Raw genomic sequence first — 72,089 nt, 5'->3', positions numbered from 1 at the left:
GTTGTGGTCCATATATACAATGGAATATTACTCAGCAATCAGAAAGAACGAGTTCTCAACATTTGCTACAACATGGACAGCACTGGAGGAGATAATGCTTAGTGAAATAAGTCAAGCAGAGAAAGACAACTATCATATGATTTCTCTCATCTATGGAACATAAGAACTAGAATGATCAGTAGGGGAAGAAAGGGATAAAGAAAGGGGGGGTAATCAGAAGGGGGAATGAAACATGAGAGACTATGGACTATGAGAAACAAACTGAGGGCTACAGAGGGGAGGGGGGTGGGGGAATGGGATAGACCGGTGATGGGTAGTAAGGAGGGCACATATTGCATGGTGCACTGGGTGTTATACACAACTAATGAATCATCGAGCCTTACATCGAAAACCGGGGATGTACTGTATGGTGACTAACATAATATAATAAAAAATCATTATTAATAAAAAAAAAACAAAACAAAACAAAAAAAAATAAATAAAAAGCAGAATGATGCAGAAAAAAAAAAAAAAAAGGAAGTAGTCTTGTCAGCATCCTAAAAGAAGAGAAAAAACAATGAGTGTGCTAGATGTGAGTACTACCAGAAACAACACATCCTGGAGAATTTATATAGCAAGAGAATGCAAAGTATTTTATTTAACCCTCTACATCAATTATTGTGAAAATATCTGAATATAACCCAGTTGATTGATACCAGTGGGGCCCCAAATGCTGGGAAGTGGTGTTTTTCTTCTCTGATTTCAACTCCATCTCTTATAGTCCTTATATGAAATTGGATGAATTACAGCAGCTGAAAAGATGAAGTGGCTGTTAGTTTCTGTAAGAAAGACTGATGATAAAAATTGGCCTGGACAAAAATACCAGTTATAATCACCAACCAACTGGTAAGGGGGAGGAAGTGCTATTCATCTCTAATTCCAACTGTTAATTACCTAAAAATACATACATTTCTTACTTATATTTTTGGCATATTATGATTTAATCAAAACATGGTCTGTCATAAGTTTAAGAAAAGCATATTCAATTTATAGGATATTTTTTAACAGTGTAATACTCCTGATGATTCAGTGCAATAAAAGTTAAAAGAGTACCAAGAGAAAAGACAATATTTAATGTTGTTAATGTACTAATATCCTAAATTAGGTGCCAGATGACAGAATGTTCTACTTTTTCCTAACCTATTTTACAATTTACATGATGAAATTTGAGCAGGTTGCCAGAGACATTCTGTAGGGTTGGGCAGAGATAGTAAATGTATAGAAGTATATCTAGCACCCTCAGGCAGAAAAAACTCACTGCTGGATCCATGAAGGGGAATGTGGGCAGGAAAAGAACTTTACACATGTGTTAAAGTATGTATTATAGCACCCATCTTTTGTTATTTATAAGATGGTTGTCAAGATGACTTTTATCCTTGAGTCTCAGTTTCTTATCTGGGAAATAGAGTAATAGAAAAGGTTGAAATGATATTAACATTATTTATATTTTAAATGATTAGTATTAAGCAAGTGCTTACAATGTTCTAAGAACTTCTTAGATGGCAAAGAGATTAAACCTTACAGTTTTTTTACTTATGTTTAAATATAAGTATACTAAAGTATTACTATATTTATATAGTTATCATGCATGAACTTATTAGATATGTCACTTTGGTATTGAAGGTGGATTCTCTTACTGTCTTACTCTTAAGAAGGGGACATCAAGCACAAAGAGATTAGGGCATTTGCTCAATCCCATGTACCATCAGTGGTAAAGTCTGGGTGTCAGACACCAAATCCTTCTGTCTTAGCCATTATATCACATGACCTCTTCTACAATGAATATATTCAGAAAAGGGACTAGCAATTATAACTATGTTTATTATTATCTAGGAAAACATCATCTAGAACATTGAAGTTGGTAAGAGCCCAGTTCATCCCTCAAATACAAATTTTGCTAAAATGTAAAACCATTACAAGACTAGGAAAGATATCACTAAGAAGAGAATTTTGAGCTGTCCCCTAAAAAATGTGCAAATTTTGCATGTGAAGAAGAGAGTGTCTTAGTGCATTTGGACTGCTATAACAGAATAACACTGACTGGGTGGCTTATAAATATGTCAAATTTTTATCTTAAAATTCTGGAGTCTGAGTAGTTCAAGGTCAAGGAGCCAGCAGATTGATGGTCTGGTGAGAGCCTACTTCCTGGTTCATCAATGGGCTTCTCACTGTGCCTTCACATGATGGAAGAGGTGAGGGAGCTCTCTGGTGTCTCTTTTAAAAGGGCAAAAATCCCATCATGAAGGCTTCATCCTCCTGACCTAATCACCTCTCAAATATACTGCCTCCTAATTGCATCACACTGGATGTTAGAATTTTAACATATTAATTTTGGAGGGACACAGACATTCAGTACATAACAGGCAGGTATGGTTGTTGGAGGAAGAAGGGATGTAGAAAGGTGGTTTTCAGTTACAGGGAACAGTTGACAGCAGGGTACAGAGTCAGGAAAAGACTGATATCTAAAATGTTGAGAAACTCTTGACAGATTCCGGAGCATTATGTTGGGGTCTGCAGAAGAAGAAGTTGTATATGTATTTGACACCAGACAATGAAATTTAGTAATCAGAATCACTGCAGCTTAATGATCTTATAATTCAATGGCCAACGAACTTTTTAAGTAGCAAGTGGGAAAAAAAAAGTAAGATGTTGGGGCCAACTTATGGCTTTTTTAGAATTATGTGTTTTTCATAATGTTAAAGGTCATACTCAAGGAGAAAGATTCTGTTGGCATGGAAAACCAGCTGATGATATGATTTCTACTTCGATGTGGCTCCCCTATTTAATAACATAGCTTTGTGTTGTGTCATTGGGAATCTATATTGCTTTTTTAAAAAATCTCTATTGCGGGGCGCCTGGGTGGCTCAGTCGTTAAGCGTCTGCCTTCAGCTCGGGGTGTGATCCCAGCATTCTAGGATCGAGCCCCATGTCAGGCTCCTACACTGGGAGCCTGCTTCTTCCTCTCCCACTCCCCCTGCTTATGTTCCCTCTCTCGCTGGCTGCCTCTCTGTCAAATAAATAAATAAAATCTTTAAAAAAAAAATCTATTGCCCTTTTAAAAAATCTCTATTGCTTTTAAGATCTCCCAGTTATACCATTTCTTTTAGATTTTCCCAGTTTTTTTAGGTTTAGAAAAATATTCCAGAACACTAAGTTCTACACTCATTATAAAACTGTCAAAAGTGATCTTGTTTTCACCTAATGTGTGGGCAGCTTCAGAAAAACACATTATCGGCTAGTACAAAAAGATGTTCTAACAGAAAGAGCTGTACAGTAATGGAGGTTGGTGGTTCTAGAGGTAGTGAGTACAGGACTGCCTTGGAATATACAGAGGAGATACAAGGAGCAGTTAAATTTGAAAGGTTAGTGTATGTAAGACTCATCTGGGGACCTTGTTAAAAATTCAGATTTCAATATTCAGTTGTAGAGGTTTAGTGAGTCAGGGTGGATTCCAGAAATACTCATATCTGATTGAGCTCTCAGGTGTTTCTGATAGAGATAAGCTTTTGGACCACTTTTAAGAAACAACAGCCTTGATATTCTCTTTCTTATTTTAACATTAAATCTTAGTCACTCACTGGAATAAGCCCTTTGGACCCCAGGCAGCATATTTGGAACCTAATGACTGTGAATGTGGGCAGCATGTGGTATGGCAGTGATGGTGGGGGTGGTATCTGAATAGAACTACACTGGGTTTTCTTCTCTGCTTGAAACTCTTTAAAGCTTCAGCCTAAAAAGTGTAACCTATGATCAGATGATGAAATTTTAAAGGGGCTCTTTCCCCCCAAAACCAGGACATTTAAAAAAGAATCATTTATGGTAACATGACTCTGGCAGCATGAAAAATTGATTACACCTTCAAGAAGTTGATTCTTGCTTCACACTCAGAATGCATGAACAATGACAACACACCTAGGGTGTGTAGTCAAGTATAGACAAAAAAAGGTCTGAGTCTTATGCCAGCTACCATTCTGCCCTCAGGAGCTTCGTGGAATTATTAATACTCTGAAGTATCATTCCTTCCAAATCAACAGAAAAGAGTATGAACGAACAGTATAGACACTCCGATATGGGTATGGACACAGTATTGGGGATAATAACAGGAAAATGATGAAAGTTGTTATTAAGTTGATAAGAGTCGATTCACATTCAGTAAAATTGACCAACCTTGGAATCTTTAAATGCCAGCCACCTACCTTTCTCTCTTGACATGCTTCTCTCACCTTTGAATGTGCTATCACTTACCAGTGAGGGTACCTTTAGTCTTCAAACCCAAACCTAAATACTCTTTATTTTCATTTTTTGGGGTGTGATCTAAATACTCTTTAGTTCTTTGTGGGTGGAATCAAAATACTCTTTATTTTTTTTAAGTTTTTATTTAAATTCTGGGTTGGTTAGCCTACAATGTAATATTAGTTTCAGGTGTACATTTTAGTGATTCAGCACTTCCATGCAATACACAGTGCTCATCATCAAGACAAGTGTACTCCTAATCCCAAGCAATCTTACCAGGGAAGCCTTTGCTACACCCAGGCACACTAAGTACCAGGCATGCAAGGCATGCTTTGAGGTACTGAGTATTCACTTTTAAAGAGACACACAAGGTCCTTACTCTCTTGAACCTTATACTTAAGTGTTTGAGAAAGACAACAAATGATACACGTGAGTAAGATGTCACAGGAATCCATTATTGTTACCTGTTGGGCTGATTTCTAATTTTTTTTTTTTTAATTTTAGAAGAAGGTTGTACTGAGGCAAAGCTACAGTTGCAGCTGCATGCTTTTGAGCCTCCCATTCTTGTACAATTCCTTCACAAACAGAGTTCTGAATTTGACTCTAGTGTGGATATCTAATAGCTTCAAGGGCTCTCCTTGGCCAATGGTAGGCAACAGACCATTGTTTCACTCCTGGGAATAGCTGTTGGCAGAGAGGAGGCACTACACTGAATCATAAATATAGAGAGAATAGCATTCTTGTTATAACAGATAGTTGCTCTCCTGTTTCAAAGGACTGAAAAAACAAGACAAAACAATGATATATGTATTTGTTGTGTCTTATTTTGTATATACATACATGCATGTGTATGTATATATGTATATATAGTGAATGTATATATTTATAACTAAATTGTCTATTATTTTAAAAATACCATATCATTTAATCAAAATTATCATCAAGAATAAATTTTGAGACTGAAGATGAGAGCAGTTATAACAAACTACTTCTGAAATAGTAATGATTCTTCTAGCGACACTTAGCTCAATGTAAACAGTGCTTTCATGTGTGTTCTGTTCTGTTTGTTCTTCACATTTAGTTTTTTCATTCTCTACTCTGTTCACTGATGCAAAAGATCTTTATGGGGGACTTCAATGAGCTCCCATGCCTCTGGTGTTGGGACTGAATTAGGACATTAGGGATCCCTGGCAGGGGATCAGAAGCAAAAATGAAACTGAGGTGAGTATATTTATGTCCTCACCTTCATTTTTGCAAGGTCATCTTGGGCCTGCTGTATCCTTCATGAAAGGCCTTTGCTTTTCTCAGGATGGCCTGTGTTTCGGTAACTGTCTATCACCCTTATTTCTTTAGGTCCTGGGATAGTAATAGCTCTTCTATTACCAGCCAGGGTTTTGTGCCTCATTCATTGTGGTTACCCTACCACCCGCACTTCAATATATAATCTTTTTTTAAATAAACTTTCTTCAAATTATCCTAATTTGAGTATGCCATCTGTTTCCTGTTGAGTCTCTAACTGTTCCAACTATCACCAGTAAAAACATCCATTCAAACCCATTAAGTGAGTCAGAGTGGGGGTAGTAGAAAGCATATCAAATTACAAGTTTGGGATTCAAATCATGGCTACACTTTTAGTACATGTGTGCCTGAGGAAAGTTACTTGGGCTCTATGAGTTTTAAATCTTTCATGCACCAAATGTGGATAATAATCCTTCCACTGCAGAATGAAAATATAAGTCAAAGTTATTTGTAAAGCGCAATGTGCATGGGGCATGAAAAACAGTATCCCCAGTAATGGTAGTATTAGTAGTTATATTAATTGTCTTTACATAGCATACACCCTTGACTTAACCAACTTTATAATGTTAGGACACTAACTGTTCTTAATCTGCATTTCAACCCTCTGATTTCAATTTGGAGTGTGGGTTAATATTTCTAAGAATGAGAGGAGATGCAGACTCCTAATGCCATATAGCAACTGATTATGCACATCTTCTACTACTTCTCAGAAACCCTTGACATTTTTTCTGAAAGTGTAAATTAATTAACACTCATAACATGTTTAAGTGCCTGATACTGAAAGCTGAAAAAGAAATGGTAGTGTTAAAAGTCTTCAGTTGGTGGCTGACTAATTGCCCCGGAAGACAACTGTCACCGGTAGGGAAGCATCTGTCTATCGTGTGAAATATTACAAAACTAAGACCTCCTGTTAGAATCTAATTAGTTTAAATGTTGTAGGTCTCTAAACTTTGTTCATGCAAAAGGTTAAGGCTTTTCTTTTTTGCTTAAACAGATAATGTATTTATAAATCAGAGCAACAAAATGGTTCAGTGATGTCAATTCAGTGGCCGAGCTCTACATTACCAGCTGTTTCCAAGCAACCCCCTGTTGGAGGGAAGAAGTCCAGCTGAGGGATTGGTTTATCTCCCAGAGAAATTCAGACTGGTGTTCTTGCACTTCTCCAACTAATAGACCCATATATATAATAACATAATACTTTTCCTAACTTTGATTGGTTTTAGTTCTGTCTTATATGGTGAGAACTTGTATGTGTTTGGCAAAATTTGCAGAATCACTTAGAGTAATGCTATTGATAAAGGTGATACTTAATACCTCTGATGTGCCTAGAACTGTGATGGGTTATTTTACATGAATGATCTCATTCAGTGCTTGTAATATCCCTGTGAGGTAGGTACTAACTCTAAATCAGGATTCTAATTCAGGCAGTCTCACACTAGTGCCTGTGGTCTTCACCATAAAGCTATAACGGTATGCCTGTTTTTATTAATTATATCTCCATCTTGTACCAAGATAGATATTCACTCTCTATATTACAAATTGTATGATCTAATTTCATTGTGTTTTCAACACTTGGGTTCCAGAAATATCAGGTATGTTTACTTTTCAACATCAAGTTAAACTGGATTAGACCTCACTTCTCATTATTTTCCTGATTCTAATGTTATCCACTATCCGGGGTCCCTAATACTTTGACTATGTTGTGTAGTGTTATTAAGGCTCATCTGACCTTGGGTAAATAGAGCTGATTCTGGCATTCAGTCTTGGCAGTTCAATGACTACCTTTTATCCTTTTGTAAAAAACCTATCTGTCGAGTCCTAGTTTTTGCATTACTATATGCCCACCATTCCTTCTACAGGTGGGTTGTGCATGTATACCTCACAGGAGTCCTCTACTAACAGGTTCGTCCTCAGAAAATATTAGCCACTGCTTCTGTGGCCACCATCTTTAATGTCTAAGTCCTCACTGCCTTCGATGTAATTATCTACTATTCCTATCTTTGGCAGTGTTTATACTTTGTTCAGAGACCTTTGTCATTCATGGAAACTTCACAAGCCCACCCATTCTCTTCCTTTCCCTGTCTTTGGAACATGACCTCTCTATCCAGGTCAACAAAGTCATTTCAATTAAAACATCAGACTTTTAACCATGTTTTATTTTTTGTTTGTTGTTTGTTTGTTTCAGTAGGGAAACATCAGAAGCTAATCTTACTTCATAAAGTTGTTTAGGTGCTGTCTTTAAGCTGGCTTCTGAAATGCAAGGAGGCTGTGAACTCCCCAAGGGCAGGGCAATATGTGTAATGAAGAGACCCCAGATCTCGGGTCACAGAAGTAAAGGTAGAAGAGTAAGGTGGAGCAGAGAAGAAGAAAGTAGGGTAGAGTTGATTTGGAGTTTAAGTGTTCTTTCATTACATAATTTATGGCTTTGGAAGGGTGATTTTGACTTTCTCCCAACAGTTGGCTCAGTCTCCTGCTAATAAGGCATAACTTTGTAGCTGACTTTAATGAAGACATTATATAACTGAGCAATTTTACATTAGAGACATTCGGACAACTAAAATCCCATTCATAAAACTCCATTATCTTTTTCCACCATACTACTTAAGTCCCATCTCCCTCAATAATTCCTTTTCTTCATTTTCAAACTTTCTCCCACACCTAATGTCCTCCTTTTATTGTGCAGTGTAAATTAACTTTCCACCCCCTATTCATCCCCAGGCTTACTTTAGGATAACTGAGCGTTTATTACTATGTGCTATTAAGGAACAGAAAATCTATTCCATATCCAGCAAAGAAGGGCACAAATCTAGGTACAGAAGGTCTAAGAAACACTTTTACAATGTCATTCCTCTTCTTCCTCTCTTCTCTACTGGCTTCTGTGAGACTAAGGAACATTTATCTTTCATTAGTAATGAATTATATTATCTTTTCTTTCACAATGTAGAAATTTTTAAAAATTTGAATTGAAGTTCAATTGCCCAACCCACCTTAACACTCTTTAAATGTAAATACAAGGTAGGTATTGTTATCCCAATACCACAACCATGCAAACAGACTCAGAGAGTTTAATTGATTTAATATAACCGATTTAATTGATTAATCTTAACCTCATATCTAATAAAGTGCTGGAGTTGGAATTTGAACCCAGCCGATTCCGTATCTGTCCATTCTCTCTTTTTTAAGGTTTTATTTATTTATTTGAAAGAGAGAGAGAGAGAGCATGAGTGGGGTGGGGGCAGAAGAAGCAGGAAAAGCAGACTCCCCACTGAGCAGGGAGCCTGATGTGGGGCTCCATCCCAGAATCCTGAGGTCATGACCTGAGCCTAAGGCAGATGTGTAACTGACTGAGCCTCCCAGGTTCTCCTCAATCCATTTTCATTATATACTATGTTGCAGATACATAAATATATTCAAATATTCAATATCAGCTATGCAGGAAAAAATAATTTTCAGAATTATTTCAGAATTGGTAAAGACATGTCCTAGTTTCTAGCATGTCATATAGTATAGATGGAAAATAAAAGAGTATTGCATGGTCAGAGGTGATTTCCACACCAAAATGATTCTCTAACTGCATTAGATAGTTTCTGAATCATGGGCAAAAAGTTTTAGAAGTTCTTGAGCTTCGGTGTGGTACTGGTATTCACATTCTATCTCGAAGTGTACAAAGTTTATGATTTTGAGCAAATAATTTCTTTTACTTATAGCTCTATTAGAAACAGATAAAATCTGTCTTGCAACCCATTTTTGTTTTCTTTCTTCCTTCCTTTTTCTTTTCTTTTTCCTTTCCTTTTTTTTTTCTTTTCTCCCTCCTCCCCTTCCTTTTTTCCCTCCCTCCTTCCTCCCTTCCTTTCTTCCTTCCTTTCCTATTTTTTTTTTTTTACCAGAAACCTTGTCATTCTGCCCTCAGAAAACCACAGCATATCTTCAGAAATATTCTATCTCCCACCTCGCCTTTAAACATTCCCTGTTCCTTTTAGGATCTTGCTTGTTATCCTCCTTCACTGACAGGGAAAGAGACTAGGTCCTCTCAGTGCCTTTATGAAGCTGCTTCCAACAATTACCCACCTCCTCCCTCAGAGCCCCCTGACTTAAACAGCATGGCAATGTGCCAAGCTATACTCTAACCCTTTTGTGGTAGTCATCTTCATCTTCCCCATCATTCCCTTTCATTGCTTGAAGACATTAACCCCTGTCTTACTGTCTCTCTCCCCAATACAACTGCAGTCAAAACTCTTCATGATTTTAATGTCCATGTAGATAATCCTTTCAAGTTCTAAAATTAAATGTGATACACATGTAATTTTGGTGATAAATTCATTTTATTTTTGCCTCTTAGGAAAAAGTAGCTACCTTCTGGAGGAAGAGACATCAGAAATATGAGCTTATCTGATTCCTAAGGAGGGCTATTCTCACTTTCCCTAGTTCACATTAATAGTATCATTATCTAATAGATACATCCCGGGCCTAATAAACTGTACGCAGGTACTTGCAAAGTGTTTAACTAGTTATTTTTATGAATTTGTTAGGGGGAACCCATGTTATACCCCCGATCCAACCCTGAACTTTTTAGGATATTTGACAAGGATATTCCATTGTTTCTTAATTTTACTCATTCCTTTGTACTTCCCACAGAATTCTTCTAAATTCTTTTCTCAGGGCACCGGGGTGGCTCACTCGTTAAGCGTCTGCCTTCTACTCCGGGTGTGATCCCAGGGTCCTGGGATTAGCCCGGCATTAGGCTCCCTGCTCCGCTAGGAGCCTGCTTCTTCCTCTCCCACTCCCCCTGCTTGTGTTCCCTTTCTGCTGGCTGTCTCTCTCTTTGTCAAATAAATAAATAAAATCTTAAAAAAATAATAATAATAAAATAAAATAAATTCTTTTCTCATCCACTTCTACAATATTCCAACTAACCTATAGAAATAATCAGACTCATTTTTGCCTTATATCTTTATCATTTTAAATCCTAAAATATTAATGCTTTTTAGGTGGTTTGGATCTGTCTAGTTATTACTGCTCTGCAAAGTTAAGTAAGGATTTTGGTCCTGATGTAGAAAGGTTAAATGGTGTATCATTGTTATATGAATAGTGGTAGTGGTAATGCAATCTGCTAAGGGAAGGATGTGGTATGGGGAGCTTCTATTCAATACTGTAGGTATTTATTTTTTAGAGTATCTAAAATATTTCCCATAGACACTGAGAGATGGGACACTATCTTCCTTGATGATTGCATTTCAAAGAATGAGTTTCAGGTCCTTGGGAATGACATTCCTGGGTTGTAAAACTGACAAGAATAAGGAGAAGATTTACATCTCACAGGTCAGAAAAAGACTTAACAATTGGAAAATTTTTAAAGTAAATGCTCTAAGAGAAGAGAGGTCAAAGGCCTATAGTCAGAAAGAATCCTGTCTAATGAATAGACATTTTTCCAAAGAAGACATACAAATGGCTAACAGACACATGAAAAGATTCTCAACATTACTCATTATCAGGGAAATACAAATCAAAACTACAATGAGATATCACCTCACACATGTCAGAATGGCTAAAATTAACAACTCAGGAAACAACAGGTGCTGGCAAGGATGTGGAGAAAGGGGAACCCGCTTGCACTGTTGGTGGGAATACAAACTGTTACAGCCATTCTGGAAAACATGGTGGAGGTTCCTCAAAAAGTTAAAAATAGAACTACCCTATGATCTAGAAATTTCATTACTAGGTATTTACCAGAAGGAAACAAAATACTGATTTGAAGGGGCACATGCACCCCAATGTTTATAGAAGCATTATCAACAACAACCTAATTATGGAAAGAGCCCAAATGTCCATTAACTGATGAATGAATAAAATGGATTTACATATATTTTTTGGTAGAATATTACTCAGTCGTCACAAAGGATGAAATCTTGCCATTTGCAATGTCATTGATGGATATAGAGTGTATTATATCAAGTGAAATAAGTTAGTCTGAGAAAGACAAGTACAGTATGGTTTTAGTCATATGTGGAATTTAAGAAATGAAATAGATGAACATAAGGGAAGGAAGAAAAAAAAAGAGAGGGTGGCAAATCATAAGAGACTGTTAATGATCGAGGACAAACTGAGTGTTCATGGAGGGAGGTGGGTAGGGGATGAGCTAGATAGGTGATGGACATTAAGGAGAGCATTTGTGATGAGCACTGGGTTTATATGTAAGTGATGAATCATTAAATTCTACTCCCGAAACCAATATTATACTATATGTTAACTAAGTAGAATTTTAATAACTTGAAATATAAAGAAAAAAAAAGAATCCTGTATAAAATGTATTCAATCTTAAGGGAACGTTAAGAATGTCTTAGTTAATATAAAAGTTCTTGTACACTAAGTACTTTCTCTTGGATTACCTTGGGAATATAATGTATATTTTATATAAGGAAAAACACACTCAAAGGGTTAAGTTGTAACCTTAATAGAGAAAAAGGGTAAAGGGATGATTCTGAGATGCTATAAGAAAGTCTAGTTTCCTTACACATCCTTTTCTAAGTTCTGTCTTTTTTTTCTCAGTATTTCATAAAATGCTTGGGAAGGGCACAGAGAACTCTGAATATTGCTTATCCTGTCAGCTAGACCACAAGATCCACAACATTTCCTGCAGAAAAAAAAAAAAAATGATTTGTAACTCTCCCCAGTTCCACCTTAACTAATCCTGAGCCTCTCTCCACTAAGGCTTGGGCCTTTTGCTTTCTCTTGCATAGGACTGATTATCCTATCCAACTCAGGAAGCATTTTTTCTTAGAGCCAATGAGTGTTTTTAAGTGATTATCAAGGAAATCACTTTGAAGAAGAGTCTTAGGGGTTAAAAAAAAAAAAAAAAACAGCTACAAGTAATGAGGCCTTTTAGTTGATAAGATCAGGAAAGAGAAAATTCAGTTCTTTGAGCTGTTATTTCCCTCCCACAGTCTTAATCCTGTCAGTCTTAGTCTTTAGCTTAGGTGAAAATTTGCATACTGGGGAAATTTTTGCATATTGGAAAAAATTTTCCCCATTGTGGAAATGATTTCAAAAGTCTGTTCCAAAAGGAATGCTAGAATAAATGACTTAATTGGATAACTTTACTCCAGCTGTGATAAGCAGTTGTTGTTTATTAGATCAAAGATGTGGTTGATCATAACTTTTTATACTATCTGAGGTTGTAGAGTGAGAAATAAGTGAGGCTGTGGTGAATTTGATTAGCACAGACTGTGATTCTAGATGATTTAGGTCAAGGCATTATGTTTATTTCTCAAGAGGAAGTATTTGAACCTGGATAAACCATACCAATGTGATTGCATATGACTGTATAAACTTGGCTTTGGTGAGAGTTAACAGAGTAATTCAACAAATGTTTATTGAGTGCCTATTTATTTCTCCCCTCTAATCCAACCTCCACATTCTCAGTCAGAATGATCTTTTTGAATCACAAATCTGATTATGTCACTCTTGTATTTTAAAAGTCTCAATGGCAGGTTATTTTTTAGCTGTCTTCTCTCTCTCTCTCTCTCTCTCTCTCTCTCTCTCTCTCAGGGCCAGCCATTTTATTACACTGTGGGTGGACTGGGGCCTGTGGAAAACAGAGTAACCAGTCAGGTGCAATGTCTGAGAGCCCTGGGGTATGTGGGCAGAATGCAGCACGTTAAGCTCTGTAGACAAGGCCAGGCCAGGGCTCACTCTTGGGGGAAGGAAAGAAGCAGCTTCTTTTCACTCCTCACCCATCCCCATGATATTAAATAAAAAACAACTCTATACAGCACAAAATATACAGGGAGATCCTTCCCCCAGCCCTGGAATATGTAGAGTAGGAGGGTCAACTCTGAAGGGCAGGGCGTGGACCTCTAGCTTCTGATATCACCCCAGACCCCCTCCCAACACCTCTGGGTGGGGCCAGGCTAGCTGTCTTTATAACTAGAGGATCCAGCCATAAGGAGTATAAAGTGGTCTGCCAAGGAAATGCAATAGTATGGATAAGCATGGTATTGATTTTTCCAAATATTTGGACACTGTATATCTTTTACAATAAACACAACTAATCATGGTTGAAATCACACACATTTTTAAGCTGAAGTAGGGCATTTTGGGGATATATCTCTAGTCCCCTGAGGATGTTCATTCTAGCTCATCTTTCATTACGGCTATTTGAATGGGAAAAAGTTGAAAAACATTAACAAGAGTGAGGTCCAAATTCTTCAGCAAATAATACTAATAATACTAATACAGCAAATAATACTTCAGCCCTGTATTATCTAACACTAACATTATCTAGTGTATTATTCTTACACTATCATCTTTTGGCACCTCTTGTTCATACTTCATTCTCCACCAATTCCGAAGTAGTTCTAGTAGCCAGAACACAAGACTGGACTTTCATGAAACCTGTTCTCCTCACCAAGAATGTCTCCCCCTCATTTTGCTCTTCCAAATACAATCTTGTGTGTCCATTAAATCTGGCTTAGGAATCATCTTCCTTCTCTAATTTTACCTAAAAACTCCACATATAACTAATTCACTTCCACCTCTTTAAAAATACTATGGCCTTTATATACTTTGCACACTTTTCTCATTTTATTATTATTATTTTATTATTATTATTATTTTATCCTCATAAAAGTGTTTTAGCACTTTGATTCCTAAGAACCAGATGTGTGGCAAAGAGAGCAACCAGTCATCCCCATATTGATGCTTTCAAGGTAAGTATCAAGTTCTTTTCCATCTCAGAGTACCCTAGCCACCTCTCTGCTCTCACCTGCAACTTCTGTCTCCATTTTTCTCTGTGTTCAAACCCCACATGCCTTACCTTAGTTCCTCAAGTGGACACATCTTTTCTGTTTCATGGTTTTTAATATATGCTGTTATCTCCCCCTGATGCCTGGGGCACAGACAGACATTCTCTCATGCTCAGCCTTTTTTCTAGTTAACTTACATTCCACCATTTGATCCCAGTACCACTATTATTTCCCTGAGAAAGCTCTCCTGAATCCTCCAGATGTATGCTGCCAATACTCTTCTTCCTTGTGTTAATATTTAAATAATATGAGTTTTCCCCTCTCAATGCCACCTTCATGAAGAAGCAGACCATACCAGTTTTGCTCAGCATTGAACATCCAATAATCAAGATAAAATTCAACATTGAATAATACCTGTTAAATACATATTTATTCAACATATATTTCATGAGAGGCTATTGACAGATAGAAAATATTTGAGATCCTATGGATTCAGCACAAATAAGACAGACATGGTTTCTACTCCCATGGAACTTAAAATCTAGGAAGAGCAGACTTGCAATAAACAAGTATATGTTGTTTTCTTGTCTATTCACTAATGTAAAAATATATTATGCAATAAATAAAGTGATAAGGATTGCTAAATGAACTATTTTAATTTGGATAGCCGAGAGGATTCTCTAAGAAAGATAACATCTAAGCATGGATCTTTAAAAGGGCTCAATCATACCAAGTTTAAAGAGAATTTCAGCAAAGAGAAGAGTTGTTACAAAGACTCTAGTTTAGAAATAAGCTTCACATATTAATGAAGAGAATAATGTGAGTATAGCTTAGGAGAAATGACAAAAGTTGGGAGTATGATGTTAAGGGGAAAGTAGACAGAGACCATATCTGTAAACCGAGGAAAAGAATTTTCTAATGCAGCACCATTGTGCTACCTGGACGGGACTTAGCTCAGCTGTGGTTTGACCTTTCTCCTGTGAATATTAAGTGTGTTTTGTTGTGCACACTGGTAATGAGTCTGAAAGCTTATATTTGTACGAGAATGTTTGTGGAATTTTGGGCACCATTGTACTCCCCAATGTACTGAATGAGTCATCAATGACAAGGTTGCCAAGATTACACAGAACCTAGATAACAATTGGCTGCAAAATCAAGTTGCAAATTTAACTATATCCTAATTACAAGGACGGTTTTACAATATCCATGTAATAACAGAAGCGTTTGCAAGATGGCATAAAGCACAATGTAGCTCTGAGTATGAACTCGTGAAATGCTTAGCCTCCTGCCAAAAAAAAAAAAAAAAGGTATTATAAAGCATAAAGAATCATCATATAAGGGGGAGGACTGTAAAAGAAAAAGCACGTCAACATTCGGCACAGTTGTCTCAAAAACAATAAAAGGATAGCAATAGCAAAAGCAACACCAACAGAGAGGCAAACCCAGGAAATCCCCTGAGAAACATGTTACTTTCAATCAGTATCTGGAACATAAGATTTCCCCCATTTTCTTTATTATCACACTTTAAAATTTAACTGTTAATACCCCTGAGGATATTTTAATTCCTTCCTCCCATCTGTCATTTTTCTTTTTCCCATAAAGTTGTTTCTTTTTTACCAGTGATGCTGGATGGGCCAAGGCCCCAAGATGGAGGGACTCAGACCACTTGCCAAGGGGATGCTTAGCTTTCTGCAGGAAAGGATTCTAGAGCAAGCCATTTAGAGAAAGGGACAAAGATAAGTCTAGAATTAAGAAAGGAGCTACTTTACGAAGTAGTGGTCTCCTCCCAAATGAAGAAGAGGATCCCTCTTTGCCTCTAAGGGAGGGTTTTATAAGTGTTTTGTTGTTGTTGTGTTGTTTTTGTTGTTTTAATTAGCTATCTGTATACAGGGGGCTTACTCTTTAACTTTGGATTTATCATTTGCACTGGGTGGTTAGTTTTTCCCTTGTTTTAGGATTATTAGAGTTGTAAAATTAGCTACAGGGAGCAATTTCGAGAGTATCCAGCCTTTGTGGGTTTTATTGCCAGAGGGAGTGGGGTCTTGTGGTTTTCCATGAGTTGGATCATGTGACTCTTTTTATGACCTGCTAACTTTTAGGTTAAGGGTCAGCCTAAAACCAGAACGGTTTTACTTTGTCAACTTGCCATCCCAAGTCTCTCTTCCCTCCTGCCTCACTTAGAACCATATGTCTCATACATGTGAATCCACCAACATCCCTTCATGACAGTCCTTCCAGCTAAGGGTGAACTTAAGGCAGGAATGAATGGTCATGAGACAGTGGTATACACAAGTAAACAGGAGACAAGTCACTGTGATACAGTGGGGATCCTTCAGTCATTAGCCTTTCAAGTAAACACCCATCATTTATTTAGTGCATTCCTGCTGTCATCAAGTAATCTAGCAGGTACTTTCTCATTCAATGCATATAGTATAACAATAAATACTAAAATTATCTAAATAATTCGTAGCATGACAAATTTTAAAAAGAGGATGTAGAAGGTGCTAAGAAAGGTTGCCTTTGGCACAAATATTCTTGGGATTGAGCTCTTGAATGTAAAGGTCCAAATGATTTCCCACTGTTAGCATAAAAAAATGCAAAACACAGGCAGCCCCGAGTGGGAGATAATCATCTTCTCCTACCTTTTATTGCCTTCCCCAGATCCTCCCCAAAACACACATACCCCCACTAACATTCAATGGAAAAGTTGTACTTGACAACGTGAAAAAAAATGACAAAAATAATATGGCTTCTTGATCTTGTGGAATTTTCTTCACTTCCCTTCACCTTCCCTCCTCTGTCCATCCCTAGCCCTCCTCTGCCCTCTACTCTTTTCTCTTTCCTTCCTTCCTTCCTTCCTTCCTTCCTTCCTTCCTTCCTTCCTTCCTTCCTTCCTTCATCTATAATCTGATAGGCATTGTGTTAAAAGTTAGAATACCATATTAAGCAAAACATATAATTATTGGACTTGGAATACAATGTTAAACAAAACAAATAACTATTGGGATTGCCCTGATCTCCATAAATTTTCACTTTCATGGATATCATATACTGCAGTGTCATTGCTTTCAGTCCTCTGAATCTGGATTGTAACCAACAACTCAAGTAATTCTGATGTTCACGGCAAGCAATACACTCTTTGAGGGAAGAAAAAGAAAAAGGCTACTTGGTAGGCAATGTAGCTAATTCTCAAATTGCTTCACACTGCAAAATGAGCTATCCAGGAACTTCTTTTTTTTTTTTTTTAACTATTCTTATTTGATCTACACCTACTGATTGCTTTAATATCTACCCCATTTCATCTTCCATCATCACCACTTCCTATGTGCCCAGCAAAACCTCACCTATGTCAAGGCTCTCCAGATTCTCAGAAGCTGCTGCTCTGGACTAAATGAGACTGCCGCATCCCCCACAAGTCCCCACCATAGTCAAAACCAAAACGACTGGCTAACAGAGCAATTGCAGAGGGGTAACACTGTTAAAGTAACAACAAGCCCAAAATGGAGTTATTTGCCCCCACAACAGTAAACCAAAACTGAATTACAGTTTGAAGGTATCTCAGGAATGTGACCTTTTAACAATCAATCTGAAATTTCTTGTTCAGAACTGGTGCCATCCTCTGATTAACAATTCTTTCTTTTGTTTTGCTAATAACTTTTTGCTCCACCCTCCTTCCTATTAAAACCTATTTTGTGGAACTCCCAGAGTCTTCTGTACTTGCTCTCTGGGATGCTGCCCCATGCATGCATTGCTTAATAAAGCCAATTGGAGTTTCAAATTCACTCCGTTGAATTGTTTTTTAACAACATAAAATAAAATAAGATAATACATTGTAACACATTTCTCAATATGTGAAAAAACAAATACTTAACTATATCATGTAGCATTACCCATAAAGAAACTAAACCTAGAAGGTTAGCTCACCTAGAAAATTAAGCAACATTTTTGAGAGATATACTCCCTAACAATTTAGGATACTGGTGTGGATCTGTGCCTTTTTTTTTTTTTTTTTTAACTTTAGTGTAAATTTTTCCACCTTTCCCGATCTCCTAATACCAGTGGTTTTGAGTGTTCCATTAGCATTCCTGGATAAACTCCTCAGTAAATATGTCATTGTTTTATTTATCTTAGTCTCCTTAGATCCTATTGGGAATTCAGCAAGTATTTGTTAAGGAAGTAACAAGGAATTATCAGAAGTTGAAGAATTAACTTCCCAGTAGACAGGGATAGCATAGCAGCATAGGACATTTAAATTCTTAATGATATACCTATGCCTATCATTGTGGTGATATATCGATATTTATATTTTATCTTTCTATGTCCACAATGGTATTACTATACATACAGGATTCAGAAAGAGTGAGCTGGTCCATATAATATACTCTGCTTCTCAGCTTATTTTTCTGTAAAACAGAAATGAAAAACATTCCAAATAGGTTATAAAATACATTTGCATAATAAAGAATAGCTACTATTATTATTTTATGGTCATGTTTTTACATGTTTTGCCTCGTTATTTTGGGCTTCTTGACATCAAGAACACTGTTTTATTCAACTCTCGATTCCCTATGCCTATCACAAATTCCTGCTGACCTTTAAAAATCCTGCTATGTCTGGTATGCCGTTTCTAACAAATGTAAGGTGACATCCCCAGGTATTTTTCTTAGAAAGTTTCTTTTTGAAATATAATATTGATAGAAGTGGTTTGGAGAGTGATTGGCATACAGTAAGTGCTCAATAAATATGATTTGTAATTGTTATCCTTAGTCCTTTCCCTCCAGTGTACCAATTTTTTATGTGTTATTAAAATAAATAGTGGTTGTCAGATGCTTACTTGATTGTCTATGCTTTTTTTTTTTTTTAAAGATTTTATTTATTTATTTGACAGAGATAGAGACATCCAGCGAGAGAGGGAACACAAGCAGGGGGAGTGGGAGAGGAAGAAGCAGGCTCATAGCGGAGGAGCCTGATGTGGGGCTCGATCCCGGAACGCCGGGATCACGCCCTGAGCCGAAGGCAGGCGCTTAACCACTGTGCCACCCAGGCGCCCCTGATTGTATCCTTAATCCTAAAGGGCCTTGAGGATGGATATCTAGTTTGAGTGAGAAAAGTATTATAGGAAAGCTGTCATATATTCTTAAAACACTCTGAGGAAAGTTATCTGGGAAACGGAAACATAAAGCCTCCTAGCTACAGCTGGGAGCATGTATGCGTTTGAAATGCAATTATTCTCACCTTGGCTTTTATCCAGATAATTTGGGACTAATGATAGTATGAGTTTATGTAACCCTCCCCTTTGTCTTTTTCCTCCTCCCCACCTCCTCTAATTTTCTGGTTAGACTGTCCCAGTGGGGGACTCAGAGGGATCCATTGGGGAAGAAAGTAACATTTTAATCACGTCTTTACTGTGTGCAAGGCACTTCATATACATGATCTCGTTTAAATGTCAAGGTGCTTTATGTATTATTCACTTAACCACTGCACTTAATAGTTACAGTGGTTGAGGGTCAAAGAAACTAAATCACTGGCTCAAGAGAGAGTGGCAAAGTCAAGATTTGAACCTTGGTCTCTCTGCCTTTGAAGTCCTTGCTCTCTCCAGGACATCACATTTCCCCCGAGTTTGCCATCTGTTCTGATAACATCTGCCCAGATATTACTAAGTGGCAGTTGCCCACATGATGCGAGGAATATAAGGACAAGAGGTCCTGAATTCCTTTTTAATTACATTTTCCATATCTCTTAGGTATCCAGCTAAGGACTCTGATGCATCCAGGTGGTGACCTTAGAGAAGCACAGACTTTAGTCCTCTAGCTCCTAAGGAGTCATCCTAATAGATGATTCATGGGCAGCCAGTGGCTTCACAGGGCTAGAATGAGGGCTGCCAAAGTGTATCACTTAGCAGAATGCTTGTGATAAAGTTAGCTAATTGTAGTGTGTCATTTAGTTATTGTGGACATTATATTTCTCTTTGTGGTTTGAGTTCTTCATTAAAAAAAGAAAAAGGGTTCATGTCATTTTTTGTTTTACTTACCAATACGTATTTAGGCTGATAAATTATGAAGGTCATATTGATGTGTTTATTAGGACTTTGTAAAATAGGTAATAAGTAGGAAGTTTACATGAAAAATGAAGGTTCATGGAGAGGATACTGAAATAATCTTATGAAACCACCAACCCATGTCAGGAAGGGTAGACTCAGCCACTGGGGCAACTATTGTGGGAATCTTGGCATTTTTGGAACTTTCATTTTTGTGCCTTGGCTTTTCTCTCTGAGTTAGTTTTATATATCTTACTTTCTCTACGTGATAGGGTCTTTTTGTTTTTGTTTTAATATGATGGAAAACAGCCCTTGATAATTCTTAGTAGTATAACTTCAGCTTCTTTTCCCTATATCCAATCAGCTTAGGGGAATGAAATTATTTGCCCAGCTTATGTCAATTTCTCCAGCAGGGTGGTCCATGGGAGTCAGAATATTGTGATTGACCTTATTCGTACCTGGTGATCATTTGTGAACCAATTACCTAGGGGTTGGGATCATGTAAGGTCCTATCTAGTCTCCTGAAAATAATATGGACAAGTGGAAGAGTGGAAGGTCCCTAGAGTGGTTTCTGAAAATAGGAGCAAGGGAAAAATGGTGACGCAGGGGATCACTGGGATGTAAGGATAAGATGCCTTATCTTCCCCATACCTCCTTGTACTCAGACAAGCGTTCTGGCTTGTTCAGCAAGACAGTTAACTTTTAGGACGTTGACTCTTTTATTTCTGCTAAAACAGAGTTTCCCAAATTGCAGATGGGGAAACTAAGATTCAGTAACAATCTCAGACACTGGGAGCGTCCCAGCTAGTGAGGATACTCAGCCGTTTTATTCACACCAGTGGTTACAGGCAGAGTATAATTGGAAGGACTCTGGGAAATCATGCGTAACGATGTATTTCTCAGGATCCTGTAATTTTATCAGAGAATTGCTAAACTCTTGGATATCAGGATGTGAAGGAAGAATAATGAATGACTTCAGATCTTCTTTTAAGCTACCTTTTCATATTTCGCATAACCTTACGAGAGTCACATACTTGCCGCCAGTGGGCCAGTATACCAGGGTGAAATAACACACTCGCTAAACTTGTTCTTTGTGCATAAACAACTTACAAGTGCAGAATTAATACAATATAAAAGTGAATGCTTTATAGAATGTGTGTTCTCCTCAGTTGGTCCATCTTCCTTATTTTTTTTCCTTACCTGAGTTCATATTGCTGTGCTATCTGTCCCTTGTCCATTTGAAACTGCACACCCAGAACCAATTTTTAGGAATTCTTCCAGCATGAGTGTGAATGCTTCCAGTGACAAGGAATACATTTCCATTATCACACTGTTTTGATCATTAGGAAATTATACCTTATATTGATATGAATCTGACACTTTTTTTTTTTTAGTAGTGATCATTTCTCCCCATTTGGAAGAAGAATGTTTGCATCTTTTCTTACCCATTTACATGACACCATTCCCACCCCATTCTTAATGTTGTAGACCCTTCAAACATTGTTTTTTTCCTCCTGATACAAACTTTCATTGGTCCTATGTTATCTCTCTATACCACCTTATCATCCAGTACCTGGAATCCTATCTCACCATAATTCATATGCATTTTATCAAAAGATGTTTAAGGTCTGGTTTCTCTACTAGACCATATATACCCAATAAAGATAAGGACTTCTTTTCAGTTCTATTACTAAGTGCCAACTGTAGTGCCTGATATATTGTACTTGCACATCAAATAGTTTGATATGCAAATGAATGAAGAGTATGTTTTCAAAAGCACTGTGAATAACTCACTTTTCACCCAAGTGGGAAAAAAATAAATTGGAAAAAAATGCTTTCTTGAGAGCTTTCTAATCTAAAGTGTTTAAAAATAGAACTAAATTTTCTAGAATATATCAGTTATCCAAGGATACAATACACATTTGTATTCTCCTCCACTCTGAGGGTGAAAAAACCCAAACCAAACCAAAACCAAAATAAACCAAAACAAAACAAAATAAAAAACTGGGTCGAGTTCCTCTTTCAACATTGCTTGATCTTCTCTTAGACCGTGTGTCAGAAAAGCATGGATGGATGTGTTTTGCTTCTGTCAATATTGGTATAAGCTCAGTAAATCCCTTCTTTTAACTTCTCCCTCATGTACACTTATTGCTTTTCCTTCTGAGAGTTCTTCTAAAATTGTCTGGGTCTCTTCATCCCTCTGCTGCTCATTGAAAGATCAGCTAAGGTGAAGATGGCTTGAACCAAGTCTAGTTTTGAGGACTCCATTTCATCTTCTATGGTCAACAAACAAATAAACAAACAACAACAACAACAGCAACAACAAAAACCCAGTCATGAAGAATATTTGATCACTACTGTCCATGCTTATAATCCACTGATGACTCTTTAAGAGCCAAAGACTAAAATTCTTGTATAGCACTCTAAAATTTTCTTCATGGTACTTATAAAGTTGTATTAATTACATATTTATTTCTGTGCTTATTTTGAATTGTTTGCTTCCTCCACTAGACAGTTTCTTATCCTCCAAAGGAGCATGGACCATGTCAATTTTAATCTCAGGTCTATCTCCAGCAACTAGTAGAGAAGGAACTTAAAAGTATGTTAATTACAGTGAGTTACAATTCCCAATTTACAAGCTTGTATAAAAATCTCCTTTTGTAGCCTCCTCTTTAGTACTCCTCGTATCCCACTTATTGAAAAAGTTTTACTCCAGCCACTTACCTTAACCCAGGAAAGAACCACTTTCATTTCTAGTTGATTCACTCTCTGGAAATTCCTTCTTGTTTAGCTTATATTTTTAGGTCTTTAATTCCAATTTATTCTTAAAGGTTCAAACTTTCTTCGTTTATGTGAAGTTGCCCTGAATACACTGTAGGGCTGTGGTCTTAGTAGCCAAGTTAACCCTGCCATAGACTTTCACACATTTCAGGGCAATTACCCATTTATTTATCTCTTCCTATACTCCCCGTGATGAAAACCTTGACAATAGGGAACCCTTTCTTATTCACTATTCTAAAAACTTGGCACAATGCTGGGTCCAAAAAAAGAACTAAATGGAAGATAGATGGTAGAAATCGTAAGCAAGTGCTTGTGTATTTTAAACAATGCTTACAGGGTATTTTCATCCTTTCATATCACCTGTCTTCAGCTGACGATTGGATGAAACAGTAAAATAGACTAAGAGCCCTCAAGATATTTGGAATCCTTCCTTCTTTAAGTTCTACTATCACTCAGTATAGTAGTAAAAGTAGGTGGTTCCATTTGAAATAACTTTTTAGTTCATAACATACTTTACTGCATTTTCTTATTTACTCATAAATATTTCAATGACTTCTACCCTTTGGAAGGAAAAAAAAAAAAAAAAAAAGAACAGCATAAGTTCTCTTTCAGTATGCCCCATCCTCTTCCAGTGTGACAAATGCAGCAGAACATATGCAGTCATAGGGAAAGAGGGAAAGTAGGGAGAGGCAGCTTTCACAGGGAACAGCACATCATGCAGCATTAGCCATTTCTGGTAATGAGACTGTTTATGCAGAGGAAACCCAAAGTCTACAACTGACACATCTCCACATGTGATTGCTACTCAACTACTTTATGATACACATCGCAAGGTGCTGCAGAGTAGTTTCCTAGCAAAGGACAGTTTACCATATTTTATTGCTCTTTAGATTAATGTGGAGGGTGGGGAATAGAGACAGAATGATTGATTTTTAAATGGTTGTTTTAATTTTTTGTGATCCCTTGGTATGGACAAATAATTTGAATTTAGAGTAAATGTATAATAAGAAGTGTAGTCAGTTTGTGTGGTAATCTCATAGTATGGCCATTCTGAAACATCTACCATCAGCAAGCTTCTGAAAGAAGGCTCAAGATACCTCATCTTCTTACGCTCATTGTTTAGTAAAGTACCTGGCATAAAGTTTACTCTGATTTCAGATCAAAAAGTCATTTATTCGAATTGAAATATAGAGTAATACAATACATAACCCAGGGAATAAAAAACAAACAAAACAAAAACAAAAACCACCATGGGAATCAGTATTGTCATCATCACCACTACCATCATTGGAAATCTTCATTTTCTCCATCTTAACCCTTAGTCTGACTTCAAAGATCAAGGGCAAATGAAAAGCACCATTACATTTACAGTTGGTAGTGCTAACTTTAAATCAACTACCTGCCTCTATGATTTAGGAAAATCAATTAATTTCTCTGGAAAGGTTTCCTGATTAAAAATGAGGCCAAAGATGTCTAAGCCACCTCTATCTCTAGGTATTGTTAAGGAACAAATGAGATGATTCTAAACGAAAAGTTTTCTGCAGAGGAGAGGAGTTAAGATGGCGGAGGAGTAGGGGACCTCTTTTTCAGCCGGTCCCCTGAGTCGAGCTGGATAGGTAACAGACCAGCCTAAATAACCACGGAATCAGCCTGAGACGCAGGAAGATGCATCTGGATCTCTACAAATGAACATCTCCAGCGCTGAGTATTGAGGTACCAAGAGGGGAGCCCTAAAACCGTGCACAGATATCGGAAGATAAACAGAAGGGGGAGGGAGCCTCCGTGTTTGGGCGCTGGGAAGCGGCAGCCACCTGCACGGGGGAGCGGGCGGACTCACGGAGGGCACCCGCGAGAGAGCGGACTGAGACCGGTGAGCCGTGAACGCGCGCCACCAGGCATCTCCCGGAACACCGGAATCCCGGTGTGCTCACGGGATCCATACTGAGACCGGGAGCTCCCAGAGCGTGTGCGGGGCGGCTGGCGGGCTACCTGCACGGGGGAGCGGGCGGACTCGCGGAGGGCACCCGCGAAACAGCAGACTGAGACCCTGAACCGGGTGCGCGCGCCACCAGGCTTCTCACGGAACTCTGGAATCGCGGTGTGCTCACCGGGCATAGACTGAGACCGGGAGACCCGGGAGTGCACGGGGCTGGCCGGTGGCTGGCGATATTAGAAACACAAAGGACAGAGACGCGCCGGCCCTGGAAGTGAGGGCAGGGACGCCGGGTTGGTGCGCACATCCCGGGACGCTGCGGGGTTGAGCAGCACCAACAGTAACAGAGTTAAAGTGGCCAGAACATCAGTGGAGAACGGGCCACAATCCCTCTGTTCTGTGACAATGCAGCCTCTGCTGCTGTGACTCTCAGAAGAGGCATAGCCGGCCGCCAGGGAAAGCCACCAGAGAACAAAAGCCTGGAAATACCAGCTCAGAGAGTGCCCATCCCCATCCCCCCTCGCAGGGGACACGGAGACTCTAACCAAACAGGGTTGCCTGAGTATCGGCGCGGCAGGCCCCTCCCCCAGAACACAGAAGGCAGGCTGAAAAATCAAGAAGCCCACAACCCGAGGCGCCTGGGTGGCACAGTCATTGAGCGCCTGTCTCCGGCTTAGGGCGTGATCCCAGCGTTCCGGAAAGGAGTCCCTCATCGGGCTCTTCCGCTGGGAGCCGGCTTCTTCCTCTCTCACTCCCCTGCTTCTGTTCCGTTCTTGCTGTCTGTCTGTCTCCCTCTCTCAGATAAGTAAATAAATAAAATCTTTAAAGAAGAAGCCCATATCTCTAAGATCCCTATAAAACAAGGGGCACGGCCTGGGACCCAGTCAATAATTTGGGCTCTGGAAACCCCGCAACCTCTCCTCATCAGAATGACAAGAAGGAGAAGCCCCCCCCCCCCCCAGCAAAGAAAAGACAGTGAGTCTGTGGCCTCTGCCACAGAAGTAACGGATATGGATGTAACCAAATTATCAGAAATGGAATTCAGAGTAACAATGGTCAAGATGATGAGTAGACTTGAAAAAAGTATTAAGGAAAATGTTACTGAGAATATAGAATCCCTAAGGGCGGAAATGAGAGCGAATTTGACAGAAATTAAAAATTCTATGAGCCAAATGCAGGCAAAACTAGAGGCTCTAACGGCCAGGGTCACGGAAGCAGAGGAAAGGGTTAGTGAATTGGAGGATGGGTTAATAGAGGAAAAAATAAAAATAGAAGATGGTCTTAAAAAAATCCACTCCCACGAATGTTGGCTACGGCAGATTACTGACTCAACAAAACGATCCAATGTTAGAATCATCGGCATCCCCGAGGGGGTGGAGAAAAACAGAGGTCTAGAAGAGATATTTGAACAAATTGTAGCTGAAAACTTCCCTAATCTAGCAAGGGAAACAAAAATTCGTGTCCAAGAGGCAGAGAGGACCCCTCCCAAGTTCAACCACGCCAAACCTACGCCATGTCACGTCATAGTGCATTTCGCAAATATAGATCCAAGGATACAGTATTCAAAGCGGCCAGGGCAAAGAAATTTCTCACGTACCAAGGCAAAGGCATCAGAATTACGTCAGACCTGTCTACACAGACCTGGAATGAGAGAAAGGGTTGGGGGAGCATTTTTAAAGCTCTTTCAGAGAAAAACATGCAGCCAAGGATCCTTTATCCAGCAAGGCTGTCATTCAGAATTGGTGGAGAAATAAAGATATTTCAGAATCGACAGTCACTAACCAATTTTGTAACCGCGAAACCAGCCCTACAGGAGGTATTACGGGGGGTTCTATAAAAGTAAAAAGGCCCCAAGAGTGATACAGAACAGAAAGTCACAGCCAATACAAACAAAGACTTTACTGACAACATGGCAGCATTAAAAGCATATCTCTCAGTACCCAGTCTTAACATTAATGGTTTAAATTCTTCCTTAAAACACCACAGGGCTGCAGATTGGATAAAAAGAAATGACCCATCCATTTGCTGTCTACAAGAGACTCATTTCAAACCCAAAGATACATTCAGACTGAGAGTAAGGGGATGGAGTACCATCTTTCACGCAAGTTGACCTCAAAAGAAAGCTGGGGTAGCAATTCTCATATCAGATAAACTGGATTTTAAACTACAGACTATAGTTAGAGACGCAGAAGGGCACTATATTATTCTTAAAGGAAGTATTCAACAAGTGGATATGACAATTATAAATATATATGCCCCCAACAGGGGAGCAGCAAGATACACAAGCCAACTCTTAACCAGAATAAAGAGACATATAAATAAAAATACATTAATAGTAGGGGACCTCAACACTCCACTCTCAGAAATAGACAGAACACCCTGGCAAAAACTAAGCAAAGAATCAAAGGCTTTGAATGCCATACTCGACGAGTTGGACCTCATAGATATATATATATATATATATATATATATAGAACACTACACCCCAGAACCAAAGAATACTCATTCTATTCTAATGCCCATGGAACATTCTCAAGAATAGACCATGTTCTGGGACACAAAACAGGTCTCAACCGATACCAAAAGATTGAAATGATCCCCTGCATATTCTCAGACCACAACGCTCTGAAATTGGAACTCAACCACAAGGAAAAATTTGGAAGAAACTCAAACACTTGGAGACTAAGAACCATCCTGCTCAGGAATGACTCGATAAACCAGGAAATCAAAAATCAAATTAAACAATTTATGGAGACCAATGAGAATGAAAATACAACAGTCCAAAACCTATGGGATACTGCAAAGGCAGTCCTAAGGGGGAAATACATAGCCATCCAAGCCTCACTCAAAAGAACAGAAAAATCTAAAATGCAGTTTTTATATTCTCACCTCAAGAAGCTGGAACAGCAACAGAGGGACAGGCCTAATCCACGCACGAGGAAACAGTTGACCAAAATTAGAGCTCAAATCAATCAAGCAGAAACCAGAAGTAGAGTACAGCAGATCAACAGGACTAGAAGCTGGTTCTTGGAGAGAATCAATAAAATTGACAGACCACTGGCAAGACTTATCCAAAAGAAAAGAGAAAGGACCCAGATTATTAAAATTATGAATGAAAAAGGAGAGGTCACGACGAACACCATTGAAATTGGAAGGATTATTAGAAATTTTTATCAACAGCTATATGCCAATAAACTAAGCAATCTGGAAGAGATGGAATCCTTCCTGGGAACCTATAAACTACCAAGATTGAAACCGGAAGAAATTGATTTCTTAAACAGGCCAATTAATTATGAAGAAATTGAGTCAGTGATAAACAACCTTCCAAATAACAAAACTCCAGACCCGGATGGGTTTCCTGGGGAATTCTACCAAACATTCAAAGAAGAAATAATACCTATTCTCCTAAAGCTATTTCAAAAAATAGAAACAGAAGGAAAGCTACCAAACTCATTCTATGAGGCCAATATTACCTTGATCCCCAAACCAGGCAAAGACCCCCTCAAAAAGGAGAATTACAGACCGATCTCCCTAATGAATATGGACGCCAAAATCCTCAACAAGATACTTGCTAATAGAATCCAACAGTTCATTAAAAGGATTATCCACCACGATCAAGTGGGATTCATACCTGGGATGCAAGCGTGGTTCAATATTCGCAAATCAATCAGCGTGATACATCATATCAACAAGAAAAGACTCAGGAACCATATGATCCTCTCAATCAATGCCAAAAAAGCATTTGACAAAATACAGCATCCTTTCCTGATTAAAACGCTTCAGAGTGTAGGAATAGAAGGTACATTTCTCAATCTCATAAAAGCCATCTATGAAAAGCCTACTGCAAATATTATTCTCAATGGGGAAAAGCTGGAAGCCTTTCCCTTAAGATCAGGAACTCGACAAGGATGCCCCCTCTCGCCACTATTATTCAACATAGTACTAGAAGTCCTTGCAACAGCAATCAGACGACAAAAGGGATCAAAGGTATTCAAATCGGCAAAGAAGAAGTCAAAATGTCTCTCTTCGCAGATGACATGATACTCTATATGGAAAACCCAAAAGAAGCCACTCCCAAACGATTAGAAGTTATAGAGCAATTCAGTAACGTGGCAGGATACAAAATCAATGCTCAGAAATCAGCTGCATTTCTGTACACGAATAACGAGAACGAAGAAAGAGAAATTAGGGAATCCATCCCATTTACAATAGCACCAAAAACCATACGTTACCTTGGAATTAACTTAACCAGAGACGTAAAGGACCTTTATTCTAGAACCTATAAATCACTCTTAAAAGACATTGAGGAAGACATAAAAAGATGGAAAGATATTCCATGCTCATGGATCGGAAGAATTAACATAGTTAAAATGTCCATGCTACCCAGAGCAATCTACACTTTCAGTGCTATCCCCATCAAAATACCGAGGACATTTTTCAAAGAACTGGAACAAATAGTCCTTAAATTTGTATGGAACCAGAAAAGAGCCCGAATCTCCAAGGAACTGTTGAAAAGGAAAAACAAAGCTGGGGGCATCACAATGCCGGATTTCGAGCTGTACTACAAAGCTGTGATCACAAAGACAGCATGGTACTGGCACAAAAACAGACACATAGACCAATGGAACAGAATAGAGAGCCCAGAAATGGACCCTCAGCTCTTTGGGCAACTAATATTTGATAAAGCAGGAAAAAACATCCGGTGGGAAAAAGACAGTCTCTTCAATAAATGGTGCTGGGAAAATTGGACAGCCTCATGCAAAAGAATGAAACTTGACCACTATCTCACACCATACACAAAAATAAACTCCAAATGGATGAAAGACCTCGATGTGAGACAGGAATCCATCAAAATTCTAGAGGAGAACATAGGCAGCAACCTCTACGACATCGGCCAAAGCAACCTTTTTCATGACACATCCCCAAAGGCAAGAGAAACAAAAGATAAAATGAATTTATGGGACTTCATCAAGATTAAAAGTTTCTGCACAGCCAAGGAAACAGTCAGAAAAACTAAGAGGCAGCCCACGGAATGGGAGAATATATTTGCAAATGACACTACAGATAAAGGACTGGTATCCAAGATCTACAAAGAACTTCTCAAACTCAATACACGAGAAACAAATAAACAAATCAAAAAATGGGCAGAAGATATGAATAGACACTTTTCCAATGAAGACATACAAATGGCTAACAGACACATGAAAAAATGTTCAAAATCATTAGCTATCAAGGAAATTCAAATCAAAACCACACTGAGATACCACCTTACGCCAGTTAGAATGGCAAAAATAGACAAGGCAAGAGACAACAATTGTTGGAGAGGATGTGGAGAAAGGGGATCCCTCCTACATTGTTGGTGGGAATGCAAGTTGGTACAGCCACTCTGGAAGACCGTGTGGAGGTCCCTTAAAAAGTTAAAAATTGAGCTACCCTATGATCCAGCCATTGCACTACTGGGTGTTTACCCCAAAGATACAGACGTAGTGAAGAGAAGGGCCATATGCACCCCAATGTTCATAGCAGCAATGTCCACAATAGCTAAATCGTGGAAGGAGCCGAGATGCCCTTCAACAGATGACTGGATTAAGAAGTTGTGGTCCATATATACAATGGAATATTACTCAGCTATCAGAAAGAACGAGTTCTCAACATTTGCTACAACATGGACGGGACTGGAGGAGATAATGCTAAGTGAAATAAGTCAAGCAGAGAAAGACAACTATCATATGATTTCTCTCATCTATGGAACATAAGAACTAGGATGATCGGTAGGGGAAGAAAGGGATAAAGAAAGGGGGGGGTAATCAGAAGGGGGAATGAAACATGAGAGACTATGGACTATGAGAAACAAACTGAGGGCTACAGAGGGGAGGGGGGTGGGGGAATGGGATAGACCGGTGATGGGTAGTAAGGAGGGCACATATTGCATGGTGCACTGGGTGTTATACACAACTAATGAATCATCGAGCCTTACATCGAAAACCGGGGATGTAGTGTATGGTGACTAACATAATATAATAAAAAATCATTATAAAAAAAAAAAAAGAAAAAAAAAAAGAAAAGTTTTCTGCAGCATGAAATAGTGTGCCAATACAGGCTACAATAACATCTTCCTGAAAGACAATAATGTAGAGCATAACCAGGGACTGGCTGCCCTGGACTATCCCCTCTGCCTGCTTTCCCAGACTGCTAAAACCCTGAGATGGCATAATTCTCACCCTACTTATTTTGTTACAACCGTTTGGATTAGCTACATTTGAAAACTCCCTGGTTCTTGAATATTCCACAAACTTCCATGTGTCCATATTTGGCTACATGCTTTGCCTCTGATCGACTCTGCCAACTTCTCAGCTTGCAAAACCCAGTTCATGTTTTCTCTTCTTTAAGTACTTCATCTGGATCCCTCTCCTACCCAGCCAGATTATGACAACTGTTTCTTCCTTTGTTCTTGGAAAGCACATTGTTTATGCCTCCACTACAACATTTATCAATTATTTGCGGTTACTTAGTTATACATCAGATCCCCCAGCTATTATATCAGGATTATAATGGAATGGGACAAGTCCTAACAGCTATGATGAATTAAATGCCTAATCTGTGTTAGGCACCATATCCACATAGTTACATTTCTTTTTTTTTTCCCACATAGTTATATTTCTAGAAGCAGCTCAGCTTCATAAATCTTACTGGGAGTGAATTTAAAATGGCTCCATGATGTTGAAATTGGCACTCAGACACTATTTTTAAAAGCTCAGTAAAAAGAGTACTTCTCCAAGAACCAACAAACTCTTGTTTCTTGCAGGTAGGTACCACACTTGATGCTTCATTGTTAACTCCACAGTTGTTAGCATAGAGCTTGGACATATACTCAAATAGTGGTGATTGTTGATGATGTGTGTCACTTCTTGTCCCTCTTTTTCCAGAATTTGAGGCTTGATGACATCATTATATTGACACATCTTGCTGTTTTACCACATTATGGACTTCCCAGAATATAGATTTCCGATGCCTTCTCTGTTTGGACATTGCCATCATAGCAGATGTCACATTAGCTCACAGGTCTTTCTTGTCCTCAGGGCACTCTGCTTGTGTATGACTTCTTTATCATGATTAATTTGATAAATGACTTTAGTTTTTGGGCTTTGGAGGCCAATTGCTTCATTTTCTCTAAAACATAGTATAACTATTATTTTATATATGGAAGTATATACAATACATAACCCAGGGAATAAAAAGCAAACAAAACAAAAACAAATGTCTGAATCTTAAAATAATAATAAAAAAAAAATAATCTGCACGTTCTTGGGAATGAGCTTTTAATTTAAGATCTATCCAGGGAACTGTAAGTGATATTCAGGTTCAAGCAGCCTGTGAATCTTGAAACTGAATCAATTTTTCTGGCAAGGTGCCTGTTTATATTTCTCTGAGAACAGAAGCTACATTTGTTAGAATCCAAAGAATCATCCACATAAAAAAGGTAGTGGAGCAAATGTTTATAACAGCATTATTTATATTAATTTCAAACCAAAGGCTATCTAAATATCCATTAATACTTAAATGGATAAGTGAAATGAGGTATATACACTTATTGGAATACTACCTAGCAATTACAAAGCAAACTACAGATGTACACAATATGGATAAGGCTAAAAAACCTGATAAAGTGAACAAATTCAGATACAAAAAATACTCTGTACTCTATGGTTTTATTTGTATGCAGTTTAAGAAGAGGGAAAGCTATAAAGATAGAAAGCATATCAAAGGTTGTTTAGGGTTGAGGTTGGAGTGGGGATTGACATGCATAAGTTTTGGGGGTGATGGAAATGTTATAAAATTGGATGATGGTCATGTATAAATTTATTTAATATAAGTTTACTATGTGTACAATGGGTTTTAAATATATAAATTATATATATTTATATATATAATTTATAAATTTTAATTAAGCAGTCAATGAAAGAGATAAGAACTAGAACTTCAGAATATATTCCCTCACTTAAATATAATAATCAGATTACAAAAGTGCAAAGTGCAGGTTCACCAATACTAATATTTTTGGCAAATAAAGTTTAGAAATTGATGTATCTGTCAGTAAGACAGAGGGGAAAACAATAATCATTTAAAGGATGCAGGAGCTGTAAATACCTGTGAAAAGGGGTACCTGGGTGGCACAGTCAGTTGAGTGTCTGACTCTTGGTTTCAGCTCAGGTCTGATCTCAGGGTCGTGAGATTGAGCCCTGCGTCGGGCTCCATGCTCAGCGTCGAGTCCGCTTGTTTTTCTCTCTCTGTCTCCCTCTGCCCCTTTCCCCTGTGCTCTCTCTCTCTTTAAAATAAATAAAATAAATATTTAAAAATAAATATATACTTGTGGAAAATAGAAATACCTGAGATCAGATAGAGCAGTTTAACATTTTAAATAAATTATATGTGTACACACACACACACAAGCACATACACATTTTTTACAATGTAATAAAATGTATTCCCATCTTAGCAAAAGATTTAGACATGCCAAAGATAGGAATCAGAACTTAGAGAAAAATATTCTTGACACTAGATGCTCAGAGCATGACATAGTTTTATAATAATATTATTATGATAATGGTGTTTTCTATGTGCCAGCCACTATTCTAACTACCTTAAGTACATTACTCCATTCAGTCCTTACAATAACACAATGGGTTAGTGCTTTTATTTTCTGCATGTTACATTTTCCAAAATTGAGTTTCAAAAGGGTAAAGGTAGTTGGTTACAATCATCTGAACTTAACAGCTGTTTGACTCCAAAGTCCCTGCACGGGGCGCCTGGGTGGCACAGCGGTTAAGCTTCTGCCTTTGGCTCAGGGCGTGATCCCGGCGTTGTGGGATCGAGCCCCACATCAGGCTCCTCTGCTATGAGCCTGCTTCTTCCTCTCCCACTCCCCCTGCTTGTGTTCCCTCTCTCACTGGCTGTCTCTATCTCTGTCAAATAAATAAATAAAATATTTAAAACAAAAACAAAAAAACAAAAAACAAAGTCCCTGCACATAGCCTCTATGCTGCTCATTGCCCTATTACTTCTATAATAAGTTAATATATATATATATATATATATATATATATATATATATATATATATAACTGTGTAAAATATATAAAATACATGAAAATAAAAATTGCCTTTAATAGTTTTTATAGCATAGTGCATATAATATTATACACATACAGGCAAACACCATTTGGTTATTCTCAGGGGAATTTGGATGTCCTGAAAAATAGAGGCAACAAAATAATCATGCAGTCCCAAATTGTAGTCCTTTACTTAAATTTGTCAAGCATTCATTGCTAATATCAGCTACAATCATGGAAGCTTTGTCTGGGGTGTTACCACTACTTCTTTAACACACTGGTATCAAAATAGAACAATATCCCACCCACCTTGTGTTTAAAAAAGCTGAGATTATTTTAAAAACACTGGTTAACTCAGGTTCCTCCCCAAGAAACCAGGGTTAAGGGGAAGAGTGAGCATGGTGATCTATGGGTAACAAAATTTCATTTCAGGCCCAAAGGCTATCTTGCATCTATCCAGGGATGTGAGGATAGCTTCAAATGTATTCTTTTTTCCTGTTCAGAATAATCTGGGTGACTGAGAGAAGCAGGACCACTGACCTTAACTGAGCAAAGCATAGGACCAAAGGAAAGTCAGAACATACAAACAGGCTAACCACCAGAATAAAACATCTGCAAACTATTTTTCTAAAAAGGAGGGAGGGAGGGAGAGATAGAGAGAAAGAGAGAGAGAGAGAGAGAGAACACGAACCACAGAAAATATTCTAAAGAAATACGTGCCAGTTTCTGTTCCTCCATTTGGTTAACTAAATCCTCCCTCTGGCTAAAAGTCATCTCATTAAGAAGGCATTGGTGTTTTGACAGTTATAAACAATATTAGTTGTGCTTGTCAGTGATCCATGCTGTCCCAATTACCATTACTCTAAAAAGATTTCAGTCACCAGTCAGGCTTTATACAAAGAAAAGATCAAAACAAGCTTACAATTAGATGTGTCCTTTTAGAGCGTGTTTTTACATTAACACATTACTTGTGCCTTCTGATAAATTTCCCTTTTGGACAAGCGCAAATAGCAGGAGCTTTCCTCATTTATAACTGCTCCTCTTTAAAAATTTTTAATGTCCAGAATGAGATGATCATGTTTCAAAGAAATTAAATACCTTTATTCTGCATTGCAGTTAAGCTGAAGATAACATGATGGAGGAAAGCTATTATTTGAGCAGCAATTAGGGTACCTTTTAAAGTTGTGACAGTTAAAGGTAAATGTAATCACAGAACAATTAGCAGGTAATTATGCTGTTCATGTCTGGAGTGAGCAAAGATCCTGAATTTCAGTCTGTGACAATTTAGGTGAATTATTTATTTTCATTGAATAACTATTGAGGAAAGCAAATGAGGCAAGAATGGAATACCATCCATTTACCTGACAAAGCTAAGTGTAATAGTCAGATAGACTATCTACTAAAGAGGTGGAAGTCCATTTGAAAAATATTATTTACATAACTGTTCTCTTGAAAAACAATTACATGATAAGAGATATTTTTAAATGATGTTTTAAATTACAGCTTGGCAGTTTTATTATAAAAAAACTAAGTTTGTGTAGCCAATATACCATCTATCTCCTGCCTCTTCACTCTTAGCTGTGTAGTTTTGGAACTGTATAGCAGTCTTTCTCTTTATGAGGTATAGATAACTCTGATTTCCCCAGGGCCCAAAGATTGCCTAACACAATGTACTTGGTGAATGTTTGTTGAACAATTGGTTTGTACATCTACTGCCTCTATTGATTTTATCTCAAGTATTATTGCCATTCCACTTGCTGTTGGAAATACTAAGTATTCCGGTTTTCATGGCTTTCCAACCTGGTGAGGTCAATAACTAGTTTTTTGTTAACACTTAACACCTATGTCCCTCAGTTGAGAATTTGTTCTCAATAGATGTCTTTTGAACCCCTACTATGTTTCAAATTGTGGAATAGCTACTTTATCACATGTGATCCAAACAAATGCCTTGGAGGCAGACTCTCTTACCTTTTTTTAATGCTAGGCAAAGTGGTTTAGGGAGGAAACACTGATCAGGAAAATACAGGGCTTTTGTCTGACTTGGGTTCAAATGCTGTCTTATGTGTGGTGTAGGCTCTTAACTGCATCTGTAATTGTGGGTTTTAACCAAGTGTGACATGGAGGCAATTAGGAAATTGGTATTAGGCTCATGAATCATGTATTCACAGTGCTCAGCACAGAGCTGAACTCATGGTAGGACTTTAACAAATGGAGGATATTTTATATTGCTATTGTTTTCTTCTGATGATAATAAAGTTAATCATGATGATGACAGATGAATTTGCTGCCCAAACACATGACATGAGATATGAATTAGTGTCTCTTACACTTATTGTTGGACTCCAATGATATTTTCACTTTAAATCATCACTTGTTTGTGAGGTTAGTGGAAAACACATACACACACAGGTACATATGTGTGCATCAGAATAGAAAACATCTTAAGTTGGCCAAATAACCGAAAGAACGCAAAATGTGTTTCAGAATAAAATATATTTTAAAAACACAGACATTAGGCCCTTCTAGGAGATCTATAATGCATATCATTACCATGTTAAAATTTCTGAAAAAGTATGCATTTAAAGAGCAGCTGCTTTGTTCCTGGCACACTGCAATCTGCAAGTTTTGAAGGAAGCAATAAATAGCCTATAGAGGGAAGTAGATATTAATCAAATAATAAACTTATGCACAATCTCAATGGCAACAAAAACCACCACCACCACTACCACAAATCTATCAATGTGTCTATCTATGTGTCTACCTATCGATCCATCGACCTATGTGGTAAGTGCATGGTAGTAGAAGGGTATAAAGTCTAAAATAACTGGATGAGATTTGTACAGGGGGTGTTAAGGGGAAATTTCTCTAAGGATATGATATTCAGTCTGAGATCTGAGGTGAATGGAAGCTCAGTGAAGACTGGAAAGCAAGCTGTATGAAAATAAAATGCGTCAATAAATGACGTTCAGGAACTGTGTGAAGTTTATGAGAAATGGTGATTCTAGAATGGAAAAATGGAAGAGGGAGCTGGTGTAGTTGAATTTGAAAATAGGAGGGTTTAGCCCTTCTGGTTCTTGGTCCTTTTTTTGTGTATCCTCTTGAATTTCAGCTCTATTTATACTGTTTTTAGCTGTTTCCTTTTTTTTTTTTTAATTTTAAAAAGTTTTTAAAGATTTTATTTATTTATTTTTATTATTATTACGTTCAGTTAGCCAATGTATAGTACATCATTAGTTTTTGATGTAGTGTTCAAGGATTATTGTGTATAATACTCAGTGCTCATCACAACACCCACCCTCCTTAATACCCATTACCCCTTTACCCCTTCCCCCCACTCCCCTCCCTTCTGTAACCTCAGTTTGTTTCCCAGAGTCCAGAGTCTCTCATGGTTTGTCTCCCTCTCTGATTTCTTCCCATTCAGTTTTCCCTTCCTTCCCTTGTGGTCTTCTGTGCTGTTCCTTATGTTTTTAGCTGTTCCTAATGTTGCTTTAATGTGTGGTATTTTTGGTGGGTTTTTTTTTTTTTTGAATTTTTTTAAATTCTGTCATCTCCTGTATTGCTATACTGTTGCCTATTTTTGCATCTCCTTTTACATTGTATTATCAAAGACTTAATATTCTCTATAGTTTCTCAAAGTGTCAAGAAGTGATTTCTGAAATTTTCATTTCTGTCCTGGCTTTATTTTTGAAATGCGAAGAATGCTGTCTCAGTGAGTGGTGTATGTTAGATGTGAAGTACTGGTTGGAAACCCAGATGGGGATGGCTGCAAGACAGTTTGAAGTCTTGGGACTTAGAAACCCGTTGAAGACTAAAGGATGTACGTTTTAGGATCTACTGCATACAAGTCATAATGTAAACAGCAAAAATGAATGAATTTATGAGTAGTTTAATATTTAGACTAATGTAAAAATAAAGCAGGAGATAGTAAGGAAACATCTAAATGTAAATAATGTAAAAATAACTCTAGAATAAATGTGTTTGGCCACAGATATGGAAATCAACTAAGAATAAACAAATTTAGGATGGTAAAAAGAGAATACTATAAAAAATAAAGATAATGTAAAAATTATAATTGTGAGAATTGAGAGAATATGATTATTTTTAAAAACCTGAGGTTGTCTTTAACGTTTGAGTAAATGACCTCTACTTTAATGTGAAATTAGTTGATTGAGGTGTGAGAATTCGAAGCCGGCAGGTGTACTTGCAACAGATGTGATTTGATTTTCAAAAGTATCATTTCAGCACCCTAGTATTATCTCCTAACTACAAGATTACAGAAAATTTCATTTTTATTTGTGTGGCTTTTTTTACATTTTTATTTAAATTCCAATTAGTTAACATACAGTGTAATATTAGTTTCAGTTGTGCAATATAATGATCCAACAGTTCCATACGACACCTGGTGCTCATCACGACAAGTACACGCTTTATTCCCTGTCACCTATTCAACCCATGCCCCCATCCACCTCCCCTCTGTGACCATAATTTGTTCTCTAGAGCTAAGAGTCTGTTTCTTGGTTCCTCTCTCTTTCCCCCTCTCTTCTTTTTCCCCTTTGCTCATTTGTTTGTTTCTTAAATTCCACATATGAGTGAAATCATATGGCTTTTGTCTTTCTCTGACTTATTTCGCTTAGCCTAATAACCTCTAGCTCCATCCATGTCATTGCAAATGGGAAAGACTTCATTCTTTTTTATGGCTGAATTAATAGTCTGTGTGTGTGTATTTTATATATATGTTTATGTATACATATCTCACATCTTCTTTTTTCATTCATCAGTCTATGGACACTTGGGCTGTTTCCGTAATTTGGCTATTGTGGATAACACTGCTATAAACATCAGGGTACATGTATCCCTTTGAATCAGCATTTTTTTTAGTCTTTGGGTATAAATACCTAGTAGTGCAATTGCTGGATCATAGGGTACTTTGATTTTGAACTTTTTGAGGAACCTCTGTACTCTTTTCCAGTGTGGCTGCACCAGTTTGCATTCCTACCAACAGTGCAAGAGGGCTCCCTTTTCTCCACATCCTTGCTAGCATCTGTTGTTTCTTGAGTTGTTGATTTTAGCCATTCTGACAGGTATGAGGTGATATCTCATTGCAGTTTTGATTTGAATTTCCCATGATGATCAGTGATGTTGAGCATCTTTTTATGTGTCTTTTGGCCATCTGTATGTCTTCTTCAGAAAAATGTTTATTCATGTCTTCTGCCCATTTTTTAAATTGGATTATTCATTTTTGGGGTGTTGAGTTTTATAAGTTCCTTATATAGTTTATATAATAACCCTTTATCAGATATGTCATTTGCAAATATCTTTTCACATTCTATAGGTTGCCTTTTAGTTTTGTTAATTGTTTCCCTCACTGTGCAGAAGCTTTTTATTTTGATGAAATCCCAATAGTTTATTTTTACTCTTCTTTCCCTTACCTAATGTATCTAAAAATAAGGTGCTATAGCTGATATCAGAGTGGTTACTGCCTGTGTTCTCCTCTAGATTTTTTATGGTTTGAAGTCTCACATTCAGGACTTTCATCCATTTTGAATTTATTTTTGCACAGGGTGTAAGAAAGTGGTCCAGTTTCATTCTTTTGCATATTGCTACCCAGTTTTACCAACACCATCTGTTTAAGAGACTGTCTTTTTCCCATTGGATATTTTTCCTGCCTTATGGAAGATTAATTGACCATATAGTTGTGGGTTCATTTCTGGCCTTTCTATTCTGTTCTGTGATCTATGTGTCTATTCTTGTGCCAGTACCATATTATTTTGTTAACTACAGCTTTGTAATATAACTTGAAATCCAGAATTGTGATGCCTCCACTTTTGCTTTTCTTTTTCAAGGTTGCTTTGGCTATCCAGGGCTTTTGTAGTTCCATACAAATTTTAGGATTGTTTGTTCTAGGTCTGTGAAAAATACTGTTGATATTTTGATAGATATTGTGTGAAATGTGTAGATTGCTTTGGGTAGTAAAGACATTTCAACAATATTTGTTCTGCCAATCCATAGAGCATGGAATGTTTTTCAGTTTGTGTCAACTTCAATTTCTCTCATCAGTGTTTTATAGTTTTCAGAGTACAGGGCTTTCACCTCTTCGGTTAGGTTTATTCCTAGGTATCTTACTGCTTTTGGTGAAATTGTAAATGAGATTGCTTCCTTAATTTTTCTTTCTGCTGCTTCATTATTGGTGTGTACTAATGCAGGAGATACCTGTGCATTGCTTTTGTATCCTGTGACTTTACAATTTGCTTTTCAGTTTAGCAGTTTTTTGGTGGAGTCTTTCAGGTTTTCAATATAGAGTTTCATGCCATCTGTAAATAGTGAAAGTCTGAATTCTTCCATGGTGATTTGGATGTTTTCTGTTGTCTGATTGGTGTGGCCAAGACTTCCAAATACCAGTGGTGAGTGTGGACATCTCTGGTCCTGACCATAGAGGAAAAGCTCTCGTTTTTTTTCTCTATTGAGGATGATATTAGCTGGAGGTTTTTCATAGATGGCCTTTATTATGTTGAGGTATGTTCCCTCTAAAGCTACTTTGCATAGGATTTTTAACATGAATGGACATTGTGCCTGTCAAATGCTTTTTCTGCATCCATTGAAATGATCATATGGTTATTATCCTTTCTTTTTATTAATATGGTGCATCATGTTGATTGATTTGTGAATATTGAACCACCTTTACAACCCAGAAATAGATCCCACTTGATCATAGTTAATGATTGTTTTAATGTACTGTTAGATTCGGTTTGCTAATATTTTATTGATAATTTTTGCATCCATGTTCATCAGGGATATTGGTGTATAGTTCTCTTTTTTAGTGTTTCTTTATCTGGTTTTGCTATCAGGGTAATTCTGGCCTCATAGAACACATTTGGAAATTTTCCTTCTTTTTCTATTTTTTTAGGATAGTTTAAGAAGAAGTATTAACTCTTCTTAAATGTTTGGTAGAATTTGCCTGTGAAGCTTTCTGTCCCTGGACTTTTATTTGTTGGGAGCTTTATATTTATCCACCAACCTTTTAAAATAAACTTGCAATTTTATGAAAGTTTTAGATTTATTGAAAAATTGCTGAGGCAGTACAAAGAGTTTCTGCAACTCCACACCCAATGTCTCTTATTATTAACATCTTATGTTACTATGGCACAATTAATGAGCCAATATTGATATGCTAACTGAAGCCCATACTTTATTCAGACTTTTTTTTTTTTTCTTTTATACATGTATTTTTTTTTTTTTTCCTGTTCTGGAATCCCAGCAGAACATCATAATACATTTGCTCATAATGTCACCTCTTTTCCTCTGTTTTTTCATGCCGTAGTATTTGGAGAGAAGGCACTATGTATAGCCAACATTTAAAGAAATGGGGAGTTATGTTTCACCTCCTTGAAGGCAGAGCATCTGTAAATTATTTGGTATTCTTCTGTGCCCGATATTTGCCTTCTCTTTCCCATTCATTTATTCATTCAGTGATTTACTTATGTCAGTATGGACTCATTAATATTTTTGTACATTGTGTTATAATCCATTCCTATTTTATTTACTTTATTTCCCAAATTATTCTAGCTTTGGCCATTGGAAACTTCTTTATTTGGCTCCTGTTTCCCTTTGAAATACTATCATCATTGGGTGTTTTTTGGTTTGTTTGTTTGTTTTGTTTTGTTTTTCAGTGTTTTCTTACTTGTTTCTAGTTGTTCTAAGCTTGCCCTATTTGACTTCTCTCATGTCTCAGAATCAGCTATTCCTGCAAGGAACCCTAGTTTCTTTCTTTTTTTTTTTTTTTTTTAAAGATTTTATTTATTTATTTGACAGAGATAGAGACAGCCAGCGAGAGGGGGAACACAAGCAGGGGGAGTGGGAGAGGAAGAAGCAGGCTCATAGCGGAGGAGCCTGATGTGGGGCTCGATCCCATAACGCCGGGATCACACCCTGAGCCGAAGGCAGACGCCCAACCGCTGTGCCACCCAGGCGCCCCGGAACCCTAGTTTCTTACATTGGGGAATAATATCTGAAACCTAGTTCTGGGTGATCAATGCTACTCCAGTATTAGTAATTCTAGACACTGTCAGCTGATAAAGCATGGAAATAAATCTGTGTATACTAAACTAGTACTATAGCTAGATATGACTTCATACTGATATCTTCAACTCAAATCCATTACCACAAGGATCATTCTATCCTCTTCTTGTTTGTCCTTAACCTCCCCATCCCACAGTAAGGAATCTGACCCCCAACATTGGTCATTTATTTGCATACTTGTTCTTTTTCAGTGTATATGTAAGGCAGTATTATGATTGTTAACTTATACCCTCATAGGAACTGTAGTATACTGCCTATGTACAGTTTCTTTTACCTTTAGATCTAACTGAAACCTCCACTCTTTTCCAGAGTTATTAAGGTCAGCATCCTTTTACCCCAAATTCTTCTTTGAGGTTATTTCCTATATTTGTAATATAGTTAGGCTGTTTTGCTGTATTCTCTATTCCATCCAAGGATCCCATGACAATTCTTAATGACTTTAAAAAAAAAATGTTTGCATTAAGATTCATTCTTTGTCCTAAAGTCTATGGATTTTAACAAAAGCACAGTGTTATGAATCAACCATTAAGGTGTTGTATAAAAGAGTTGTACATAAAAATTATCTGTGCTTCGACTATTATCCCACCTTCTCCTCCCAAACCCATAGGAACCACTGATTATTATTATTATTATTATTATTATTATTATTATTATTATTTACCTTTCTAGGGTTTTCTTTTTCTAGAATTGGATTCAATCGAGAGCATAAGGATGTAGTCTTTTTTAGACTGGCTTCATTCACATTTTTGTGGAGTTTTTTGTGTGTACATAAGTTTTGAATAAATTGAATGAACACTAGGGGCATGACTGTTGGTTCATAAGTTAAGACTATATTTTGCTTTATAAGAAATTACCAAAGTATTTTTCAGATAGTTTTACCATTTTGCAGTCTCACCAGCAAAGAATGCAATTCACTGTTGCTCCCCATCGTCTGTAATACCAGATATTATCAGTTTGGGGGAGGGATTTTAGACATTCTCATAGATGTGAAGTGATGTCTTGTTTGAATTGGCAGTTCCCTAATGAAAAATGATGCTTATTTTCACTGTGCATATTGGTGAGGTGTCTGTTCTGATGTTTTGCCCATTTTTTTCTTATTTTTGATTATTATTTGTATATGTGGATGTAAGTCCTTTGTCAAATATGATTTTGCAAATGATTTGTCCCAGTCTGTTACTTCTTTTCATTCTCTTAGCAGTGTCTTTCACAGAGCAGAATTTGCTGTTTTAATAAAATCCATTTTACTGATTTTTGATCTCATAGGTCATGTCTTTGCTGTGGTACACAAATACTCACCACCAATCCTGGGATCATCAAAATTCTCCTCTTTGTTTTCTTCAAAATGTTTTCTAGTTTTCCATTTTTCATTTAGATCTATGGTCCATTTTTATTTCATTTTTTGTGAAAGGTGTTTGGTCTGTGCCTAGGTTCTGTTTTTGCATATGGATGTACAATATTCCCATTACCATTTCTTGAAGTGACTATAATTTTTCCATTGAATGGACTTTGCTCCTTAGTCAGACATTAGTTGACTGTATATGTGTGGGTCTCTTTCTGGGATCTCTATTCTGTTTCACTGATATATGTGCCTATTGTTTCGCTGATACTACATTGTCTAGATTACTGTAGTTTTATAGTAAATCTTGAAAAGAGTAGTTTGAGTCCTCCGGTTTTCCCCCCCTACTCCTCCTCATCCTTCTTCTTCAGTATTTTTTTGATTATTCTACATTTTTTGCCTTTCTTTATCATTGTTATAATTATTCTTGAAATGTTTATAATACTATGATTAAATCTCAGTCTTTGGTGGACCTGTATCCCTAGGCTGTGGCCTTCACAAGTAGTTCTTGTAATTTCCATCATTTTTGAGACAGGAAAGCTCATATAGACTATAATGGTAGAATACCCCTCTCCTAATTAGGATAAGTCTCTGGTGAACTCTTTTCCCTGGCACATTAGCCCTTTGTTATAGAGTATGCTCCAGGAATATTTCACCATGTTTACTCTCCTTTTTCCTTGCCAGAGATCTTTCTTGACTCCTTGCCATGAGCAACTGTTGGGGTTCCTGGAGGTAAATCCCAGGAAAATTTGGGGGGCTCCCTAAGACTCTGCCTCCCCTAACAGTTTCTCACTTTCACTCAAGTCTATAGTCAGCCTCTAACAATTAGTCTAAATTACCATTTAGATGTTCCTATCAGTTTATGGCTCCAGTGGCATTTGCTCTAAGTAGGCTGATCTCTGTTGTGACTCCTTGAATTCACTTGTCTCTCAATAATTCAGAATGTTACGGTCTCATTGCTATGGTCAGTCTAAAAAAAAATCATTGTTTTCAAGTTTGTTCAGCTTTCTCTGGTATTAAGGAGTGACAACTGTCAAGCTCTCTATATATTGAAACTGAAACTGGAAGTATCAAGACAGCTGACTTTAAAATAATGGTACTATTCGTTCACCACAGGTTTAATGAAGATGAACAGAACTAAGTAAATGGACTCCGTTGTGTTTTCTTTATTGTATGCCTCAGGAATCTCTTCCATTTCCATATAGTTTTTGGGAACTTAATTGATAAACTTGCTCAGACAAATAACAAGGAATCTGACCCCAGGGTGTCACAGTTGTAATTAAACTACTCAAAATAGAATTAATGGCATAGAATCAAACTACCTAATAGCCAAATATCTTTTAGAGATGTGTTTAATAGAAATTATTTGTCAACAAAGAATGCCATATAGCAGGCATGTTTTTGTTTTGAATTGCCAGCTTAGCATCCTTTTCTACTTCTTTGGTTATAGAATTTTCTTACATGTAGGCAAAGTAAGAGTTCCTTTAGTTCCTTTTTTTTTTTCTTTTCTTATTAGAGCCTAATATGATCCTGACTATGGCTCAAGGATGAAAAGATGGTCTAGGCCTGGCCAATATAGTCTACCTCAAACTTTCAGTTGTGCTGTTTGTAAAGTGGTGCTTTCTTCTATTCTGCAATGGTAGATAGGAAGAATAAAACCTCTTCCTAGGAGGGAGGAAATATTCTTGCTTCTTCCGAGGAAAATATTCCCTGTGAGTCAAGCAATAGCAGAGGAAAGCAGAGCCAAGAGATGGAACAAGACAAATCCTGATGACTGAATGAGTAGGATTTGGCTTTGCTGAAGCTCCTAGAGATTTTAGTTATGCGAATCCAATAAGTCTCTGAGCGTTTAAATAAATTTGAGTTAGGTTTTATGACTAATATATGGTCTTGATTTATACCAGTCTCTGGATTTTGGAGACAGTCTTCTAAAATTAATTTTGTTTTACAAAATTATCCTTTAAAAAAAAAGATTTTATTTATTTATTCGACAGAGATAGAGATAGCCAGCGAGAGAGGGAACACAAGCAGGGGGAGTGGGAGAGGAAGAAGCAGGCTCATAGCGAAAGAGCCTGATGTGGGGCTCGATCCCATAATGCCGGGATCATGCCCTGAGCTGAAGGCAGACGCTTAACCACTGTGCCACCCAGGCACCCCTACAAAATTATCCTTGAAAGAGTAAAAACAAACAAGCTTGGATACTGCCTGGACCAAATGTAGTTCTTTATATAGGTGAGCATTGTAAGAACTTTGCCTTTCAAAACTTTCTTAAAATAACATAATGAAAACATGAACTCAAAAAGATATACACACCCCCATGTTCACTGCAGCCTGTTCTAAGTGCCTGTTGATGAGTAAATGAAAAAAAAAATGTAATACACACACACAAAAACACACATACAGATGCATAATATAAAGATAATATATAAATGGAGGAAAACTTAATACAAGAGTGACCTTTGGTTGAGGGACACAGCCTGGACAATCTATACATTTCCTGTCTTCCCTCCCCCACTCCCACCAGTACCTCCACTCATCCAAACCCAAAGCAACATGGGATATGGTATTTTCCAGCCTCCCACTGCAGAGAACAGTGAGGAAAAGAGAGTAGAATAAATATGGAAGAACAAATGAGAAATACCCAGCAAAGCAGCCTTTTTTTTTTAACCATCCGTAAAGCAATTATATGTTGTTCAATTTACCTATCATTTTGAAATGTATAAAACACACACACACACACCTTGGTGTGCTCCAAAGTGATATTAACATTCCATTTTAAAAGCTGAGCATTAATATAAAGGATAAATATATTCCCCAGAGAGAATTCAGTTTTCACTTTTACAGAAATCACATTCAGTGTTAATTTCTGTGTTTAAGAACTCGTGTAAAAACAAAACAAAACACTGCCAAAGATTTACATTGATGAATGAATTCACACATATATAGATACGTACACATACATATAGATATATGCACAATATATATAGTTTTATATATATAGCTAGAAAGACATATGGATATAGATTTGTATAAATCTTAATTGTCTTCCTTTCATCTTTTTTGTTTGTTTGCTTTTGTTTTGGTATCCGTTGTCCATTATAAACATCAAATAACAGTTTAACAACCTGACCATTAAATTTTCTCTGACATAGGCAAGGTAATTTTCAGGTACAATTTAGTATTTGGTTCATTCAACAAACATACATTAGATGTCCAGTATGTGACAGACGTTATGATATATATTGATTTATTTTATATAAAAAAAAAACAATTTAGAAGGACATCCTGGAGTTTTTTTTTCCAGGTTTGGGACAACACTGTCCCTGGAAACAACAGCTATTAAGTACTAAGTTAAAACAAACAAATGCCTGAGGATCTGGAAAAGTATTGCAGAATTTCTAGGTCAGTTTTGGGAAGAAACCCTATAATCAGAAAGTCATACAGAATATAAGAGCACCAAAGCCACATATAACCTAAAATATATATCACAAATACTTTGTCGTTGTTGTTGCTGTTGTTGTTTTGTTTGCTTGGTTTGGTTTGGTTTGGTTCAAAGGCCCCTCTCAGCCAGAATCAGAGGTTAGGATCCAGAGTTGGAACAAGGGAAGAACCATCCCATAAGGATCTGGGGTCTTATAGGCTATGTTTTCATAGTGAGAAGAAACCAGATGTCATTGCCACCTCTTCTGCTTTGGGCATAGTACTTTTCTCTATCCTGAGAATTCATAGACTTTAAGGTCTTGGGCCCCTCAAATTTGGAACATTGTTGGAGGCATAACCAAATAGAAGGGACGCTAGGTTCCCCTGGGTGCTCAGAAGAAGCAAATGCAAAGCCCTTTCTAGAAAAAAAAAAATGATATATCAATCAAAGTTTCTAGGAATACTCCAAAATTGTTATAGGGCAGGGGCAAGCAAGCAACAAGTATGAGGCTTACAAAAATTAACAATAATGAAACAAAATAATATATGCCAAAACTAAACAAATTAAAACGTGTGTATCTATATTATTAAGAGAAAAATGGAAGTTAATGCAAAAATCTGTTATAGAGATAAAGATAGCCATTACTTGACTAAGATAAATTTTGAATTGAAAATCACAATTTAAATTACAGTTTTCTATTTAGTACTATGACCTCAAAATATATAAATAAAAATGGACAGAGGTGCCAGAAGAAATATACAAATTCTAATGGTTATATTTTAACAGAATATTTGAAAAATCAATAGAAAAAGTTGAGAAAATATTACTAATAATATAAAACAATGAAATAGAATCAAGTAGACATCTATAGAGGTCTGTACAACATGGCATCCAATACCACAAAATCAACATTCTTTTGAAGCATTCACAGACATTTACAAAAAAAATAACCATGTATTTGTTCATAAAGCAATTTCCAAGAAGTTCAAAGTTTGTCCCCTGCAAATAGTGCAATTCAGTCAAAATTCAAATATAAAAATGAAGCTCACATTGCTTTGTGTTGGTAATTTAGAAATGCATTGCTTAATAATCCATAGGTGAAAATAGCAAATGAGTAAAAATAGTTTATATTTGGACCTAAAAAAAGAGAATAAAACATATCAAAAAATGTTTCACTGAAAACAATAATTATAGGAAAAGTTAAAGCCTTCCTTATTTGTTACAAAAAGGAAAGAAAAAAGAAAACTAATGAACTCAGCATCAGAAAAAAAAGGTGAAATAATAGCAAAATAATTGTAAAATATGTATAAAAATACTAAAGGTGAGAGCAAGAGTAAATGAAACAGAATGCAAAATATAGAGAGGTTATACAAGATCCAAAGTTGGTTAGTTTTTTGTTAGTTTTTGGAAAGGCTAATAATATTGACTACTACTACTACTAAAACTTGCTAAAAATTTTTAAGGGGGAGAAGACCATAAATAGATCTCATCACTACAGATTTGCATTTAGTGAATAGTCATTTATTTGGTAACATTAATGATTTTATGTTGTTAGATTAGAAAATAAGATGAAATGGACATATTTCTTATATGGTCCTTGATAATCTATTGATAAACATTTTTGACTATTCTTTTCTCAAAAACTGATGTCAGATCAAGTATGCATATACAATTCCATGTGTACCTACTATCTGTCAAAAAATTCATATGTAGGTATATATGTCCAATAGGTACACAGACACACTTTTATATAGTATTTTTATATAAATATATATTCTCATATGTATATAAGAAAAAATGAATCATGACTTTTACAATATATGAAACACAGAAACACAATTCCAGATAAATTATTAATCTAAAATTGAAAGGCTAGAAAATAAATAAATAAAGCTTCTAAACAAAATATAAGGGATATCTTTATGATCTTGGGGTAAGAAAGATGTACTTAAGTAAGAAGACTTAACCATAGGAAAAAATATTAATATATTCAATTACATTTGACCCTTGAATAACACAGATTTAAACTGCATGGATCCACTTATATGCAAGTTTTGTGTTTGTTTTTTAGATTTATTTATTTATTTTAAAGAGAGAGAGAGAGAGCTCGTGAGCAGGGGGAAGGGTGGGGGAGAGGTAAAGAGAGAGAGAAGCAGACTCCCTGCTATACATGGAGCCCGTCGCAGGGCTCATTCTCACAACCCTGAAATCATGACCTGAGTCAAAACAAAAGTCAGATGCTCAACCGACTGAGTCGCACAGGCACCCCATCAGCAGGTTTTTTGATAAATACATTAGAGTACTGTAAATGTATTTTCTCTTCATGATTTTCTTAATAATGTTTTATTCTCTTTAGCTTACTTTAAGAATACAGTGTATAATACATATGACATACGAAGTATGTTTTAAGTGACTATTATATCGATACTAGTTAAGCCTCCAGTCAACACTAGGCTATTAGTAGTTAAGTTCTGGGGAAGTCAATAGCCAGGCCATTTTTTTGTTTGTTTGTTTGGTTTGGTTTGGTTTTGGTTGTTTTTTGTTTGTTTGTTTGTTTGTTTTCCTTTTGCAATGAAGACAATAACAAGACAACTGGCAAAATTTGAATAAGGCCTGTAGATTGGATGATGCTGTTATATCAGCATTAATTTCCAGAGTTTGATAATCCTGAGGTCATGTAACAGGACATCCTTATTATTAAGAAACATTCTAGGGGGGGCACCTGGGTGGCTCAGTCGTTAAGCGTCTGCCTTCAGCCCAGGGCATGATCCTGGCGTTCTGGGATCGAGTCCCACATCAGGCTTCTCTGCTGGGAGCCTGCTTCTTCCTCTCCCACTCCCCCTGCTTATGTTCCCTCTCTCGCTGGCTGTCTGTCTCTCTCTCTGTCACATAAATAAATAAATCTTTAAAAAAAAAAAAAAAAAGAAAGAAACATTCTAGGGGCACCTGAGCGGCTCAGTTCATTAAGTCTCTGACTCTTGATTTTGGCTCAGGTTGTGATCTCAGGATCGTGAGATTGAGCCCCAGGTGTGGAGCTCTGTGCTGCGCTGGAGCTGCTTGAGATTTTCTCTCTCCCTCTCCCACTGTTCCTCTCTGCCTCTCCTTCCCTCACTGCCCCTGCTGTCTCTCTCTCGCTCTTAAAAAAAAAAGAAAAAGAGAAAAAAGACATTCTAAATTTCTTAAGGATGAAGGGGCACAATGTATGTAATATATTTTCAAATGATTTGAAAAAAATTGTGTATGAGTATTGGTGGAGGTACAGTGAGAGGGAGAGAACAGGGGATAAAGAAAGGGAAAGAGAGACTAGGGAAAAGTATACCCAAGTGCTTTGTATTACCTTTGCAACCTTTCTCTATGTGTGAAATTGTTTAAAAATATTCCCAAATGAAATGTGAAAAATCAAGAAATTATGCTCATCAAAAGATATAATATTAATGTCTTCTTTCAATCATGAGCAGAGCTAAGGATTATTTTATATGTTTCTAATAAATAGTATTACCTCATTATTTTTTATGAATAGGAATAGAAACTCTACATTTGCAAAGAATTTTAGCCTTGCCTCCCTTTTACAAAATACTAGATACTCAGTTTAATCATAAGCAGTGACAGTAATTAGGTCAAAAATAATTTGCATGCTGCAATCTGGCAATCAATGGATTTTTTGGAAATATTGTTTAAATGTTTTATAAATAGCTTAGCTACAAATTGCTTATATATAGTAATTATAGTTGTCATAAATTCTTTACTGTGTAGTATGTATATTCTTAAATATGTCTATCAGAATTCAATAGGTTTTTTAGTGGGTTTTCATTTTCGTTTTTGTTTTTTTGCCTTACAGTTTTGTAAACATGAATTACTTGTCCTCTGATAGCACATAAAAACCTAAATTTCTGCCTTCTCTCAAAAAAGTTAACATCTGGCAACAGTGAGCTCTCATTTCTCCATGGTGATAATTGGCTGGTACATGTATTCTCCAGTTAGCCAAGATCCCTGCCTCACTGTTTTGTGTACCTTCAAGCATTTCACATGCCTTCCTGATCTTTGGAGGGATTTTAGTTTGTGATTTTGTCTTTAGCTTTCCCATTGAGATTTCACTTATACAAAAAATCATTTTTCTTATTTGTTCCCCCATAACTAGTGCAGACAAGAGCCCCAATCTAGCCCATGAAAAAATTTTATCCCACCTTCCAAATGAAGGGAATTTTGAGTCAACCTGATGTGAGAGGAGGCAGCTTTTATTTTATTTATTTATTTAGTCAGTTAGTTATAATTTTTATTTTGTTATATTAGTCACCATACAGTACATCCCCAGTTTTTGATGCAAAGTTCCGTGATTATTTGCGTATAACAACCAGTGCACCATGCAATATGTGCCCTCCTTAATACCCATCACTGGCCTATCCCAATCCCCCACCCCCCTCCCCTCGGAAGCCCTCAGTTTGTTTCCTAGAGTCCACAGTCTCTCATGGTTCATTCCCCCTTCTGTTTACCCCCCCCTTCATTCTTCCCTTCCTTCTCCCAGCAGTTTTGATTTTAGATACTGACATATGTGAATTCAAGTTCCAATGCTGAAGGGCTGTCATTTTTTTCTTGTATCTCAGTTTTCTCATATCTAAAGTGGAGATAAAAATGCATGTGTATTTTGAGGGTTTAAATAAGTTAATTGCCTGACATATGATAAGCACTCAAAGAAAGTAACTTCCTTTCTTTCCCTTTCTCCATACTATACTATTGCATTCAAATGTCCTCATTTCCGGACATATTTTTTTTCTCATTTTCATTTCTACATTTTAAGTAAAATAAGCAACCAAACAAAAAATGTTTAATTTAGTTAGTTCTAGATCTAATAAATAGAACTCCTAAAATATAAATAAAAAGCATAACTAGAATTAGACAATCACTATTGCAAGGTTCCTGTGAACTGAAAACAATATGCATTTTTCACTGTTTGAGAAATTTGACCTAAATATCATAAAATGAGTACAGAATGTTCACCTTATGATGCCACAGTCCTTTGTCACATCTAGAGCCTTATTTTGTCCTGTCATAATTGGTGTGATGCTCTGTTCTCTGAGGAAATTGTGAGTTTAGTTATTGATAGAACAATGTTCTTCTGATAGTTGGAATAGAATACATTCTCCTTCTTGTACATCATCATATCCGGTCTTGAGATAATCTTTTCTTAGGTTTAATAGTAGCAACTCAGTAACATTAGACTGAATTCTACACTGGCCGTGCATTTTTTTTTTTTTAATATTCATTTATTTATTTGACAGAGAGAGAGACAGCCAGCAAGAGAGGGAACACAAGCAGGGGGAGTGGGAGAGGAAGAAGCAGGGTCCCAGCGGAGCATGGAGCCCGATGTGGGGCTTTATCCCAGGACCCTGGGATCACGCCCTGAGCCGAAGGCAGATGCTTAATGACTAAGCCACCCAGGCACCCCAGACCATGCATGTTTTGTCCTCATCTGAATTGGTAGACCCTCATACCTGGGATATAGCTGAGAGTCAATAATTTTCTATTGGAAGATTAAACGAATGAAAATATTTATTGTTGTGGAATATTTATTTTATAAATCATTGAAATGGTTTTGACTGCAAGTCAATAGACATTCAAAAAAAATAGAGTTATTAGCTCACATAATAATGACTCAAAAGAACAGAAGCCTGGCTGACAGGTGAGTTACCTCATAGATTTTCAAAAACCTGTAATTTTCTGTTCTCAATATCTGGACTTTCTTCTCTGGTTAGCTCTCTTTAGAGGAAGGACTTGGTTCCAGTAGTTTTATAAATCCCATCCAGCATTTCAGTAACCAAAAGCAGAAGCATGATCTCTTTTGTCTTATGTCTATTTTTTAAGAGAAATGAAAATTTTTACTATAAGCCCGCACAAGGCCTTTTTTTTTTTTTTTTAAGCTCATTGGCCAACAGTGGACCATATGATCAGCCCTACTACTGAAGAGAAGAGGATTTTCCATTACTGGTTTAGAAGGTTATAAATTCTGGGGCTCCTGGGTGGCACAGTCATTAAACATCTGCCTTAGGCTCAGGGTGTGATCCCAACGTTCTGGAATCGAGCCCCACATCAGGGTCCTGTGCTGAGAGCCTGCTTCTTCCTCTCCCACTCCTCCTGCTGTGTTCCCTCACTCGCTGGCTGTCAGTCTCTGTCAAATAAATAAATAAAATCTTTTAAAAAAAAGTTTATAAATTCTAAAATAAGATGAGTTAGGTCACCTCCTCTGGGAGAAGGGGAAGGCACAGGATGTCTGAATAATACCAAAATTTTATTAACAAGAAATAAAGGGAAATGGGTATCAATCACACTAAGAAATATATTAATCAGAACATAAGTTAGTATTTCTTAAAATACAATTAAAAAAAGACAGATTATTTTGTTAAAATATTTAAACAGTAGATTCCGAAGGTAGAGTCTTTAAAATAGAGTATAAGGTTCCCTCTCATCCTGATTTCCTGAGTTATAAGCTCTTAAAGTAAGAACAAGGAAAAAAAAAATTGTTTTTAAGGGAACCGCACACAGTTACCCTTACTTAATCAAGAGTCTCAGATATCTGTTGCACCTAAGAAGACAAGATATTTAATGTACTCAAGGTCTCCTTGTACTGCCATGTAAACAGGGTTTCCTGGGAATACACCATAATAACTCCTATTTTGTAGATGAGGAAGTTGAGTATTGAAATGCTTAATTACCTTGGTCAAGTTTATACAGTTGACATATGAAAGAGTTAGCTTTTAAGATCAGAATGGCTTGGGTCTGAAGTCTAAGGTCAGCTGCCTCTAAATGAAACAGATGTGTACAGAAAAAATCTTTCTGTCCACTGTGAAGTGTTTTCAAAAGGGAATAGCAGTGAAAAGAATTGCAAATAAGGAACACTAATGTTTCAACAATTCTCATCTATTCTGTTTTTTCAGCATCTACTCCACACGTGAAACACTGAAAAATACAAAATGAGCTGTAACTTTTCTCTCCGTGTAAAGATGCAGAGTACATTCTTTTTAGAGCTAGAGAGATAATTTCCAGTATAGTAGACAAATCAGTGGGAAGTGTTGAAAGAAATATGTAGACGATCATGGGCAAAAGTTCAGCATAATGTCATGGAGTAAATTTTATCTGGTAAGCTTTATGAAAGTACAAAACAGAAATCTAAATTAAACCTTAGAACTCAATAGAGGATCTATCTATCTATGTAAGTGATGTCGTGTTCTCTCTTAACAGTATTTTAAAATTTACACTTTTTTGCTCTAGACTTTGTACTTTGTTTATCCATGTGTCTTCATCAAAAATCTCTATGAGAAAATAATATAAATTAGCTTCAACGATAGGTAACATACTTAATGGAGATATTAGCTGCCAATAACTATTTGCTTCCAAAATCTATAAGAACTATTTAAGAATTAGTATGGAGAAAAATAATCACAGGGAATTTGGATAAAGAAAGAAGTAATTCACAGAAGAGAAAAATCATATTGTGATAATCAATATATGAATAAGTACTTAATCAGGGGGATGACAATGAAAGCAGTGATTTTGTGAAAAGCTAATTCTTTCATTATCAGCTGGATAACCTTGACCAAGATAATTAAGCTTTTCCATACATAAATATGCATACGTACACACACATACATGCATATATGGGTACATAGAAATACATAGACAGATACATACAATACATACATATACACACATTTACTTTATATGTTTATGTATAATACTATACGCATATAATCGATTAACATATAATTATATATACTCTTAGTTTGGCAAACAAAAGGACTACCAATATTGATTGTTTGGACAAATATAAATTGAAATGAACTTCCTCAAAGTGCTGGAAGGTGTTTAAATATTGAATATTGGTTCTGACGTGTTGAACAGGAATTTGGCAGTATCTAATAATCTTAATATTTCTTTCCCCAAATCTGAAAAAATTATGTCTCTGAGTATTTATATGTATATAGATATTCACTGCAGCATTGTATATGATAAAAAATAAGATGGGGACAATATAAATATCATTGTATAGAATAGTAATTCAATGACATGTAATGTGTTGAGAAAATAAATTTTGAAAAATGGACCTGAGAGTTGGCAGTTGGTAGCTGACAGGAGTTGATAGGTCAGCAGTATTTCCTACTGAACATAAAGAACTTTTATGGCATATGAACAATACTCAAACAGGCCACTATGTAGCCATGATGGAACAAGAGAGAGATAAGCTCACTCTGAAATCACCACTGAAAGGAGAGAAAACACGAATCCCATGCAACCACAAAAATAAGTAAGCATCCTTGTTTTTTGATGAACCAACTTACAGTTTCTTTAAAGGAAATTCTGTAAACTCTAGGAACATAAAGAAAATGCTAGCTCCACTTTAATTTCCCCACCTTCTATATAAAAAATAAAATTACCCAATCACTGGACTGCTCTTGGTTTTGTTTTGTTTTGTTTTGGACTGTTCTTGTTTTTTGAGAACACCCAATTCAAAACTAGTCATTGCTTTCCTAAATTTTTCTCAATGACACTCTGAAAGAGACAGGCTGTGGTTTTCCTCATTACTATTTTAGCCCCATGTATTTATGTTAATCATGGCACTTCTCACACAATTTTTCTTGTGTTTTGTTTTGTTTCATTTTGTTTTGTTTTGTTTTGTTTATTTCAAGCCTGCTTCTCTTCAAGACCTAGAGTTTTTGGAGGAAATGGACCCTATGTTGGTTTCACATTTTATGTCCAACATAGTGACTAGCACATATGCTCAGGTAACATTTTGTTGACTAAGAAAACAAAAGAATAGATTCATCAATGCATTAATAACCCAAACAAAATCACTGGGAAACAATTTGCATTTCATTTCATGCATATAGTGTTACAAATAAAGAAGGTAACAGTTAAAGCCTCAGGAAAAGTAAAATTTTTTTCTGACATTTCCGTACCATCATCTCACATCTCATCCCTCTCTAATCTCACAAAAGAAAGTGAAAAAAAAAAAAGTGAAAGGAAGTGAAATACCTCAGTTTATTGATTGTCAAACATGCAGCCTCTATTTGCAACTTTCAAAGCCCTATTTTGAAAGTTGTGTGCACAGTAGTGTATTAATTATGGGGATTATGAAACCCTGAGGCTCAATGTATTGAAACAGTAGAGGGTTTTAATTCTAGGGGAACTGTCTGTAGATTTTGATGTGAAATAAAATTTCTTGCATCGACCCTGCACTAATGAAGATCAGAATGTTCTTTTAGTATGATCAGAGTTACTCCCACGTTGATTACTTCTTGGTGAGCTGAGAGGAAATAGAAAAGCAAAAGCATTGATTTTGGAGAAATTGCTTGTCTTGCAAACCACATATTACCCAAATAGATTTACACTTAATCTTTTAATAAACTGAAACAGTTAGAGATTTCTGCAAATGGTGCCTCAGTCTAATCTCACAGTAGGCTCTACAGTTCTGCAGTGGATTAGAAAAGTCTCCCATCTTTCAATATTTGTCTTTGCTCCTTTCAGTAGCTGAATTTAATTCTTATTATCCTCAATGACAAGGCAATTTCAGATGATGAAATTTCTCATGTGAAACCTACACCTTTCAAATAATAATTCACAGCTCCAAATAGGATTTGTTGTGTATGTGTGTATGCATATTCACGTGTATGTGTTTGCACACACAGCTTACCTGAAGACAGTCTGATTTGTGAACATATAATTCATTTCATAGACTAAACTGGTTTTTAGATAAGAAATGAGGCATCATTGTTTGCAAGAAAAGATTAAATTCACATTATCCTCAGGTTCATATCGGAGATGAATGAAGTGGCAAAAGTAGAAAACTAAAAACCACCACCAACAAAAACCAAACAAATGGAAAAATTACCTCGCATCCTAATCAATGCAATGAGGCAGTTGTGCTAGACAGGTTTGAAGAACCCTCTTCCACCTTCCCAGGTTCAAATGTGCATTATTTCTTGCCTAGGTTATTATATCATCTTCCTAATTCATTTCGCCTGTGAAATTCACCAGTCCATCTATTCATTCCCCTCATTTCTTCCAGAGTGATTTTTCTAGAACAATATGTAAAATAAAAATAACAAATGTAAATTTGCTTGTTTTAGTCTAAAGTGTTAAAGCTCTTCACTACACATCAGGCATTGTTATGGATGTCACAACCTATCTTGCGTTGATTGTTATGACTCCCAGGTAGATATGACTCTCCCCTTTTAACAAATGAGAAATCTGAGATTCAGAAAAATAGAGTTGGTTCATATAAGATCAGCAACAAGGTTTTCTGGCAGTATTATTGCCCTGTTAGGTCCAGCAAGTATGTGTTGTGAGATACTGTCCTGGGCTCAGTAGGATGTTTTTCACCTTCCCTGACCTCTCTCACTCTATGCCAGGAACATGCCCCTGACCAGGGATATGAAAACAAAAGATGTATCCAGACCTTGTGAAATATCCCCAGGTAAAATTGACAAAATTGCCCCCTGTTGAGAACCATTTGCCTATACACATCTCTTTCATAATTAATTAATCCACATAGTTTAGTAGCCTCACAGTTGCACTCTTTATCATTCCCAAATATTCAATAATTAAGTTATGCCTTAATTCAGTTTTGGGAAATGTTTAAGAACCTAAACTCAGTGCTAGTCTGCTTGCTTTTTTATCCCAGCTTTACGATTAATTGGTTTTATAACTTTGGGCAAGTTCTCAACCCCTCTCTGCTTTAGGTCCCTCATCTGGATTTGGGAAAGATAATCACACTTAATTTATAGGTATGCTATGAAGACCAAGTAAGGTTTTCTATGTAAAGATCTCAGAAACAGTGTTATTCTGGATTGATAGCTATGGTGACCAAAGTGGAGCATTTAAAAGTTTTCCATCAAGACACTTTTTTTTTCCCGATTTTTTTTTTTAAGATTTTATTTATTTATTAGAGAGAGAGACAGCCAGCGAGAGAGGGAACACAGGCAGGGGGAGTGGGAGAGGAAGAAGCAGGCTCCCAGTGGAGGAGCCTGACGTGGGGCTCGATCCCAGAACTCCAGGATCACGCCGTAAGCCAAAGGCAGACGCTTAACAACTGAGCCACCCAGGCGCCCCTTTTTTCCCGATTCTTATACCTGACTCGCCATGTCAAAGAACAGAGAACCAGTGCAACAAAGCAATTCCATTGCAGACCAAGGTATCAGGAAACCCCTTGCCTTCCTATAGACCCTTTACTAGAATTCCTCCCCGAAACATACCATTCCTACAATGCCTAGTCACCATATAATCTGTCATAATTATTCTTTTTCTCTTACTGATCACAACATTCTAATCACCAGTAGGGTTGTCCAGTGTTGTCAGATTCCGAGAGACAGAGAACAAGGATCTGCTATCATATTTTCTCCTCAGACTTCTCATAAATGTTTTATCCTGTACTGCACTGTGAACCATTTTCTACAAGGTTATTTTGTGTAAACACATGTGGTGATTTCTATCTGCTCCTGGTAGGTTTTCTACTTTTCCTGGAACTGATTATCCTCTGCTTACATTATTATCGTTATTGTTATCATTATCATTATCATTATTATTATTATTATTATTATTATTTTAAGAACACAGAATGAGATCTATATAATAAAAAATTTAAGTGTACAATACAGTATTATTAACTATAGGTATAATGTTTTATAGTAGGTCTCTTGAACTTATTCATCTTGATTAACTGAAACCTTATGCTCGTTGATTAGTAACTCCGCATTTCCTCTTACCTCCAGACTCCGCCAACCACCATTCCACACTTTGATTCCATGAATATGGTTATTTTGGATATATCATATAAGTGGAATCATGCAGTGTTTGTTTTTCTGTGACTGGCTTATTTCACTTAGCTTACTGTCTTCAATATTTATCCATGTTGTTGCATATTATAGAAGCCCCTTCTTTCTTTTTTTTTTTTTTTAAGATTTTATTTATTTATTTATTTGACAGAGACAGCCAGCAAGAGAGGGGACACAAGCAGGGGGAGTGGGAGAGGAAGAAGCAGGCTCATAGCGGAAGAGCCCGATGTGGGGCTCGATCCCAGAACACTGGGATCACGCCCTGAGCCGAAGGCAGACACTTAACTGCTGTGCCACCCAGGCGCCCCGAAGCCCCTTCTTTCTTAAAGGCTGAATAATATTCCATTGTATATTTATATCATATTTTCTTTATCCATTTATTTGTTGATAGATATTTAGGTTGTTCATACATCTTGGCAATTCTGAATAGTGCTGCAATGAATGAATGTGAGAGTACTAATACTTCTTTTTTTTTTTTTAAGATTTTATTTATTTATTTATTTATTTATTTATTTATTTATTTATTTGCCAGAGAGAGAGACAGCGAGAGAGGGAACACAAGCAGGGGGAGTGGAAGAGGGAGAAGCAGGCTTCCCACCACCAGAGAGCCTGATGTGGGGCTCAATCCCAGTATGCTGGGATCATGACCTGAGCCGAAGGCAGACACTTAACGACTGAGCCACCCAGGCACCCCTCTTCTTTTCTTATCCAGAATGGTGATACATATTTATCTACAGTTTAAATATAGAAATGAGTTCAATAAAAGAAAAAGAAGACTCATATATCCTTACATTCAAGAGTCATAGAAACTTTCTAGAGTGCATGATATTTGAATTTACACTTAAAAAGTGTAGTAGATATTAGCCAAAAATAAAGGAGTGAGCAGGTAAGAAAATATATTAGCAAGAGAAAGCCAACAAAATACCACATACATGGTTCTAGAGGTAAGACAGTCTGTGTAATAAAGAAATTGAAGCAAATTCAGGGTACATATATCTGTGTAATACATGAAGGTTTTGTCATTCGACATAAAAGAATTTCCTGATGAAGAATGTCTGCTTTAATACTCATCTATCTGAAAGAGTCCACCCCCAGCCTCACCACCTCCATTTTCTGTTCTTCATATGGCCAGCTCTTGTCTCATCTTTTGGTTGTTAGCTCAGCGTTTACCTTCCCAGAAAGTCTGCTCTAACTACTCCACCCTAGTATACCAACCTCTAATAAGTGTTATGGAGAAAATTTTATAAATAGAAAATCTAGGGTACCTGGCTGACTCAGTCAGAAGAACATGTGATTCTTGATCTTAGGATTGTGGGTTCGATCCCTACCTTGGGTGTAGAGATTACTTGAATGAATGAATGAATGAATGAATGAAACCTAAGTTAAAAAAAAAAAAAAAAAAGAAAAAGAAAAGAAGACAGACTCTTAACTCTTCACTGTTTGTTTCCCAAACAATAGATGCAAGTTTCCGGAGGACTTCTCTGTTTTGTTCACCTTTGCATTACCAGGGCTTAGAATATTGTCCAGCACACAGTTGGTACTCAAAAAAGTTAATGAATGGATGGTGAAAGTTGTCCCTTGTAATGTCACTTGCCAATTGTATTCTAGTACCCTGAGGCCTTGCCAACAGCTTAGTACCCTGGCCGCTAAGTATATTGCCCTGCTCAGAAAGGGGGTGGGGGAGAGGTCTTTCTTTCATTAAGAGCATTTTTTTTACTTACTTAATCTGTCTATTCTATCCTTATCCAAGGCCCAGAATATGTGGGTACCAGGCCGAGAGATTGCACATTGGCTTAAGTTGGAATTCTCTCCCATTTCTGGAGGTTAAAGCAGTAGAGCTAACCAGTTTCATAGACAGCAGATTTGGGAACAAAGAGACTTTTTTTAACAAAAACAAAAATTGTTTATACACTTGATTTGCATTGAAATAAATACACGATTGTTATGAAAATCAGTTGTCATTTTTTGGCTGGGGGAAGGGGTTGTGTACTTTAATTTTTTAAGACAGTTGACATCAAGCAAAATATATCTCGAGGAAAGTGTTAGTTCTGTTTTAAGCATGGGTGGGAAGCAAGATTTAATTTTTTACTATGAAGGACACTTTGGCTATACTAATTTGCTCAGTTTCATGGGTCTCATTTTGTTCTAATTAGCATTAGGGGTGAGAAATAAGAGCATGTGGAGCACATCTCACTATGGGTCCAGATTCCTAAGAGTCTAATATGGTAAAATATATCATTTAAAATGTTTTTTTTTTTTCAATTACTCACAATAATTTAAAAGCTCCATGAATACAGTGCAACAATGCATTTTTTTTTTCAGCTAAAACTAGTTCAAGTCTAGCTCATACATTTACCATTTTAATTTCTGACCCTTTTCTGCAGCTGTGGGTCCATGAAGTCATGGTTTTGTTGAATTCATTTTCTGTTATGCTTCCTAGTACAATGTTTTGACCACGTCTGATTATATAGCTCAATTGGAGTGGAGAAAATTACCCAGTAATTTAGAAAAGAATTCCCTTTCAAAGCCTGCAGGAATCTGCTCTTCAATTTAGAAAGAAATTTACAGAATCAGGTTGTTTGTATGAGTTGTAAGTATTGTTTAGTGTTTTGACCCAGGGTTGCCTGATACATCATTCAACCAACTATGATTTTATGTCTGTCTCTTTTTTTCCTTCTGTCTGTGATACGAATTCAGATGAAGTCAAAATATCTTCCCTGCCATTGAGTCTCTCACACCTTTCTCTCTTGTTTTGTTATGCATTTCCAGAATATATTTTCAAGCAGTAACTATAACAGATAAAGATCCTACTATAACCTTGCTTAAAATAAGAGATGGGTGCATTTTCTTCTATTTTTGGAGATGGCTTGTTAAGAGCATTTCCATTTTCAGAAAAAAGAAATAAAAATTTTAAATGCATATGTTAACAACCTGTGTTGATTGGAAATGTCCAAAGGTGTTTGTGAAACTGAGCTTTCCAAGATCAATCTTTCTTCCTTTTAGGTCTTAAACTTCATCTTTATTGCAAATTGCCTGACCCTTGCAGAGGATTGCTGTTGGGCACACATATGCAGAGGTTAATTACTACCTTATATCCTATATATTTCTTATATTTTACAGCATCAAGCTTTTTTGTTTTTGTTTGTTTGTTTGTTTGTTTGTTTGTTTTTTGTTACTCAGTGAAGAGGTCTTAGATTTCTTCCTTCAGTTGCTGAGAGTTATTCAGGTTTTCTTTCTGCTTAAAAAAAAGAACTTCCACAAATCATAATCACATTTTAGGCTTTTGCCATGCTTCCAATGTCAACCTTTTAACATGAAATTCTAGTTACTGTGTGTTCACAAATATCTAAAGCATGCATTCTGTTTAGTGAGGAGATCAGGTAGGTACATGGACAAAATAAAACATGAAAATCCCATAGCAGGAATAGGTATCCGGCATAGCAGACAGAGATAAATGGGGAAAGGTAGTTACTGATCTTCCTGAAGAACTCAGAAAGCCTATCAAGAGAAAGGTATCTTGAGATAGTACAGAATGACAGGCACAAGGAAAAAAGACATTCTGGGAGGAGGGCATAGCATATGTAAAATTATGAAAGCATGAAATACGTAAGGTACATTTCTGGAACTACAAGTATTTAATATTATAGGATCTCAGGGCTCATGGGGAAATAAGAGTACCAAAATGGTGAGCAAGAACCAAAACATGGGCATGGGTCATACAACGCCCAGTTCTCATATCCAGAGTAGACCCTATCATACCCAGAGTAGACCCTAACAAAATCCTAATTTCTACTTCCTTGGCGTAGTAGAAGGAACACAGGACTTGGAACCAGAAGCCTTGTGCTCCCACCTCCCTGCTGAATTACTTTGGACTTACTGTCTTCTAAATTGAGCCTACATTTCCTCAACTGAAAATTAAGGACAATAAAGTTATTAATCTCCTAAGGCTTTTTGTGATAATTGTGCATATGTTATAAGAGCTTTGAAATCTGAAAAAATACCATCTAGATGAAGATCCTTCTTTCACACAGTCATTAATCTATTTTTGAGTAGTTGAGGGTTTACAGTGTGTCAGGCACTGGGCTAGCCACAGGGAGATTTGTCAATAAGCAAAACAAATAAAACCTTTTGTGTTGTGGAGCTCAGGATTCCCTTTACTTTGACATTTAATCTGAGATCTACAAAGACCATAGGGAGAATGGATTTTAGGCAGAAGAAAGAGCAAATACAACAATCTAAAAACATGAATGATATTGGCTTAAAGCACACACATATGCATACACATTCACAGAAGATGAGAAGGATTGGAGTAGACTTTCAACTGTTAAATTCCTTTGGGAAGGACAGAGGCAGTAGGTTTTATACTCAGGACAGCCAGTTCTCATAGTTGTAGGCATAGGGCATATGGGCCAGGGGGCAAGCAGCATATATGCCATGGCTTTAGCCTTTACACCCTCTCACCAAAAAAGAAGAGAAATCCTTTTGTGTTGCTAGGATACCTCAGCATTTCAGATTCTGCAGTGCATTGGGCTATTGACTCTTGCCCTGTCATATCTTTTTTCAACTGTCAAAGTTCTAAGAAGAAAAAAAAGAGTGTCATGAAACCATGTAGTGGTCTCTTTCCTTGCAAGCTACAAGTTGACTTTCCTAACTGCTCCAACTACTTACACATTATTCTTTCCTTTCTTCTAAATGTTTCCAGATTTTTTTTTTAATGGACCTGTCATATTGGATCAAGAATGGCAAATGTATGCTAACTTAAGTGCTAGCTCCGATCCATTGATGGTAGCTGGCAATGAAGAAACATTCCAGCTAAGGTAGGGAGCTCAGCAGAGGAACATAACAAAATGGTCTATATCTTCCTTGAATTTGGTGAATAGCAAAGTGGCAGAACTGAGCTCCATCTTTTTTGAAGGTATTTGCCTTATTATTCCTTTTAAGATTAAAGTCACTATTGGATAATTCTTTTCTTTAACAAATATTCATTTTCAGTATCTTTTGCTAGGTGTCAGGTGAAAGAACATTTAGCATGGTTATCTTAAATAACAAATATTAGTGCCAAGAGTGTGGCCTGAAAATTATAGATAGTACCATCTATGGTACTTTTTTCCCTTAGTAAGTCCACATATACCACCACTGATATTCTCAGCTGTTTGGTTATTATACAAATGACTTAACAGCCTGTTTTCATATCTTTGTGATGAGAGTAATAGAAGAGCTTGCTTCCTAGAATTGTTGTAAAAATTCAATGAGGAAATTCCTTTAAAGTACTTGCACTAAGCCCAACACATAAAAATTATTTGATAATTCTTTAAAAAGAGTTAAATGATGGTGATGATGGCAATCAAATCTCCTATTCTCGTGGGAAACAGCAACAACAACAACAACAACAACAACAACAACAACAACAACTGATTCTTAAACTGAACCCAGGAAGGGAAGATCTAGCCATTTCTGAAGTCCAGTATCATACAATGAAATAATCCCATATCCAATTCACTTTGGTTATTTACTTTAAAGATACACAGAATGATTCCATCTTGCTGTGTCATTAGAAGAAATGAACAAGATGTGTATCACTTCTGCCATTCTTTGTCAATTTTATATATGTATGTGTGTGTGTGTGTGTGTATATATATATATATATGCAGAAATTCAGCTTCCACTGGATCCTCTTCAAATTTTTTTATCTTTTTTTTTAACAATTGTAACAGACGAAGCAAAGGGTTAATCAGAATCAATATTTTAAAAAGTAAAAATAATAAAATGTAATTTGCAATCTAGTAATATTGGTGGAAATATAGATGAATGTAATCACAATTGAAACTAATAATTATAAATGAACAGTTTATTTTAATGTGTATATTAATCATTTAGGTGTGAATTGTCTTCTTTCACTCAGATGTTTTGATACTGTCTAGATGAGGGCCGAGCAATAAAAATAATAATGCAAGAGGCATGTAATTTAAAAATTTCAGTAGCCACATTAAAGAAATAAAAATAATGTAATTATAAGAATATATTACGTTTAGCCTAATATATCTAATAATTATCATTTAATATATAATTATTATGTAAAGTATTTATGAAATACTTTATTCATATTCTTAAGTATGCAGTATGTATTTTAAACCTGTACTAATCTCAGGATACTAAATTTTCATTGAAAACACTTCATCTCTATTTAGATTCCATAAGATTTACAGTTGATAAGTAAATTCATACACTCCAGTTTCCAACCATACTTAGTAGTTTTCCAATATCTGAATTGAGTGCCCCAAAATAATTTTCTTTTAATGCTCGCATAAACATTGACAAAACTTGTTCATCATTTATAGAAGGATTAGATTTGACTTTGAAGCAAAAGCATATTGATTTTAAAACTACATCTGTCCAAGTTAAGTAAATTGACTAATAGTTGAGTCAACTTATTATTTTAAACATCAAATTCAAAGAGGTCTTGTATAAAATGAAAACAACACTAAATTTATCAATATCAAAAAGTTTTCTTCATTTTTTGTGTGTGTCTTGTGGCCAGTTTCCATGGTGCTATAGTTTATAATTAAAATACTCTCCATATTGACTTATTTTAGAAAATGTCATGAATCATAGTGAATGATTTGTTTTATGAAAAGTTGCAATTTCCACATAATTTCCCTTTTCTGTCTAGGTGTCACAAATTCCTTTTTTTTTTTTTTTTCCCTCTTGGCGCTTCAAATGTATTTCTTCTATATATAGTTGAATATTTATGACATAATTCATAATTCGTGCTTCCATTTTTGTCTTTGATTATTGGATATTAAGCAAACATTCCTTTATTTCAAGAAAATACTGAATTTGAATTAACAGCATAGTAAATCATTCTGAAACTCTTTAACATTTAAACCAATGAGCATTGATAAAGAACTTAAGACCATTAAATTCTTTGTTTTCTTTGAATATATATGCTGAAAGGTTTGAACAACTATATCTGTGAAGATTTTCACAAAATCTCTTTCAGGAAACTAAGCACATATATTTTCAAGCATCATACAGTTGCATGAAGCAATAAAGGAAACTTCAGTTTTCTAATTTAAATTAGAATAATTTGTGCTTGTCTTTTCCTGATACAGCTAGAGTACCATTCATTTTCATAGAAACTTTTTAAAGAAGCTAAGATTTTTATTTTATTTTGCTCATTAGATTCTTAATTTTCCTCATGTAGATCTTGCACATGTTTTGTTAGATCTATACCTCAGAATGTCTTATTTTGAGTATTTATATCAATAGTGTTTCAAATTTTACTTGTTCAAGGATTCTGTAGAGGAAAATTATTGACATGTGTATACTAACCTTGTATCCTGCCACCTTGCTATAATTATTTGTTAGTTCCAGGAGTGTTTTTGTCAATTCTTTTTTATTGTCTACATAAATTATTATGTCTTTTGTGAACAAAGACATTTTTATTTTTTCCTGTCCAATCTGTATGCATCTTATTTCCTTTTCTTATTGCATTAACTAAAATTTCAAGTATAATGTTGAAAATCTGTGGTAAAGGGGACTCTCCTCCTTGTTTCTGATCTTCATGGGAAAGCTTCTAGCTTATCACCATTGAGTCTGATGTTAGTGTTAGGTATTTTTTGTAAATATTATTTATAAAGTGGAGAAAGTCCCCCTCTATTTCTATTATACTGAGAATTTTTATCATGAATAGAATGTTGAATTTTGTCAAAAATTTTTTTCTGCTTTTAATATGGTCATGTGATTTTTCTTAGCCTTTTGATGTAATGATTACATTAATTGATTTCTGAATGTTGAGCCAGGCTTACATACCTGGGATAAATTCCACTTCGTCATAGTATATAATTATTTTTATACATTGTTAGATGCAATTTGCTGATATTTTTTGAGGCTTTTGTATTCATGATCAATGAGTAATATTTATCTATAATTTTCTTGTAATATTTTCTGGTTTTGGTATTAGGATATTCTTGGCCTCATAAAATGTGTTATGCTTCTATGATTCTGTCCTCTTGAAGAAATTATAGACAATTGGTATAATTTTTCCCTTCAGTGTTCATTGGAATTCAACAGTGAACACATCTGAGCATAGTGTTTCTGTTTCGGAAGATCTTTCATAATTGATTTAATTTCTTTAATAGTTGCAGGCTTATTCAGATCTTCTATTTCTTCTTGTGTTACTTTTGGCTAATTGTGTCTTTTAACAAATTGGTGCATTTCATCACCTAGTTTATCAAATTTGTGGGCATAGAATTGTTTATGTTATTCCTTTGCTATCCTTTTAATTTCCATGGGATCTGAAATGCTCCCTTCTTATTTTTAATAGTAGGATTTGTATCTTCTCTCTTTTTTCTTAGCCTGGTTAAAAGCTAATCCATTTTATTGATATTTTTAGCACTGGATTTTACTTTTGTTGATTATTGATTTCCTGTTTCCAATTTGTTAGTTCCTGCTCTAATTATTATTTTTTTTTTCTTCTGCTTATTTTTTTCTTCTTTTTCTAGTTTCCTAAGGTTGAAACTTAGATGATTGACTTCAGGTCTTTCTCATTTTCTACTATATGTATTAAGTACTATAAATTTTATATAACCAGTGCTTTTGCTGCTTCCCACAAATTTTGATGTGCTTTCATTTTCATTTAGTTCAATTTTTTTTCTAATTTCTTGAGATTTCTTCTTTGAGGCATGTGTTATTTAGAAGTGGACTGTTTAATCTGCGTGTATTTTAGGACTTTTCAACTATCTCTTTGTTATCAGTTTCTGGTTTATTTCCATTGTGGTCTGAGAGCAGATGTAAGACTTTTATTTTTAAACTTTTGTTAAATTGTGATTTATAGCCCAGATTATGTTGTGTTTTTGTGAATGTTCCATGTAGTTTTATAAGAATGTGTATTCTGCTGTTTCATAAAGTAATCTGTAAATATCCATTATATATCCGATTAATGGTGATACTGAGTTCAACTCTATCCTTACCATCTTTTTGACTGCATCTGTCCATTTCTGATAGAATCTCTATTTGTCATTTTGTAAGTTTTTTTCATTTTTTATAAAAGATTTTATTTATTTATTTGAGAGAGAGAGAGAGATAACACACAAGCAGGGGGAGGGGCAAAGGGAGAGGGAGAAGGAGGCTCCCTACTGAGCAGGGAGCCCAATGTGGGGCTTGATCCCAGGACCCCAGGATCATGACCTGGGCCGAAGGCAGACACTTACCCCACTGATCCACCCAGGCACCTCAGTGACATTCTATTTTTAGCAATTTAAATATTAACTGTTCTTATGTTTTTTTGGAAAATTGACCCCTTTGTCATGATGTGATACCCTTTTTTAACCCCATTAATTTTCCTTGCTTGAAGTCTGCTCAGACTAATTTCTTTTGACTTATGTTAGCATGATATATTCTTAGCCCATCCATTTGCTTTCAAATTATATGTGTCTTTATATTTATATGTCTTCTTGTAGACAACATATAATTGGGTCTTGTTTTTTGACCCAATCTGACAATCTCCATTTTTAACTCATATTTTATTTTATTGACATTCAAAGTGTTAAATATAGTTGGGTGGATCAGTACTGTATTTGTTACTGGTTCTTTTTGTTGCCCTTTTTCTTTATTATTATCTATGTCTTCTACTCTTATTCTCCTTTTTGTGGTTTTAATTGAGTATTTTATATTTAATTTCTTTATCTTTCCTCAGCATATCAGTGATACTGCTCTTTTACTTTTAAGTGGCTGCTGTAGAGTTTGCACTATACATTTATTACTAACTTAAGTCCACTCTACACATGTACTGCTTCATGGGTGGTATGACTAATACACACACATGTGTATAAAAATATGTATAATCAACTACATTGTTTTCTATTAGTATTTTGAACAAACTTTTATGTGCTAGAACAGTTTATGGTAATAAAAATATAAGTTTTTATTTTACCTTCACTTATTTCTTCTTTGATGTTCTTTCTTTCTTTATGAAGACAGAAGCCTCTGACGTATATCAGTTTCCTCCTCTCTTAAGAAATTCTTCACTATTTCTTGTAAGACAGATCTATGCAAAACAAATTTCTTCAATTTTTATTTGTCTAAGAAAGTTTTTTTTTCCTTATACTTCTGAAGGATAATTTCAGAGTACAGAATTCTAGGCTCATTTATTTTCTGTCAACACTTAGAATATTTTACACCATGTTCTTCTTACTTGCATGGTTTATGAGAAATATGCAGTTCTTATCTTTGTTCCTCTGTAGATAAGTTGTTGTTTTTTGTTGTTATTTGTTTTGTTTTGTTTTGTTTTTCTCCCTTGCTTCCTTTAGGATTTTTTCTTTATCTTTGATTTTCTGGATGTTGAAAATGATATGCCTAGGTGTAGTCTGAAATTTCCAGATCTGTGGTTTAGTGTCTGACATTAATTTTGGGGGAAATTCTCAGTCATTTTTGTTTCAAATATTTTTACTGTCCCTTTCTCTCTTCTTCTTGTATTACCATTATATATATGCTACAACTTTAATTTTTAATCTTATACCTCCTGTAATAGTCTCAACATTCCGTGGATCTTCTGTTGTAATTTTTGTTTTTTCAGTCTTTGTTTTCTTCGCTTTTCAATTTTGGGGGTTTCTATTGTAGTTTTTCTGAAGTTCAGAGATTCATTTCTCTGCCAGTTCAAGTCTACTAATAAACCCATTAAATGTCTTATTCATTTTTTTGTGTGTGGTCAACCCCGCCCCAAGTATTTCTTCTTCCTTCTTTCTTAAGATTTCTAACTCTGCTTATATTGTTCAATCTGTTCTTACATTCTGTCTACCTTATCCATTAGAGCCCATGGCATATTAGTCATAGCTCTTTTAAATACCTGATCTGGGGGCGCCTGGGTGGCACAGCGGTTAAGCGTCTGCCTTCAGCTCAGGGCGTGATCCCGGCGTTATGGGATCAAGCCCCACATCAGGCTCCTCCGCTATGAGCCTGCTTCTTCCTCTCCCACTCCCCCTGCTTGTGTTCCCTCTCTCGCTGGCTGTCTCTATCTCTGTCGAATAAATAAATAAAATCTTAAAAAAAAAAAAAAAAGAATCTTATAATAAAAAAATTTAAAAAAATAAATAAAATAAATACCTGATCTGATAATTCCAACATCCCTGCCATGCTTACCCTGCACCTTCAAATTGTATTTTTTGCCTTGGTATGCCTTTAACTTTCTCTTCATAGCTGGACATGATGTACTAAGTTAAAGGAACTGACATTAATATGCCTTTAATGGTGTAGTGGTCAGCTGTGGGGGAAGAGAAAGCATTCTGTAGTCTTATGATTAGGTCTCAGTCTTTTTGTGAGCCTGTGCCTCGGGAGTATAAAATTTTCAAGTGTTTCTTGATTTTTTTTTTCTTTTTTTCTTCCAGTGTTGGGTCAGGATGGATAGAATGGGCAGGAGTGGGCTGGAGTTGCATATTTCCCTTCTGTGTGGAGGCTAGAAGTGAGTGGAGTTACCTTTTTCCCAAGCAGTTAGGCTCTGATAAAACCCCAGTATGTTAAGTTCTGGTTAACTGGTTTCTCCTGAGTGCAGCCCTTGTTAAGAAAAACATAGTTTCCTGGAGTATTTAAAAATTTCTTTTTCACTTACCCTGCTGGAAGCCTGAGGAATTTTTTTTCTCTGATACTTATTTGTGAGAACCTGGTTGGTAAAACCGGATAAAACTCACAAAATATGGGAGTTCCCCTATGACCAGGTCCCCTGTGACCAGTCTGGAATATTTAACTCTCAGACTGTCTGTACTGAGCTTCCAGCAATTCATCAATTACAGTTCAAGTTTTTCTACCCCAGCACTGGTTCCTGTGGAGGTTTCTGCCATTGCTTCTCATATCAGGTAAGCCATGACTCCCTGTATTCACCCATCCATCTCTCCAATTTGGGGAGCAGTGATTTACCCTGTGCATTATTTCCATGGATTCAAGAATAGCTCTTTATTTTTTAGCCTGTTCAGCCATTTACTTGTTGTCAGGACAGAGTGACAATTTCCAAGCTCCTTAACACAAAGTACAGGAAATCAGAAGACCCTGTCAATTCTTTTTGTATTTTATTATTTTTTTTTTTGGATCACTGAAAAGAAACAGATCTTGTAATATTATTTATTATTTTTAAAAAGTCTTTTATACAATAAACAAATGGAGTTTTCTTCTCACTCTTCCACAGTAAATCACATTTGTTTTGTGAAATTTGTATAATAAAAAAAATTGTGAAATTTTTGACGTACCTTCTTCTACTTCCCTTTTTTGCCCCTTTCACTATCCTTGATGTATTACAGCTACTCTGCTGCATCTGCATTCAACTCAGCATCATTAGTTTCCTTTGTTTTTAGTGTAAAAATGTGTTCATACTTATCTTATACCAGAGAAATTTTATTTATAATAAATATTTCAATTTAATTACCAACAACAATTGCCCTGGCATCATTGTAACTCCTGTTGTCTGCATAAAGCATTCAAGTAAACATATTACAGCACATTAGATCAATACATAGAAAAGTCATTTGAACTGCATCAGTCTGTTTATACCAACTAGATCAGTGATGTGTTTTATGTAATATTCGAGATGACATACTTATTTAACATGCACACCCAAATGAAGGAATATCTTATGTGTTGCTTTGGATAAAGTGAAATGCAGTCCTGATAGACCATAAAGTTATGTTCAATGTTCCAATGAATGTTTCAGTGGAAAAAAAAAAAAAAAAAACAAATCATCTTGCTTCACTTTTAAATGCATATTTATTTATTTAAAGGTTTTGTTTATTTGAGGGAGGGAGAGAGAGTACACAAGTGGGGGAGAGAGGCAGAGGGAATGGGAGAAACAGACTCTCTGCTGAGCCAGGAGCCCGACACAGGGCTTGATCTCAGGACCTGGAGATCATGACCTGAGCCAAAGGCAGATGCTTAACCATCTGAGCCACCCAGGCGCCCCAAATGCAAATTTAAAATAATTAAAATAAAAATAAAATGAGAAATGCAACTTTTTGGGCACATTACCCATATTTCACTTGCTTTATAGTTACATGTGAATAGTGGCTACCTTATTGGACATTGCAGTTTAATGCATTGTCACAGTCAAATTATGAGGAATTAATAGAATGGCCATAAGTGATTAGCCTCAAGTATTAACTTTCAAATATTTACAGTTATAAAATATTTTTTACCTTAAATGTGCTTTGCTATGGAGAATGATTGTAACCATTTATACTGAAGAAAATCTCCAATCTGTAGTTGAATATTCATTTTTGTT

Source organism: Ursus americanus, chromosome 21, assembly GCF_024610735.1.
Source record: "Ursus americanus isolate L20-20 chromosome 21, mUrsAme1.1.p, whole genome shotgun sequence".
Taxonomy (NCBI): domain Eukaryota; kingdom Metazoa; phylum Chordata; class Mammalia; order Carnivora; family Ursidae; genus Ursus; species Ursus americanus.
The sequence above is the reverse complement of the archived record's forward strand: the minus strand, read 5'-3'. Positions refer to the sequence as shown.